This window comes from Juglans microcarpa x Juglans regia, chromosome 6S (assembly GCF_004785595.1).
Source record: "Juglans microcarpa x Juglans regia isolate MS1-56 chromosome 6S, Jm3101_v1.0, whole genome shotgun sequence".
NCBI classification, from domain to species: domain Eukaryota; kingdom Viridiplantae; phylum Streptophyta; class Magnoliopsida; order Fagales; family Juglandaceae; genus Juglans; species Juglans microcarpa x Juglans regia.
Window position 1 is genome coordinate 1,988,282 of NC_054605.1, and position 72,089 is coordinate 2,060,370.

The following is a 72,089-nucleotide window of genomic DNA, read 5'->3' on the forward strand; positions in this document are numbered from 1 at the left end:
AAATCAATAACATATAATTAATAAAACTAACAACAAAACTTATATATATATATATAATACAATATATATATAGTCTATATATAATATACTGTATATATACTATATAGTAATAATTTTTTAGAATCACATCATCTGACGGCCATAATTTGTTAATTCCAGATCGAACAGGTTTTGGGAATCCATCAGAAGTAATGGATTGAGTATTTCTTTTATTGAATTTAACGACTTTAAAATGAAGATATTGTTCATATACAAATTAATTATATTATTCTTTAATCCATTGATTAGTAGTCCTATTTATAATTGATAATTGATTTGATTTATAAATTTCAAACCATGTAAAGGAATGTATATTAATTTATATTCTTTCTAAGTACTCGTAATATTTTTCTTGAATATAGTATCTATCTATTTTTGTAAAAGTCGAGAAAAATATTAATCTTTTGTGACTATTTTCTTCTTTAATATAATCTTATTTAAGATATTCTTTGTTAATTTTAAATTCTTCTTTACTCAAGGTATATATTTGAGAATCATCTCTATATTACTTGTGAATATGTTAGAGAATAAGATTCATTTTCAGGATTATAAGATGTGGATGCCTTATCTGAATGATTAACAGTATCTGCTGGTGTATCAATAATATTTTCAGGAATAATTTTCTGAATCTGTGTGTCTAGATTTTGGGATTTGTTGTCAAAATTTTGAGATTTATTTAGAGAAATTGATGTAATAACAGATCTAGGTATATAATAACTAGAAGGTGTTGGAGAAAATTAATATGATGAAGATCTTCTAAAATGTTGAAAGGCAATTTGGACTGTTCCGTTCGGTTTATGATCTACGTATTCAAGATCGTCTTTAGGATTATTTTCTATTTTAGGTAATGGAGTAATATTTTCTAAATGTCATTCATTAGGGAGAGTAATTTGATTCCAATTAATCTGTTTAGCAATTTGTACACTTGAATTATTTATACTAGATTGTAATAATAAAGTATATCCTTTTAAGCTAGTAATAAGAGCAGCTTGTGATTCTAATGTTATTTTGATTAGTTTATAATGGATCTTATATATAGTATATATTATATTATAATATTATATATATATTATAATATAATATTAGATATAGTAAGCTATATGTTATAGTACACATTATAATATATAATATATATTAATAATATAATATATTACAATCAATATTTTTGAAAATCAATCGACAAACGTTCAAACGCACTAAAAATTACGTTCGAACGTTTTGTGTATATAAGCTCAAAACCGAACAGCGAAATGTCATTTTCATCGTTTTGTACTCATTACCGTTTGTACGCCGCCACTCCTCGATCACTGCCGCCGTCAAACACCACCACAACCGTGATTAAAAGGTAGACATCCATCTTTTAACTTCTATTATGTATTTTATTTGAGATTTGGGTTTGATTTTGTTTAAAATGAGCCAACCCCATTTTCCGGCCACCACGGGTTGCCATTGATCAAATAGTCACTGTAGAAAAGTTTCATCAAATGTATACTTCATTTCTATGGTGGTATTTCGGCATTTAAAACCTTGTAACTTGATTTTCGAGATTTCAATAATGGCTGAGTCAACTCAGTTATTCCGTATCGTAACGGTTGAATATTTTACCAAGACTTTCGAACGTACAAAGTTTCAATTACATAGCCGTTATGTCTTCTACGTTCGAACGTATATTCTTTTACATTCAAACTTTACTTTTCATAACATTTACGTCCAAGCGTTTAATTATAACATCCGAACTTATTACTTTTTAAATTTATTTATGCTTCAATGTTTGGACGTGTATCTTTTACATTCGTATGTAAAACTCACACGTTCGAACATATAACATAAATGTCTGAACGTACGTCATTTAAATTTATTTATTACTTACGTTCGAATGTGTATGTTATACGTTTGCACGTATATGTTTTACATGTAAACGTAAAGGATACACGTCTGAACGTTTTATTTGAATGCTCGACCATTCGTTTTACTATATTCGAACGTTAATGTAGAGCAGCTTAAAATTAACATGAAAAATGCATCAATGTAAATAATTTTTTTTCCTTTTTTATTTTCAGGATATGGTTCATCCTTTGCATACTAGGAAACGAGGGAGGGAAGGAGCCAATTAGGACACTGGTCGTATCGGGGCTCGTACTGTTATGGTGGAGCAAGAGGTCCTGATCAATGAGTTCGACGAACTCAAATGGGAGTAGACAAACCTCAGAAATGTCTTCATCAATAGAGACTAGAGAAATATCAACACATTAGGGGGGAAAGTTTACCCCTTAATGGTTTAAGAGTTCTATATAGAGATGTGTGACATGCTTTAGGACGCATCCTCTCACACCGTGACTATACACAGTGTTTTCATTGTGATTTCACCGGATGTCATCGCTGAGTACTTATGGATTCGTCAAGGAGTTGAAACATCGACTACGGCTGACTCTATAGGCGTGGTTCGCACATCTACATCTGTACATGGCACCGGTCAGGATGTTGGCACTTCTGCATCATCTATTGGCCCATTTGAGCTAGCACCAGCCAGAGATGCAGACCGGTTAGACGTTGAGGATACTAGCCTCAAAGCTCGGGATGATGACTAAGATGAGGATTTCTACATCCTCACCGGGAGAGACTGCGCGTAGATCAATAGAAAGAATGCCTTCAACCAAAACCATCTGCTATCTTTCTTCTGCATGTTGTACCTTATTGTTCCAACTAATGTGGATCCTGTGGCACATAAAATCACATTTAATCAACTTTAGGCACAGTTTTTGGCACGTGGAGATCCCATAGATTTGCCATTGCATATCTTTAAGAGGATCCGTTATGAGGCGAGCATTGTCTCCACGGACAATCCCTCATACGGTGTCCTGATCAGTTAGCTATTACTTGCTCGGAGAGTGCAAACCTAGCCGGAAGAGCGGGTCAAAGATCATATGAGCTCCCTCGACATGACCACACATCGACGTAGTATTGGACAGGCGAAGGGACATCAGCCACCCCTGGATCTAGTTCCTCCAACACAGCCTAAGCCAAGTGTGGGGAGTAGTAGTCAGCAGCTGACGAGTACATATGCGGGAGATGCGCGGCCTGCTTGGGTTGATGTGGTGATCTCACAGCTGACTGCACATATCGATAGTAAGATCGATCGATCGCTCGGGACTATATAGATGTATGTTGCCTAGATAGCCCATTGTGTAGGTATCATCAACGACAATGTTGATACTTTGACTGAGGAGATACGGAGTACGAATTTCGCAAACAACAGTATCATTTGAGTGTTGTTTATGAAAATCTATCGTATTTGTATTTTGCTTTTAATATATGCAAAGAACAATATTATTTAATATTTTCATTTTTTTTAATTTCAATTCTCAATCTTCATTAATGTTATATTTTCTAATTTTAATACTAAATCACTACACTTCAAATATATATAAAAATAAATATATATAAACAACAGCTCGAGCACTTTATTATTCAACAAGGATTCGAGTCTGCACACAAAGGTTAATTAGGACATTATTTAGAAAGCAATTACATAGATGGAACCATGCATCTTCACCGTCCGTCCATGCAATACGATTGAGCATGCATCTTCATGATCTCTATTTCTGGAGGAAGTTGTGGAACCAAGTAGCCGAGGTTTTATTATATCTTTTCAGTCTACCAGTATAATCTACAAAATCGAGGCCAAACAAAAAGTTTTTGGAGATGAAAATCAAAATTCGTCTCAAAAAATCATTTTTAGAGACGAAATTGGGCGGATCCAGTAGAAACCATTCGAACGGATAATTTTTTTTTAGACGAACCTATTTCGTCTCAATATATTGTTCGAATGGAATATTTATCCGTCCGAACCGAAATGTCCATTCGAACAATATGAAATATTTATTCGAACTAATGTCCATATTTGATCATGTTCGAACGAACGAAGTATTCCAACAGATTTTATGCATTCGAACTAATAAATTTTTCAAACGACTTGTGTTCGAACAAAAATTATGTATGTTCGAGTAGAAATTTTATTCTCGGAAATTATATCCGTTCGAACGGGGCTTTGCACATAATTGTTGTTCGAATGCTTAATTTATTGTTCGAACATCCGTATTTCTCTTTTGTCGTTCGAATGGGGTAGTTTCCGTTCGAATGTGTCTGTTTTGGTTCGAATGAAATTACAAATGGTAATTTACTGTTCGAACTTGTTATTTACCATTCGAACTGTATTAATCATACAGATCATAATTTAATTAAAAATATCATGTTAATATTACACAATTTGTAATTCAAACATCAATTATTCAAATGTTTTGGAACATCATAATAGCAATTAAAGAAAAGATAAATTTGAAGACTATGGTGGTGGCATAGAGTTTTGGGACATCATTGACTGGAATTGTTCAAACATTTTTTGGTTATTCAAATGCATCATCTCTTCTAATCTCACCTCCAAATCCACTACTTGATCTAATCGGGCCAGCAGCTCTTTTTTCTTGGACCTCATTCGTTCTATCTCAAGTGCTGCTTCCTCTAATTCCTTAGCCTTGTCATTATTCGATTTGGCTCGAGAATAGGATGATGATGATGATGAGGATGGTTTTACGCAACATCCTAAACCCCTCAAATATCTAGAACGTGATCCAAGAACTTGAGAAATGATCTGAGCATCATTGACAAATGATGCATCAGATGGATCCGCAGCAGTTTCCTTAAAAGATATCATCTTGTCCTACAAAAACAAAAATATTATGTGACAATGAAACTAAAAAAACTTAAACTTCCATAATTTGTCTCTACTTCGGGACTGGCCCAAACACCATCACAATTTTTATGTGTTTTAGCATACAATTGGGTCAAATCATAGTCGGCGTGACTTTCTTCTTTCTGTAAAAGGAAAATCTATATTAGAACTTAAATAAAAAAATGTGTATTATATGTTAATATTTAACGGGCACTAAAATAACTTACCATTTTGTTAGACAAACTATGAAAAGATCGAGAACGTGCATGATGGTTTATCTTTAAATTTGATCTATTTGCTTTGTTCACAGTACTCCGTTGCTAAAAGAAAAAAATATTAGTCTATATATTTAATACATCTGTGATATATTATTAAAAAAAGACAGCAGCGATATTACCTGATAAGCAGAATTTTCAAACAAATCACAAACTTTCTTCCATTCGTTTGGTGGAATATTTTGGAATGGATTTTGGCGTGCCTCTATTGTAGTACTGAACTTTTTATAATGTGCATGACATCGACCTTTGTACCTCCGAAATGCATTCAACATTAGTTCCTCAAACGTTAATCGATACTCTCTTCAGTCAAAATTTAGCTCAAACTCATCCTTTCGAAAATTATAAACAATTACTATAAATACAAAATAACTTGAAAGTAACATGTTATATACTTAGTTGCTTGAGATGTAGGTTATTACCAAACAACGGTTTTTTATGTGGTCTTTCACATCTTGGGGAACTTTAGACCAAGAGGATGTAGAAATCGGTGCATACGTGCGAGTAAGTGTACTAAAATAAGAAGCAAGTTATGCTGCCGAATCGCCGAGCCACCGGTGTGATCATCAGGAATGTCAACTTTGATTTTACCAACTTTCTTTACTTTCTCTATGCAGACACCCCTCGTAGTGCCTCTACCTCAACGCTTGTTTACAACAGCTATATATACAGCAATTAAAGCATAACTTTTTAATTAAATTAATTTATTTTATAGATATATTACTTAAATTGACCATAAAATATGATATCTAATTTGATAAAATACCTTGTTCTGGGTCTGGTGATGTTGGCTCACTATTGATGACAGGTGAACCACACAGGGAGTCAATAATGGATGGGGATGGCACACGTGTTGCTTTGCATTTGGGAGACATATCTATTTGAAATTGTAACAAATTATTATTCAAGCAATCGTTAAAGATATTTACATGTTAATATTACTTAAAGAAATTCATGTTTGAAATTCATTCACTATCTATTTTGCTGGACCAGTCACCCTTATCATCACTGGACACTTCAGTTAATTCATCTTCTTCCGATATTTCACTCTCAATTACTTCGGGTTGAACATCTTCTCTACACAATAGAACCATATCATATTGGCTTAAATCAACAAATAGATTGATGCCTACTTCACTTTCTTGATATGCTTCTTCATTTGCTGGACTATCAACTTCTTCATGTGGTTCGTCTGAAACATCCTCCAATTGGGCGATAATATCATTCACAGTCTACTCTGGCAGTGATGCCCTACGCTCAACCCTTCCATCAAACATCGCTCTATTTGTACGTCATCTATGATCATGTGGTAAATAACGACGATGTCCAATAAAACATAATTTTCTACCATGACTCAACCATTGAGACTGTGTATCTTTATTGCAAACAGGACAAGCCATTTTACCTTTTGTGCTCCAACCAGACAAATTTTCATATGCAGAAAAATCATTTATTGTCCACATCACTGCAGCGCATGCATCTTGAACTCCCCCGACGAGGCTGCATCATATGTACTAACACCCTGATCCCACAACTCTTTCATCTCTGCAATCAGTGGTTGCAGATATACATCTAATTCATTCACTGGTGACCTTGGCCCTGGTATCAGTAGAGTCATCATAAAATATGGATCCTTCATACACTTCAAAGATAGCAAGTTATAGGGCATTAATATGACAGGCCAAGTACTATGAGAAGTGCCCATGTTACCAAATGGATTAAAATCATTCGTTGCTAAACCAAGACGTACATTGCGAGGTTCTTCAGCAAACCATGGATACTCGACCTCAAATTTCTTCCATTGTAAGGAATCTGCAGGATGCGAGAAAAAGTTTTCATTTTGGACTCTTTCTGTTTGATGCCAACACATATATTTAGCAGTCAACCGGGACGTAAACAATCTTTGAAGTCGAGGAATCAACGGAAAATGTCTTAACACTTTATGGGGTACATTACGTTTATCGGATGTCCATCTTGACTCATGACACACTGGGCATGAGTCTAATTCTGCATATTGCTGCCAGTAGAGAACACAATCATTTTTACAAGCGTAGATGATATTCTAATCAAATCCTAGCCCTCGCTTCAATTGCTTCGCTTCATAAAAATTACGGGGTACTACGTTATCCTAAGGAAGAGCCTCTTTAAATAATTCTAGCAACATGTCGATGGCCTTGGTAGAAATACGACAAATAGACTTAATATGAAGCAACCTCACCGTAAAAGACAACTTGCTATGAAGAGTGCACCCCTCATACAACTCTCTTTGTGAATCCTCCCATAGTCTTGAAAAATTATCATTACTCTCAAATGATTGTGTAGATGTTCCTTCTCCATCTCTCATCCCAAATATTCTTGCCCCCAGATCGCCTAACATCTCAGTCATATCCTCTCCATTATCATCATTGTCATCATGATCATTCACATTAATGTCGTCTATGTCAATGTCGTTACCCTCCTCCATTTGATTGGTCTGACTGTTAAATCTAACTCATTTGGGAAATGGTTCGCCATGTAAGACCCAAGGTGAGTATTTAGGATCAATTTCATTTACAAATAAATGATTCTCCACTATCACCAAGTTATAAGAACTAAAATTTTTGCACTTCTTGCACGGACATCTTATAAATCCTCGACTGTCAACACTTATGCGAGCAAACTCTGTAAAAAACTTCACCCCTTGTGCATACTCCTTATAGTCTCGCCCAAGTCTATCTCCTAGTAGCATCTAACTTTTATCCATTGTATTTTCGTTACTTGTCGGATGTCTATCAAAAAACACAAAATTCATGGGATAAACACTATAAAAAAAATCCAACTTTTATAAGGTAGTTGATCTTATCCCATTCAAGAGACTATTATCTATATCGCATATATACTCAGTCCTAAACTCTAATATTAGTACAAATTTCGGCAGCATTTCCCTACTATTCTCCAAGTATACTAGTCATGATAAGTCGTCAACCCTATTAATGGGCCGAGAAACTTACAGACCACATACCCGAAGAATGTAAGGAATTGCTGAACCAAAATTTTAATTGTCTAATACAAGAGTTTAAACTTAATATATCTGCCGTATAGATAATAGAATCCCAAACTATCCACTTTGGACAATTCAAGAGTTGTACCCAAACATTCTTTAAGAGAAAATTTGGCCACAACTCTCGAACGGGTCTAATGTTTAAGTACATATAAAAATAACCATAAAATTCAAAACTATCTAACTCATAATACAATTATACAATGAAATCACATTCCAAATCACAAATACATGATTGCAACATTACATTCCGAATTAATCACCAATTGTTACATTCTAATTTAATTTTAGTGCATAATATTTTGTAATTATACTACATTATTTTTTAATTAAATTTGTTATAAATTTTATACATTAATTTAACTATTAACAATTGCTATGTTATATCTATATTTTAAGTTTTTAATTTGATTTTAGTGCATAATATGTTGTAATTATACTATATTATTTTTTAATTAAATTTGTTATAAGTTTTATACATTAATTTAACTATTAACAATTGCTATGTTATATCTATATTTTAAATTTCTAATTTAATTTTAGTGCATAATATGTTGTAATTATACTATATTATTTTTTAATTAAATTTGTTATAAGTTTTATACATTAATTTAACTATTAACAATTGCTATGTTATATCTATATTTTAAGTTTCTAATTTAATTTTAGTCCAAAATATTTTTTAATTATACTATATTATTTTTTAATTACATTTTTTATAAGCTTTATACATTAATTTAACTATTAACTATTGCTATGTTATATCTATATTTTAAGTTTCTAATTTAATTTTATATAAACTATGTTGTAATTATATTATATTAATCTATATTTTTATATTTTATTCATTTATAATTTTTGTTATATTTGGATTCTGTTCGAACAATATTTTACTCCCACAAGATCCAGTTCGAACTAATGTTATAACGTTTAACGGGACAAACCCAGATTCCAGACACGAAACAAAGAAAACATTTGCCACAAAACACAATTTTTACAATCATAATCTCATAAGATGTATATTGCCAGAATGCCCATTTTAAATGGGATTGCACAAACACAAATATATAGCATGCATCTTAACATAATTAATTAAAAACTATAAATTATCAAAAATCTAAAAATTATAAATATTACCTTAAATTTAAGCAATCCAAACAAAAATATCAATCCACAATACCTACATAAGCAGAAAACACATTATGAGAAAACCTAAATCATGTGCAATAAACTAATATTAATGAAACTCGAAATACAAAAAAACATAAAAAAAAAAACATACCTTTTGTTCGAACCTCTCCTCTCTCTCTCAAGAATCCCTTCTCTCACTAAGTTTGCGAGTATATCTCTCTCCACAACACTTTCACACACAAAATCACAAAGTCGTGCTCTGCTTCCTATTAAACATTTATCAACTGTGAAAATTAACGGGAGGTTCAGGTATATGAATCTGTGAAGTCCCGTTCGAACTGGAAATTTATCCATTCGAACATGAAAATTTTGAGTAGACGCCAATTCTACCGCTATTTATTTCACGTTCGATCATGTCATTTTGTTATTCGAACTAACAAATCAGAATATTCATTGGCATATTCTTCAAATGTAGACCACTTCAAATGGTATTTTCATAACAATGTTTCTTGCAAAGCGTTCGAATGACGAATTTTGACGTTCGAATAAACTAACATTCAGAGTATTTGGCGCGAAATTTCCCTCCAAACACATTTCACGAGAAAATACCGTTTGAACGGGACATTTTTGGGTTCGAACCAATCACAAAATATTTTAATATTATATACTATATAATAACTATATCTTTTTACCAAAAATTTTATATTATAATTGAAAATATATAATGTACTACAAGTCTAATAGTTAATATAATACTTATACTATATACTAACTATTAATATATAGTACTTATTAATATATATATATATATATATATATACTTTTGGTCTTCTAATTTTACACTATATATTATATAACTTACTATTGTGTGATATAATCTATAATAACTATAGTTATAGTAACTTATAATAGTAACTAGTAACTAGTTACTATAGTTATGATAACTTGTAAAGTTATCATAACTTATAATACTTGCACTGAAGTAGCTATAGTAACTATTTTAACTATAGTACTTATGATAACTTGTATAATTATCGAAACTTATAATACTTACATTGTAGTAGCTATATAACTAATAACTACTATCTATATTAATTATTTTAACTTGTATAGTTATTATAACTTATAATACTTATACTGTAGTAGCTATATAACTAATAGCTACTATATATATATATAGTAACTATATAATACTTACATTGTAGTAGCTATATAGCTAATATCCAATATATCTATATTTATATTAATTATATTAACTTGTATAATTATCATAACTTATAATAGCTATAGCTATATAGTAACTATATATAATATTTACACTATAGTAGCTATATAACGTATAACTAATATAGTTCAATCTTCAAAATTTGATGAATTCATGTTTAAAATCACTGCATTGGATTCACCAAATATTAAAATCTGAAACTTTGACGAATTGTGCATTCCAATTCATCTTCAAATTTGAAGAGTCACTATTCACATTCTATAACTATTATTTTATTTACTTAAATTATTTTTTTCTAATTTTGAGCCACAATATATTTAAAGTGGGAAACAATAATTTAAGTATTAAATTATTAATTAACATATAGTTAGTATAATTGTAAAATATGAAAAAAATAAATTTAAAATATTATTATTAAAAAAATCATATTATATTATTATTTTGATGAATTCAATGGTTAATTCAATGTGGGGTTATGGATTTGGAGGTTTTGAGTTTATTGAAAATATGTACTTTTTACCAAATTTTGAAAATGAAAATGATGAATCTAGTGTTAATGCTCTTAATATGTACTTAGTATAATAGAAACAATATACTAAATATATTAATTAAAAGTATTATAATACTATTATTAGTTTCATTTTTATACTTTTATACGTTGTAATATTATTATTATTATTATATATTATTATTTGTGATATAATTATAAATATATTAATATAATAACTATTCGAACGAGACGCCATGGTCATTACAGACCCAGTTTGAATACAATGAAACAAAATTTTCTCATTCGAACCAGCAACCACCGAGAGCCTGCCGAGTTCACCCTTTAACTCCACTGCGAAAACCGCCACTCAACCACCATAGGAACTCTACATTTGAACTTCTAAGAGGTATGGGAGACCCATCAGCTCCTCCATATGATGGGAGCAAGGTGATCCGATAGGCCGATTGTATAGAATTTTTTAGAATGCTTAATTTGATTGTTGGTTATAATATCGATCAGAAAAAACACAAGACTGATTTAGGGATCGATCGTCCCAGATTTTTGCTGCGGATAGCAAGGGGGGATTCCATTGATCTGGCATTGTATTTATTCCTCCGCATTCGATCGGAGTCACACTTTTCTAGTAGAGGTAGTCTACCATTTTCACTGCTGATATCTAACCTCCTACTCCGATCGAGGGTTATAGTGTCGGCCACTGAGTGGAGGTCGCCACAGATGGGGCCCCTTAACAAGATCACATTCAGCAAGAGCCAGGGGCACTTGCGGAAGGCTGACCAGAACATCCTAGTAATCCTCCCACAGATCCAACTTCTAGTAGTGCCGCCGCTATAGAGAGACAGCCTCCTGGGGCTACTTTGGATCATGTACGAGCTCTGTTTGTGGAGTTGTAGAGTTCTACTATTGAAAAAATATTATTTACTATTTGGTAACCATATGTCTAAAGAACATCAAAACATGCTCAATTTGTTTGGAAACAATATAAAAAAGTGATTTTTTAGGTCATTTGAGGTAGTGTCATGCCTGTGATAAGATCAAAGGACAAATTTATAATTATTTGAATGTTGCACGTTGGAGGTTTGTAATATAAGCAAGCGCTAAATATCCATTATTGGGGAAATGATGTTCATAGACACGCCATCTAGCTAAGCATAAAGACACTGCTTATGTTGTCTTATTGTCGACGAAAGCTCTCCTAACATGTCGTTTACTTTGGCGTGGAAGAGCTATTAATTCATAGAGTTATTCCCCTTAATTTCAACTATCAAGGTTGTTATTATGTTAAATTCACAAGCAACAATCAAGGTTTTTTTTTTTTAAAAAAAAAAATTAAGTAGAATTTGGATTCCCTGCAATTCACCGCCTTATCATATAAGAGAAATTTTATTTCCAATCCTGAGTGGGGGATTGTGTGTGCAGTCTCATTGATGATTGGGGTAAAAGGAGAAAAAATATTATTTTAAAAAGGATATTATTGTAATTGTAATTTTAATTTTTTTTTAAATATAACTGTATGAGCTTGCATGAGCAATCCCCGTTTAGGAACTGTATGTAGACTAACTCATATGTGTAGATCCTACATGTTACCCGTGTTCAGGTCCACCTACCCGGGCAACGGATATTTACCAGAAATTTGGATTCTTGTTTGTGGCTATACATGGCTATACATCCTTGCATTTCATTTAGGGTTTTCACCATCTGTCTTGTGCAAGGTGTTGATCAGTTTAGTGTATGTAGGCCGGACTAAAAAAAATAAACATCATGTTATGATATTGCTCACCACCACCTCCAAATCCCATGTTTTGCATGATGTTTTATATTGGATGGCACCTTTGTTTCCGTGAACATGGAAGAAAAGCAAAAAACGTCATAACAAGGAGATCATTATTGTCTCCAATCCCTACCATAAAGTTGGGTAAAGAGGGTTCACTCTTCTATTGCATTACAATGATCATAATGTGGGCGCTTCCATGTTTTCTTTCTTTTTGACACTTTTTCATAGGGAAATCAATTGGTTGTTCATCCAAGCAGGTGAAAGAGGTATAATGATCAGCCCACCACCCAAATGTTCTCCGATAATCATGTATGCATGGTCACCCATTTATCAACTATAGTTTGAGAGAAATTATTTCTATAAAAGTGATTTTTTAGGTCATTTGAGGTAGTGTCATGCCCGTGATAAAATCAAAAGACAAATTTGTAATTACTTGAATGTTGAACGTATAATATTTTGAAATTAAAAGGTACTTTAGAATATTTTCTTTCTTCTTCTTCTTCTTCTTTTTTTTTTTTTTAAAGTGAAAGGTACATCAATAGATAACAACTAAATAACCTAATTTTATCATTGAAGGACTTTTGAGACTATTTAAACACTTTTTACAACCTCTAACTCAATCTCAAACATGCCCTCAATAATATTAATTAATATATATATATGAGCAGAATATTGAAAATTATAATTTAATATTTTCATCTGTACAATAAATTTATGACCACTCAGAACTTTTAATTAATTAAAAATAAAATATCCCGCTATATGCATACCATTATCAATAAATATTAATTAATATTTTATTCTCAACAAAATCTAGTGGAAAATGATACACTTACAACGATTAATTTCTTACAACTTTTATATAATCATGTTTTAAATAATTGATACTTTTATAAAATGATTTTTAAAACTAATATCATTTTATATAAATATTTATTGTACATGTATTATTATTCAAATCCAATACGTACTATTCTAGAGTGATCAGTATTCCAAGGAATAATGATGATTGACATGAGTCGGTGTCATCATGAAGGTAGTGGTTGACCCGCGATGACTACAATGCATGTGGAATTTAGAAGAGTTTATGTTGAAATTTGAAAAAGTTATAATGATGAGTTGAGAGGAGTTAAGGATCTAAACGAAGTTTTTTTTCATACAAACTACAGATCACTTCTATAAATCAAGCTAAAATTTTCACCATGATGATTCTATTGGAGGAATTTTGGCTTGATTTATGGTAAGAATTTATAATTACAAAATTAAAGGTTAATTATCTTAAAATCATGATGTTAAAAAAATAGAAGAGATCGTGGCTTAATTTATGAAAGTGATCTATCAATAGCCTCTATGCATGGGGTCATTTAGATAGTGGCTTTTTCAATTTGATATATAGTGGTGTCATTTAGATAGTGGATCCCAATTTTTATTTAATTTGATATATAGATACATGAATCTTTCAGTTGGTAGATGATTGAAATCTACTCCAATAGAGCCTGCATTTTTGTCTTTGCATTACTCTCTTTAATCTTACATGGTATCGGAGCCAAGTTTTGAGTTCAAACACTGACTCTATACTCTATCTCATTTAATTAAATATTTCATGTATTGAACACTCATTGAGGAGGAGTCTAGCTTACATTTGAGAGGGAGTGTTAATATATAAAATAAATAATAAAATCTATATCTTCTCATCTGCTTAACCACTATCTTCATCGACGGTATCTGGCAGGAAATTAACATCTCATGATGGCTACCTACTTACAGACCCTAGTAAATACAGAATGATCGTTGGAGCACTTCAATATTGCACTATTTCCAAACTAGATATTTCTTATATTGTCAACCAACTATGCCAATTTATGCATAGGTCACGTGAAGGTCACTGGACAGCTCTCAAACGTGCTTAACAATATCTAAAAAGGACGGTTGATTATGGTCTTTATTATACACCATTAGCGATTGAATTGAATGCATATTGTGATTTTAATTGTTATTATATATTTTACGACATTGTTAATTGATACCTATGTATTTAATTCATATTATATAATTGTTATTATAATTATTATATATCATTTCAAAGGTTATTATATAATTTTAATTATTATCATTCCTAAAGTATAATTTTAATTGTTATACTTAATTGAGTGAGTTATTTATTTATATAGATAATAAGTATAGAATTATACTCTCTAGTTTATTTTAAATAAGTATAATTATTTATTCCAACTCTCTACTTATTTGGTAGGTTCAACACTTTTTTTCTTGAAGAGTATTTTACTTTATTTATATCTATATATACTTTAAAATTTAATGGTTTGGAGCATTTAATAAGTAATTACTAATTATAGTTATTGTATTTATATTATACTCTATATATAGTTAAGTTATATACTTTCTTTTCTTTTTTTTTTATAATTAAGTTTTATACTATACTTATAATTTGAATAATAATCATATTCTAACTAAATTAGAATGAATATATTATATATACTTATTAAATATTAAATATTAATTCTCACATTAAATGTATATCAAATTTTTTTAATCTTTACTTAAATTAAGTTCCTAAAGTTATAATTTTTTTGTTAACGAACAAATTCAAAAAACTCCAAAAAATATTATATCAAAAAATTCACATAAATCCACAAATTAAACATAATATATTTCTAACCATATAAACATATTCAAACAAAATTTACCAATAATAATCACAATATTTCAAATCCTTATCACAACATATTCATAATATTCCCACAACAATATTTCTACACATATTAATTCATCAATGAATACCACAAACTCACAAACTATTTACAAAATTCACAAATAATAATTACAATATTTCAAGAGTAAGTATAAAATGTATAAACATATTACTAAAATTTAAAAATAGACCTAGCACTAATCACAATATTCTCTTACAAATCAAAATCTTCTAACTTGCCAAAACAACTAATGCTTCAAAAAAATACAACACTAACTTATTAGAAGCATATATATAACAAAAACGTAAGACAAATATCATAAAATTCAAGAAAATACAAAAGAAAAATAGTTTTTCCTTACCAAAATCAATGGAACTAGAGTTTCAGAATATTAATTAACCCTCTCTCACTCTAACACTCTCTCACTCTAACTCTCTCTCTCTCTAACCCACGACCCTCTCTCTCTCTAACCCACAAAGACTCTCTCTCACCGTCTCTCTCTGGGTTATTTGTGCACACGGGAGAAGCAGTGGAAATGAGGCAGTTGCCTCTCGTGCGTGTATTCATTTGAAAACAAAATCTTTAGATGTACGTTCGAACGTTAAAATATCCCGCCCAATTTTTAGATCACAGTCGAATGTTAAAAAAGTCAGGTAAATTTTCGGCGAATAATGTTCGGACGTTGGCTATAAACGTTCAACGTATCTTCCTATGACAGCCCGAAATCTAGCGGAAAATTTCCTGCACTTTTATTTCCATGTTTGAACTTTAGGAAATTTAGCGTTCGAACGTTTATAAATTTCTAGTGAATTTCATCAACTAACGTTCGAACGTAAAATTTTAACGTTTGAACGTTTTAGATCATCACAAAGATGCCTAAATCGAGTGGAAAATTTCTCATATTTTTCTTCTCGTGTTTGAACGTATTATAATTGTACGTTCAAATGTCAATCGATTTCCTCTCATATATCTCCATTCATGTTCACATATTAAATTGAAACATTCAAACGTGGAAAGATCCTTATAGGTATGAGGAAGTCGAGCATGAATATAATATTAACGTTCGAACGTCACTTTTACTCAATAGTTAGTATTTATTAATGTGATAATTATATATATGTATTTTTTTAGATACTCATAATATTTCTCTTCAATATAATCTCTTTTTATTTTTGAAAGGTTGAGAAAAATACTAACATTTTGTGACTATTTTCTTCTTTTATATAACCCGCTTGTTTGAGATATTCTTTGTTACTTATTAAATTCTTCTTTTCTCAAGGTATATATTTGAGCATCATCTCTAACCAATTGTGAATATGTTGGAAAAAAATGTTCATTTTTAAGATTATGAGAGGTGGATGCCAATATACAATGTCGTCAACATACAATGACAACATAATGAAACTCTTCTTGGACCTTTTGACATAGACACAATGGTCCTCTGTGATCATCGTAAACCCATTCGAGAGAATGGCTCGATGAAATCTGTGGTACCATTGTTTAGATGATTGCTTTAGGCCATATATAGATCGTTTGAGCTTGCACACTTTGCGCTCTTAACCTTTGACCACAAAACCCGTTGATTGATCCATATAGATCTCCTCATCTAGTTCTCCATTGAGAAATGCTGTCTTAACATCCATTTGGTAGAGTTCCAAATCCATATTTGCTACTATAGCTAGAATCAGGCGAATTGAGGCAAACCTCACCACTGGTGAAAAAGTTTCCTCATAGTCTATACCCTCCTATTGGGTATATCCTTTTGCCACTAAGCGAGCTTTGTACTTATCTATTGATCCATCCGACTTGCGTTTGACCTTAAGAACCCATTTGTTCCCAATAGTCTTACGCCCTGTCGGTAGATCAACCAGATCCCAGACCTGGTTTGTCTTCATAGACTCAATCTCATCATTAAGAGCTTTCATCGACTCATCTTTAGTAGAAGATGAGAGAGCTTAATGAATCGTCCTAGGCTCATCATCTTCATCATGCGGAGCTACCATAAAAGTTTCTCCTTCAATCTCAAAACGACGACGGGGAATCCTTTCACGTGTGCTTCTACGCGGCTGAGGTTGTTGTGATTGATTGACAAGTGATGTGCTCCTACTCGGATTCAAATCCTTTTTATAATTTGTAGGAGCTTGAAGAATTTCTTCCTCATTCTCAACTAAATTCCTTGGAGCACTTTCTGCTTGTTCCACAATCTCATGAAGTTCTAAACTCCTATCAACCTCACCTCTACTTAGAAAGTCATCTTCAATGAAATCCACATCTCGTGACTCAATCTCAGTCACACACCCATCAGATTGTTCACCTATTAACACATACCCTTTAGAGTATTCTGAGTACCTTATAAAGATACACTTCTTCCCTCTCGGGCCTAACTTCTCATACTTATGAGAAAGATCGTGAACAAAACCCATTGAACCCCATGGCTGCAAGTTACTCAAATTGGGTTTCTCGCCGGTCCATAGTTCATATGGGGTGGAAGTTACTGATTTGGAAGGCAAAGAGTGCGGTCACCCCACAAGTCCGGCTTGTAGGTACCAAGTCCCAGTACCTCCATGCTAGCTCCATTCCCCACCTTGATATCACGGCTCCCAGCTGGAATCCGGCGATACTCCACAAATCTGACTCTATCTCGCGTTATGTGTTCGGTCGCTCCTAAATCAACGGTCCACACAGGATAGGAGTGAGCAACCATCACATGGCTAGTTACAAAAACAATGCGAGAAAAGTCAGAGTGTACCTTCTTCGGCTCAGTGTAGTCACGAGCGAAGTGGCCATTCTTTCCACAGTTGAAGCACTCTAATTTTGACTTGTTCTTCCCGCGCTTGCCCCTCCTGCTGTGCTGAGAAGTTCCTGACACCTTCTTAATTTGTCCAGCAGCTACGCCATTCTTGGACTTCTTGCATTTAGGCCTTGATGCCTTACACGAACCAGAATCAGCCACATAGGCCGTATGATTGGGCTTAGCAGCCTCTAGGCGCTAGCCTCCAATTCCAAGTGACGCGAGACATCATCAAAGTCTTTGATAGTCTCGTTATACGTTAGGTTCTGGCTCATATTCTCCCAAGAATTCGGCAGTGATCTAATCACTGCCTAGACTTGCTGTTCATCAATCAGGTTGTTTCCTGCTGACTTAAGTTCGCGGATCATGGTCGACATAGCCCTAAGATGTTGCTTCATCGTGTGGTCAGAGTGCATCTTATAGGAGTCAAACCTCATAGTTAACCCACGCAACCTAGTGGCTGAAGTTCCACTAAACTTCAACTTCAAAGCCTCCCACATGCTTTGGGCAGTGTCATAGATCTCGAACTCACACATTAGATCATTGTGCATGCTGCTTAACATTATTATGCGCGCGCACCGACTTTTCTTAGCCCATTGAGAATAGGCTAATTGATCTATTTTGTATTGTTTCGAGATCCCTTCCCCGGGGGCAGTAAGGGAGTGAGATAAGGCCTCCAAGACCTCTTGCTCATCTAAGACATATTGGATCTTGCGATGCCAAATGTCGTAGTTCTCCCCATCCAATTTCTCCCCTTTGTTTAAATCGGCAACTATACTTTTGGATGCAATTTCACTACAATACGCAAAGAAAGGATATTACACACACACCTAAGAAATCTGCCGTGTCCATCCAAGCTAGAAAAAGAATAATTTAGACATGTCGCAAGATCGAAAAATCGCTAGGCTTCAGAATCATCTCTTGCGCCACAATATCCAATTATTAAATTTTTAACCTAATTCCCGCGCAAATATAAAAAATATGGGAGAATTTAATCATCATAAATCTCAACCATACTCCTACTATCTTAAGTAGTCATCTAGTCCTAGTCACATGTAAAGACATAACCTACTTAAATCGCAGTAACCTTTTGGGCCAGTCTACAAGGACAGCTACTCCAACCATAGCAACATGTTGGGCCAATCTACAAAGATGGTTCATATAAGACCATTATAGTCCATTTTTCTCATTCCATCAGTGCATTTACAGTTCTTACTGGGGTCACTATGGTCTTTTGGCTATACAGTGCATTTACAGTTCTTACTGGGGTCACTGTAATTTTTTCAGCCTTTCATTTACACTGACAATTCAAACTAAGACTACTTAGTGGGAACTTTTCTATTTTATCATTAAAGACTAATGTATAAACATTCAAGCCTAACATTCATAAATGATAAAATAATCATATATCCACATGTTTAATTCACATATACATGTTATCACATTTAATATAACAAATTAAATAAAAGATCACATGTATTATAACATAATGGAATAAAAAAAAAAATATAGTATGAATATAACTATATATTCACATGTGATCACATTTAATCTAAAACATTAAATAAAAATCACATATAATATAACAATATATCTTAGCATATATTAAGTCATGCAAAAAAAAAAATTTAATAGAAACAAAATAAATGTATAATAAATACATTGAAAAAAAACCCCACCTAAACCAAAGGGAAGTCGCAACCCAGTGGTGCACGCAGCCTTTGACCTGTGGTCTTGGGTTCGAGTTCCAGAGATGCCAATTTTTATCCTCTTCATTTTATTTTCTGTAAAAAAAAAAACAAGGTTGGGACCTTTTTTTTAAAAAAAAAAAAAAAACACTGAAGGGCCGAATGGCCAAAAAATAAAAAAAAAATAGTGGGCCAAGCCCAGCCCGAGTCACCTTCAACCTTCAGAATCGGTACTGTTCATGTGAACAGTACTGAGAAAAACACAGTGGCTTGAAGCCACTGTGACAATGCGCCACCGTCCTTGGGCTGGACGGCAGAGCACTCACCGGAGTGCTCTGAACGTCATGGGCTACTCCACATGGTGCGCGCTGCATCACGCGTTGTGCGCGGCACCGCTGGGTGCAAGCCATACCCGTCGGGTGCTTGCGGCACCGCTGGGTGCGCGCAGCACCCCCCCAGTTGTGCGTGGCACCACCGTGGTGCGCGCTGCACTGCGATGGTGTGCGCAGCACCTCGCTGGTGGGCGCTGCACCGCAGTGGTGCACGCTGCACCACAGTGGTGCGTGCAGCACCTTTGTAGTGCACAGCACCACTGTGTTGGTGCTCACAGCGCCTTGGGCTGCTCCACCTAGGCTGCTCCACCTAGTGCGCAAATATTTTTTTTTTTTAAACAGAAAAAAAAAGAGGATAAAAAAAATATCGATCATACAAATCTCAAGCATATGCGAGAAAAAAAATATAAACTGGAAGCAATTCAAAAAATGGCTCTGATACCAATGTAAGAATGCACAGCGGAAAAGTACCTCAAGCTCAGTTTAAAGAATTGTTCCACAAGTTTTTCCAGATTGTTAAACTCCAAGCGTTTCCTTTTAGTGGCGAAAGTGTACTACGTAGTATGGAACTAGAGTAACACTTAACAAATCCATAGCCTAAGTATTTTATCAAAAGAGAACAAAAAGAGAGAGAGAGTCTTTTTCTACTTTTCAGATCGTGCCAAAACACAATTGAGGAGGACTATATATAGTCCTCCTATGCACGGCTGGCCTTAAAGTACAGCCTTCAATTGAATTGTGAAACAGCAGTAACGTATGGCTTTAAGCCATGCGTTACAAGCAACTGCAGGAGGGGTCAGACCCACGTAGGCGCCCCTCCATCTAACATATATTCCTTCCAAGTGCTCATAATATTTTTCTTGAATATAATATCTTTCTATTTTTGTAAAAGTCAAGAAAAATATTAATCTTTTATGACTATTTTCTTCTTTAATATAATCTTGTTTAAGATATTCTTTGTTAATTTTAAATTCTTCTTTACTCAAGGTGTATATTTGGGAATCATCTCTATATCACTTATGAATATGTTGGAGAGTAAGGTTCATTTTCAAGATTATGAGAGGTGGATGCATTATCCGGATAATTAACAACATATACTGATGTATCAACAATATTTTCAGGAATAATTTCCTGAATCTGTGAGTCTAGATTTTGGGATTTGTTGTAAAAATTTTGATTTTTATTTAGAGAAATTGATGTAATAACAGATCTGGGTGTATAACAACTAGAAAGTGTTGGAGAAAAATAATGTGATGAAGATCTTCTAAAATATTGAAAGGCAACTTGGACTGTTCCGTCCGGTTTTTTATCTATGTATTCAAGATCGTCTTTAGAATTATTTTCTATCTTAGATAATGGAGTAATATTTTCTAATTAATTGTCATTCATTAGGAGAGTAATTTGATTCCAATTAATTTGTTTATCAATTTGTACACTAGAATTTTATGTACTAGATTGTAATAATATTGTATATCCTTTTGGGCTAGTAATAAGAGCATCGGTTTTAATGTTATTTTCATTAGTTTATAATGGATCCTATATATAGTATATATCATATATTATATTATAATATATAATATAATATATAATACAGTATATATATATATACTAGTATATATATATACTATAATATTCAATATATATTTTAATATAATATTAGATATAGGATGCTATATGTTATATAGTACACATTATAATATATAACATATATTAATAATATAATATATTATAGTCAATATTTTTGAAAATCAATCGATAAACATTCGAACATACTAAGAATTACGTTTGAACGTTTCATGTATATAAGTCCAAAATCAAACAGCGAAATGTCATTTTCACCTTTTTGTAATCATTCCCGTTTGCACGTCGTCACTCCTCCGTCACTACTGCCGTCAAACACCGCCACAACCGTGATTAAAAGATAGGCATCCATCTTTTAACCTCTAACATGTATTTTATTTGAGATTTAGGTACGGTTTTGTTTAAAATGGGCCAACCTCATTTTCCGACCACCACGGGTTGCTATTGACCAAATAGTCACCGTAGAAAAGTTTCTTCAAATGTATACTTTATTTCTATCATGGCATTTCGGCATTTAGAACCTTGTAACTTGATTTTTGAGATTTTAATGATGACTGAGTCAACTCAGTCATCCTATATCATAACATTCAACGTTTCACCAAGACGTTTGAACATACAAAGTTTCAATTACATAGTCGTTATGTCTTCTACTTTCGAACGTATATTCTTTTAATTCGGGCTGTACTTTTTGTAACATTTACGTCCAAACATTTAATTATAACGTCCAACTTATTACTTTTTAAATTTATTTATGCTTCAACGTTCGAACGTGTATCTTTTACGTTCGCACGTAAAACTCATACGTTCGAACTTATAACATAAATGTCCGAACGAACTTCATTTAAATTTACTTATTACTTACGTTCGAACATGTATGTTATGCATTCGCACGTATATGTTTTACATGCAAACGTAAAGGATACATGTCTGAATGTTTTATCTGAACGTTCGACCATTTGTTTTACTATGTTCAAATGATAATGCAAAGCAACTTAAAATTAACATGAAAAATGCATCAACGTAAATAATTTTTTTTCCTCTTTTATTTTCAGGATATGGCTTATCCTTTGCATACCAGGAAACGAGGGAGGGAATGAGCCACTTAGAACACTGCTTGTATCGGGCTCGTACTGTTATGGTGGAGTGAGAGGTCCTAATCAATGAGTTTGTCAAACTCAAATGGGAGCAAACGAACCTTAAAGATATTTTCGTCAATAGATGCTTGGGAAATATCTACACATTGAGGGGGAAGGTATACCCCTCAATAGTTCAAGAGTTTTGTATGGGGATATGTGACATGCCTCAGGATGTTTCCTCACACACCGTGATTATACGCAGTGTTTCCATTGAGATTTCACAGAATGCTATTGCCAAGCACCTAGGGATTCGTCGAGGAGTTGAGACATCGACTACGACTGACTCTATAGGCATGGTTCGCACATCTACATCTGCACATTGAACACTCGGTAAGAATGTAGGCACTTCTGCATCATCTACTGGCCCATTTGAGCTAGCATCAGCCAGAGATGCAGACCGGTCACACTTTGAGGATACTGGCCTCGAGGCTCAGGATGATGACTGAGATGAGGATTTCTACATCATCACCGGTAGGGACCGCACGCAAATCGAAAGGAAGAATGCCTTCAACTAAAACCATCTGCTACATTTCTTCTGCAAGTTGCACCTTATTATTACAACAAATGTGGATCTTGTGACATATAAAACCACATTTAGTATGCTTCGGGCACAGTTTTTGATACGAGTGGCACGTGGAGGTCCCATAGATTTACCACTACACATCTTTGAGAAGACCCATTACGAGACGAGCATCATCTCCACGGAAAATCTCTCATACGGTGTCCTGATCAGCTGGCTATTAGTTGCTCAGAGAGTGCCAACCCAGCCGGAAGACCGGGTCAAAGATCAGACGAGCCCCCTCGACATGACCACACATCGACGTAGCATTAGATAGGTGAGAGGACATCAGCCACTCCCTGTAGAGGATTTAGTTCCTCCAACATAGCCTGAGCCAGGTGTGGGGAGTAGTAGTCAGCATTCGACGAGTACATCTATAAGAGATGTGCAGCCTGCTCGGGTTGATACCATGATCTCACAGCTGACTGCACATATCGATAGTAAGATCGATTGATCGCTCGGGACTATATAAGCGCCTGTCGCCTAGATAGCCCATCGTGTAGGTATCCTTAACGACAAGATTGATACTTTGACTAAGGAGATACAGAATACGAATTTCGCGAACAACACTATCATCTAAGTGTTGTTTATGAAATTCTATCATATCTTGTATTTTACTTTTAATATATATGAGGAACAATATTATTTAATATTTCTATAGTTTTTTTAATTTCAATTCTCAATATTTTTTAATGTTATATTTTTCAACTTTAATACTAAATCATTGTACTTCAAATATATATAAACATAAATATATTTTTATATATAATTATATAATTATATTTTACAAATTGTGTATATATAAATATATACAAGTCAATTTTTTAGACTTATTCACAAATTATGCACTATAAAAGCAACATATATTTTAAATTAGAGTCATATTTAATTTAAATTTACAATTAACAATCGAATGTGAATTACTAACGTTAGAACGTTGGCGCCAAAACATTTCACATTCGTACGTAAGTAGCCACAATGTTCGAATGTACATGTGACATTCGAATGTATATATGACGTTCGAACGTAAATTACTCATACATTAGAACGTAGAAAAAAATCTCATCTCTCTTTAGTGACGATTTCCAAAAACCGTCACAAAAAAGACTTTTTAGTGATGGTTTGGGGACTGTCGCAATTTTTCAACCGTCACTATAAAGCAATTGTATTGTAGTGATGAAGACTAACATACGGACGATGGATTTGGCTACGCAATTAAACTCCATGATGTCTTAATCATTCATTAATGCGTAATAAAAATTCAGAAGATCACGTAAATTAATATGCATGGCAAAATTAGACAAAGCGATATATAAATATATAAAAGGACGGAAAATTATATAGTGCCTGTAGTAGTACTGATCAATGCTTAGACCTGTTTTCATGGCATAGGTTGTACAACAGCTCGAGCACTTTATTATTCAACAAGGATTCGAGTCCGCACACAAAGGTTAATTAGGACAATATTTAGAAAGCAATTACATAGATGGAACCATGCTTCTTCCCCGTCCGTCCATGCAATACGATCGAGCATGCATCTTCAGTCAGTTAATTCAATTAAATCAATCATGCATAATATAAACATCAGTATGAACAGTCATGAATTTAAACTCACATCATGAGAATTTTTATGAAAATCTTATGTTTATTATGTTTACATTATGATGGATTTCTTGCTGAGTTTTCGACTCATTTTAGTTTCTTTTCATGTTTTTAACCACCCAGGTGATGATGATGAATACAAGCAGGCAGGCCCGGAATACAAGGAGCAGTTAATTTAAGTTTCAAACTTTCTAAAATAAAATTTGCTTTTTTGAAATAAATTTATTCAGTTTATTCATTTAATATTTTTGGAAGACATTTTATTAAACATTTTTCTACAAAATAAATTTCTAAGTTCATTTATGAAATACGAGATCTCTTGCTGGATTTATTTTATAAAAAATACGTGACACTCCTAGCCTACGAGAAAGGGGTGTTACAATAAGAAACTCCGAATTGTCACCGACTTCATAACAAGGTTGTAGGTCTCTGTAAAATCAATACCAACCTGCTGATAGAACCCCTTGGCAACTAGGTCTGCCATTCATCGTTCAAGGATTCCGTCGGCATGCCTTTTGAGGAATACAGAATATTGAGTTTTGAGGAATACGGAATGTGTGGTTAAGGATGAGGGCATCAAATTCAGAAGCCATAGCAGCTCGCCATTTAGGATACTTGAAAGCTTCTGTGAAGGATGAGGGTTCCTCTGGTATCGGGGAAGTGGACGAAATAGTGAGGTGAGCCGAAGGGTTGGGTTTCGGCCAAGGTATGGTGCCATCAGTTCTATGAAGGGGACGATAGATTGAATTTTGAGACCTTCTACGCATGGGATGTAGAGGAAGACATGGGTTGCAGAGAAGTAGTAGGTTGCAGCGCAGAGAGTAAAGAATTTGGGGATGAAGACCTAGCTGGAGAAGAAACATTGGGAATACTTGGGTTTAGAGTTTAAACGAGCTGGGCAATAGTGGACGTTGGAAGGGATTGAGAAGGCTAATGGGTTAGTGTGTTTGTGGGTTGAGAAAATGAATTGGGCTGATTACTCAGTGAGGGGCCTGAATAGTTGGGTAAAGGAAAAGGAATAGGAGGAAGAGAGGGTCCCGATGAAGAGGAAGTGGGTGAGTCCGTGTGTGAGCAAACGGTGAAGGGGAAGATCGATTCATTAAACTGTACATCGCGTGAAGTATAAACTCTGCCTGTTGGAATATCAAGACATAGATACCCTTTGTGGTCTGGGTTATAGCCCATAAAAACACACAGTTTGGATCTAAGATCAAGTTTGTGACAATTAAATGGGTGCAAATTGGGCCAACATTGACACCCAAAAATCCGTACAATTTTATAATCTGGAGAACGATGAAAGGGGAGTTGATAGGGAGATTTATTATTGAGAATGAGAGTTGGCATACGATTTATTAAAAAGAACTGCCGCTAAAAAGGCATCAGCCCAGTATTTTTAGGGAATGGAAGCATGGACCATGAGAGAAAGCCCAGTTTCCACGATGTGACGATGCTGTCGCTCTACACTGCCATTTTGAGCATGAGAATAAGGGCATGTCACATGGTGCACAATTACGTTTGATTGAAAAAATTTATTTAAGGGCCTGAACTCTCAACCCCGGTCGGTTTGAACCGATGTAATGTTAGTTGAGAAAAAATTCCGAACGTAATTTAGGAAGGCTAAAAAATTTTGGAGCACATCAAACTTTGATTGTAGTGGAAAGAGCTATAGATATTTAGAACAATCATCAACTACAGATAAGTAGAACTGAGAATCATTAGAGGAGAGCACAGAAACCAGTCCCCAAACATCAAGAAAAACAACAAGTTGAAAGGGTTTGAAGGAGCGAGAGGGGGTGGGGGGGATGTGGGAGAGTGTAAGACTTAGCTAAAGCACAAGCAGAACATTGTGATATGCGAGGACTACTAGTAACAAGAAGCTGAAAATTTCTAATAGTAAATGAAGTGGTGCAGGGACTGGGATGTCCAAGACGGGAGTGCCACTGATGAGAAGAGGTCCATTCACCAAGCATGGCTTGTGGAGTTGAAGCAGATGAGGTTGGAGTGAAAACACCAGTAGGCAGCTCATACAAACCATTCCTAACGTGGTCCTGAAGAAAAGGTGCCCGGGTGCACAAATCCTTCACAAAAAAAGAATCAGAGTGAAACTCAAAAAACACTGAATTGTCAAGGCAAAACTAACGTACAGAAATTAAATTTCGAGTAATCAATGAAACATAAAGAAGTTTGTGAAGTAAGAAATTGCCAGATGGTGACTGTAAGTGAGCAGAGCCAATATTTTGGATAAGAAGGGTGCTGCCGTCGCCATTGCTAACTTGGTCCGAGCCTTGGTATGATGTTGTGTCCAGATTCAAGTTGGCAAAATCTGATGTAAAATGGATCGTTGCTGCAGTATCAGGGAACCATATACTTGAAGGCGGAGACGAGGAGGGCACCAAGCTATAGTTGACAGAAATGGACTCTGGAGGAGGTGCTTGATATGAGTGATTAATATGGAGGAAGTTCTGGAACCAAGTAGCTGATGTTTTATTATATCTTTTCAGTCCATCAGTATAATCTACAAAATAGAGGCCAAACCGAATTGTATAACCCGAGTTCCACTCAAAGTTATCCATCAGAGACCAAGCGAAGTAACCCTTGACCTTCACACCGTCCCTGTTTGATCAAAAGGATAAATGTCAAAATTTGGCAACTTTTTGTACCAGAGATCGACATCAGAACTACTATTAATTTAATTACCATTATCAAGCACGCATGCACTTACCCAATTGACAAGTTAAGATAGGAAAGATGGCCATAATAATATTCGATTCTTTGGCTGTCCACAAGAGCTTCCGCAAGCGTTAAGCTAGCGTTATTGTACTCAGAAACTCCTACAAGATTAGTATACCATTCAAATGGACATATTCCAGAAAATACCAGAAAAAAGAAAAGAAAAAGAAAACATGCAGAGAGAGATACCATTCTCAGTGATGTAAATGACTGGATCGTTGTAATTATTCTTTGTGTAGTTCAAAAGATCACGAAGTCCTCTAGGATAAATGAAGAGCCAAGGGTTTTGTTTAAAATGAGCCAACCCCATTTTCCGGCCACCACGGGTTGCAATTGATCAAATAGTCACTGTAAAAAAGTTTCATCAAATGTATACTTCATTTCTATGGTGGTATTTCGGCATTTAAAACCTTGTAACTTGTTTTTCGAGATTTCAATAATGGTTGAGTCAACTCAGTTATTCTGTATCGTAACGGTTGAATATTTTACCAAGACGTTCGAACGTACAAAGTTTCAATTACATAGCCGTTATGTCTTCTACGTTCGAACGTATATTCTTTTACATTCAAACTTTACTTTTCATAACATTTACGTCCAAACGTTTAATTATAACATCCGAACGTATTACTTTTTAAATTTATTTATGCTTCAATGTTTGGACGTGTATCTTTTACATTCGTACGTAAAACTCACACGTTCAAACATATAACATAAATGTCTGAACGTACGTCACTTAAATTTATTTATTACTTAAGTTCGAATGTGTATGTTATACGTTTGCACGTATATGTTTTACATGTAAACGTAAAGGATACACGTCTGAACGTTTTATTTGAATGCTCGACCATTCGTTTTACTATATTCGAACGTTAATGTAGAGCAGCTTAAAATTAACATGAAAAATGCATCAATGTAAATAATTTTTTTTCCTTTTTTATTTTCAGGATATGGTTCATCCTTTGCATACTAGGAAACGAGGGAGGGAATGAGCCAATTAGGACACTGGTCGTATCGGGACTCGTACTGTTATGGTGGAGCGAGAGGTCTTGATCAATGAGTTCGACGAACTCAAATGGGAGTAGACAAACCTCAGAGATGCCTTCGTCAATAGAGACTAGAGAAATATCTATACATTATTTTTTATAAATATAACTATTTTCTATCAAAATAAATATATTTACATCACAAATAATCATTTTTTCTTTTTATAAATAACTCGTTAGAAATGTAATTCATACAAGAGAAATAATGAAGGCCAGGAAAAAAATGTGTTAAATCCTAGAAAAAGAAAATCGAATTAGCTAGAAACTTGAAAACCCTCAAGCTAGCTAGCATATGTACGTGCAGGCATGCCAGCTAGCTGGAGTACTTACCATCCGCACATAAAATCAAGGGCACGTGAAGCGGCTTCTTGGTCTTCCGTTGAGTTAGAGTATGGCTCCTAGCACACGTGGGTTATCCCGATAGAACCGTTTTGTTTCTGAACATATTATAAATTAATATATATATATATATATATATATATATATATTAATGCATGCTTTCCTATTAATTAATTGTTTTCTAATTTGTGTGGAATTAATTTAAATAAGTGCATGTATATATAAATATATATATATACGTCCGTATAGTACGGACGTAGTACCTGATATGATTGGTTGGTCCTGTATAGGTTAATAGCATGAGCAAGAAGAAGGTTATGGGCAACCTTATAAGGCTCGACGCCGGAATCCCCACCGGTGCAAGTCGGGTCAATAAAGCTGGAACATCGGAAAGGTGCTAACATCCCGACTCCGTATCCACCATTGCTGTATGTCCATGGCTCATTTAGTGTGATCCAATGCTTTACCCTATCGCCAAACCTCTGGAAGCAAACCCCGCGAAGTCCAGGAAATCATCCCTGAATATAATATATCACGTATTAATAATACACATGCATCCCTAAACATTTTTTAAATCCCAAGAAGCTTTTATTTTTAAAAAATAAAACATTTCTTTTACTCATTTGTCTAAGTTTTCAAATTGAAATTAAGTACGAATTAATATATATAATAGGGTGAAGATTCATTCTATTCACAAGTACTATTACAAATTAAATTAATCAAATTCTGCCACATTAACAGTACTATAAAATATATTTTATACATGACCGACTTATTAATATATAAAAAAAAAAATTAGAGCGAATAATTACAACTTTTCCAAACTTTCATATAAAACATAATAAATAATTTAACTTTTTCAAATTTACAAAAAAATTATATTAAAAAATTATATTCTAATAATATTTTATTCAACTTTTAAACAAAACATTTCATCTCATTCCTTCTAAATTACTTAACCAAACCAGGCCTAGTCACTTACACAACTGTTTGGTTTAGGAAACCACCATACTCATCTTCTAAGGCTTGGGGAATATCCCAATGAAAGATTGTGGCAAAGGGTTTAAGAGCTGCATTCAATTATATATAGAAAACTATAGATCATTAGCATGACTTTAATTATTATAATTGAATATATTTGTTAGAAATATATTTATATATATTGGATTAAATCATGATCATGACTTTTGTTTATGAGCTCATCAATGAGATTGTTGTAGTATGCGACTCCATCCACTACAACAGAATGTGTGTTTTGTAACAGAGAAAACTGTTACAAAAAAATGGCAAACCGTCACTAAACATATTTGGTGACGGTTTGAAACCGTCACCATGACCGTCACCTAAAGTGCGTCACAGAAAACATTTGGTGACGGTTTACTGTTCAACCGTCACAAAAAATATTTTTAGTGACGGTTGGAAGTGTTCCGTTTGGTATAACGTTCGAACGTTCCTTTTCTTGTGACGGTTATGAACTGTCACAGAAAATCACGTTCAGACGTAAAATCAAACGTTCAGACATTATACCCGACCGATTGGCATTCGAATGAGAGAAGTTGACGTTCGTTGGATATCGTGTTCGAACGTATCATATTTACGTTCGAATGTTAATGCGTCCGAACGTTAATTACAATAAACGTTCGAATATTTGTTCGAACGTAAACGTAAATGTTCAAACGTAGCACGTTTAATGTTCGGACGTTATTTCGAATGTAAACGAAGGAGCGTCCGAATGCAAGTTCTTTGTTCGAACGTTAGTCGCTTTACCGTTCGAACGGTTTGTTCGTTTTAGCGTGAGTACGTTCGAACGTATAGTTTAACGTTCGAATGATTCAATTGTATTTACGTTCGAACGTTTGTTACAGTGTGAACCAACGTTCGAACAATTTTTATTTACATTCGAACGTACAGATCAGAAATACTAATTTCATAAAATTTAAAAACATAATACCAATTGTATCATATTACATACCCAATTAACAAGTAACAATGTCTTATAAAAGCACAAAATTAGATATTAAAACTAGTCAGAAATATTGATAAAATTTATTTCTTCTTTTTCCCTCGCCCACGGGGATTCTGTTGCAACGACATAACACGCTCCATTTGCACCATCATCTCCCGTTGCACTGGCTCTTGCACTTCACTGCGTATTCTTTTCTCCTGGTCTCTCTGTTGGTCCTGCAAACGCGTCTCTAAATGAGACTGTCGTTCTAAGAGAGACTCTAACTCTTGTTGTCTAGACCTCATATACTCATTCTCACGCCGTGCAGCTTCTAAATCTGCCGTAAGATTATTAATTTGTGAAGCCGATGAGGTTGAGGAGGATGAACATTTATGCTTGATAGATCGTCCCAAACCTCTTGCCATACTAGACTGCGGCCCGAGCACTTGCGTGAATATGTCTATGTCACTAGGAGAGGATTCCTCAGAAGCTGACTGCATCTCCAACATTTTGCTCTGCAATTTAAAAGGTAATGATCGTAAATAATTAGTAACGTATTAAAAGAAATAGAAATAAGAAATGAACTATTAAAATATTATATAAATAATTTATTTAACAAAATTAACACTACTTACATAATTATCTGCAGCGACAGGATCCATCCACTCACTATGCTCATTAGTGTGAGCAGCAGCATAGACATGAATGAGGGAAAAGTTTTCAGGATCATCATGTTTCTAACAAAGCGACAATATTAGCAATTTTAAAAAGATAATATTAGTACTTATCAGAAATAATATCAGGAAAATAAATGAATTCTATAATTTTTTAATTACCATTTTTTAAGCAAGACGGTGGAATAACCTTGAACCGGCACGATGGTGGACAGTCAGAACGAATCTATTCTGTGCATTTGTAGAACTCAAGTGCTACAAAATATATTAAAAATGTTAATTGTAATATGTATACATATAATATATAAAACGAATATGAATGTAAATAATTAAAAGATATAAATGTAAAATACCTGATAATCTGGAGATGCGAAAATATCACAACACTTTTTCCAATCATCTAACTTCATCTGCTGAAAAGGAGACTGCGCAGCCTCTTCCAACGTCTCAAACTTCTTGAAGTGGTCATGCCATCGTCCTTTGTGACATCGGAATAGTGTAGCCATCAACTCATTCACGGTTCTCAAATCCTCGCTACGGCCAAAGTCGAGGTCGAATTCATCCTAATAAGGGAATCAGGTAAAAAATATAATATATTAATCTAGGTGAAAAAAATGTACTGAAAAGTAAACTCACCAGCACACGACTTCGAATGTGCTCCTTAATCTCATTCGGAACATCTCGCCATGAGCACACATAAAATGGAGCATAAGCTCGAACTACTGTGCCAATATAGGAGGAAAGCGCTGCTGCACTATCATCCACTCCTCCAGTGGAATTATCAGGAATTGTGATCTTCAGTTTACCATGCCTTCTATTTTTTTCAAGAGAGATTCCATGTGTATAGCCACAACCGCGACGTGCAGATGCATCAACTACATGATAATAGATATACTATAATTATAATTATATAGTTATTGAGAAAAAAGTATTAACTATATATATAATTATCAACGACAATATTTCCTTACAGGTAGGTGTCGATTGGCTGTTGTTCTCTTCTATGTTAGCTTGATCTTCAGGAACGGATTCCTCGAGTGGGGAGTCCTCAATGGATTCAGGACTTGGACTTGGCGAAGGCACATTTATTCGTTGTCGTTTTGGCGGCATTCTTTAAATAATTAATTATATCAAAGAAAATTAATTAGAAGAAATTATGAAAATTCAAGATATTTTATAGTCACCTATATGAATAAAATATTTAGTACTTTTATTCTTCAGATGAATTTTCCATGCTTGTTTCAGAATCTCCATCAATAACATCTTCATCATCATCATGCACCTCTTCTTCATCATCTTTATCCACCTCCTGCTCGGATAGAAATACGTCTTCATCTTCTGACTCGTCTTCTTCTTCTTCTTCCTCACTGACTTGAATTGAATGATCATTTAATACAGACGGGTCGAGATGTACGGGTGGGATATCATCTCTACACAAGGGGAGCAACTCGAGTGCACCGAGGTCAACAAACAAGTTAATACCCTCTCCATCTTCCTGGTATGCCTCAACAATCGGAGTGTCATCTTCATCTCCACTATTCTCGTAATCTGCACTCGTTCCTGCTTCATATATATTTCGAGGAACAAATTTTTGTACCACTCGCCAAGTTATCTCCCCACTATCTTCATCAGTACTTTTCATTGGATCAATCAAGTAATAGACTTGGGTAGCTTGGCAAGCCAATACGAATGGATCATCTTCGTACCATTTAGATGCAGTATTAACACTCGTAAAGTGATTATCCCTATGTATCGAAACCCGACCACCGCCTAGATCCCACCAATCACATTTAAAGACATATGTTACAGACCCACCCAGATATTTCAATCCGATTATATCACGTATGACACCATAATAGTCAATATCATCTGTTCCATGACTCCCCTCGACCAACACACCACAATTTTGAGTCTTTCTATTACGTTCACGGTCCAAAGTATGGAATCTATAACCTCGAACCGTGCATGCAGTATATCGAAGTGCTCTATTTGAGAGACCACGGACCAATACATACAATTCAGAAGAAATTGATCCGGGATCACGAGCACGTTGTTCCAAAATCTATAAATTGAAATAGTATATATTTATTATTTCATTATCCAGAGTTAAAAATTTCACAATATAACATATATATAATTTTAGTTCATACACGTTCTTCAAACCATCCGGGAAATTCTTCCTCGTGTCTTGCCTCTATATTTTCTACGCCTTCCGTCCTAAGTTTGTCCATGTGGTCACTGTTATAACATGTTGCAAAAGAAGTATATTTTGAGCACAACAATTCTAATTAATTTAAAGAAAACTATAATTATTCAAAGAAATGAAATGACATACCTAAGATAATCATCAATCTCTCGGCAGTTATTTAGCACATACCACCGAACTTTACCCAACTCTCCATCAATTAAATCGTAACCTGTTTGTGCATCCAAGGGTCGTACATTCTGGGAAAACACTGATAGCTCACGAGGAGGCGGAGTAGCAAGATCAGCATTTCGCTCTTGACGATTAAATCGTGTCTCAACACCACGAAGATATAGAGAGCAAAATGTTAACCATTCATCGTGTATATAGGCCTCTGCTATTGAACTCTCAACTTTGGCTTTATTCCCAACAGTGCGCTTCAATCGACCCAAATATCTTTCAACTGGATACATCCAAAGGAACTGCACCGGTCCACCCAGAACTACCTCTCGCGGTAAATGTATTGTTAAATGGACCATGACATCAAAAAATGATGGTGGAAAGATCTGCTCGAATTTACATAGTATAGTAGCAATGTTTTCTTCCAATTTTGACAACACATCTCGATTTACTACCCGAGCGCACAAATCCTTGAAAAACATACATAGTTCAGATATGGCCACACGTACATTAGATGTAAGCTTCCCACGAATTCCCACAGGTAATAACTTCTGCAAAAATACGTGACAATCATGACTTTTCAATCCATTGATTTTCCAATCATCAGGACTCACGCATCTACCAATATTTGAAGCATAACCATCTGGCAACTTCACACCTTGCAACCATTTGCAGAAATCCATCCTCTCCTCCCTCGTCATCGTAAAACATGCATGCGGCATGACCACCCTGTTGCCTTCCACCTGCAAATGCAGATTATGTTTAATTATCATTCTCTCAAGATCTTTCCTCATCTTGATCGTGTCTTTCGTCTTTTTGTTAATACTCATCAATGTACCCAGTATATTATCACAAATATTCTTCTCTATGTGCATTACATCCAAACTATGTCACAACTTGCATGACGACCAATACGGCAAGTCAAAAAAAATACTACACTTTGTCCAATTCAATTCTCGTACGGCTCGTTTTCTCTTGTTCTTTCCCCGACCTTTGCCAAAATTGTTCGCTCTAACATGTTGTAGTTGTTCCACTATCTCTTCTCTAGACAACTCTTTTGGTGCAATCCTATCCTCTACTCTCCCATCAAACTTGGCACATTCTCTTCTCCATGCATGATTTGCTGGTAAATAACGTCGATGACCCATGAAACACAACTTCTGAGAAAATTTTAGCCACTCACTAGCAGTTTCTTTATTACACGTCGGACACGCTAACTTCCCTTTCGTACTCCAGCTGGAAAGATTCCCATATGCCGGAAAATTATTTATGGTCCACATTACCACAGCATGGATCTGAAAAGATGTCGACTTAGATGCATCACAAATTCTAACCCCTGTTTCCCATAACTCTTTTAGCTTTTCAATCAACGGCTGCATGAATACGTCAATATCATTCCCAGGTGATCTAGGGCCAGGGATGAGTAAAGTTAACAAAAAGTTTGGCGCCTTCATGCACCTCCATGGTGGAAGATTGTACAGAATCAATACCACGGGCCAAGTGCTATAACTTGTACTCATATTCCCAAAAGGGTTGAATCCATCGGTTGTGAGTCACAGGCGCACGTTCCGAGCTTCTAACCCGAACTCTGGATACTGATTATCGAAAGACTGCCACGCAAGTGAATCAGCTGGATGCCTCATATACCCGTCATTCTTAACTCTTTTCTCCTCGTGCCACCTCATATCATGAGCTGTTTTCTTACACATATATAATCTTTGCAACCTAAGTTTTAAGGGAAAATACCGCAACACCTTAACCGGGACGTTTTTCTTACCTTTCCACCTCGACTCTCCACATACAGGACATGCTTGTTTCTCCTCGTTCTCCTTCCAGAACAATACACAATCATTCTTGCATGCATGTATGGACTTGTACTCAAATCCTAATCCCTTTCTCAACTGCTTCGCTTCATAAAAGTTCTTAGGTAATGCAGACCTTTCGGGAAGCACCTCGTTAAATAAGTCCAATACCATGTTTATTGCTTTCGTCGACATCCCACACAATGATTTAATGTGAAGCAACCGCACAATAAACGACATTTTGGAATTTTTTGTACAACCTGGGTAAAGCTCGCGCTTTGCATCTTCCCACAGTGAAGGGAAATTTTCACAATCAGTCCCTGATCCACCAGTTGAGGCATTGTCGTTAACCTCATCCATAAACATCCCAGCTCCAATGTCACCCAACATCTCCTCCATCTCATCATGCTCATAATCATCATCCATGTGCTGCAAATAATTGTGATGATCGACCAATATATCTGCTGACCCTTCATACGGCTCACCATGCAGTACTCATCGCGTATACCCCAGATCCATACCGTTCACAAATATATGACGCTCTACTTCATCCAATCCTATCGCACACAAATTTTTACACCCTCGATATGGACACTTAATGTAACCACGACTATCAGCGGAAGCCCGTGCAAAATCAATGAAAGTTCTTACTCCACATGCATAGGGTACGTAATCCTTTCCAAGTCTATCGTCCAGACGCATCCAATTTTTATCTATTTCTAAAAACATCTATATATTAATAACACGTACATTGAAAATTCACATGCATGTCATGCTCCAATTCTCATTACTTTTTTTATAAGGTAGTTGGTCCTATCCCATTTGAGATTATATTCTCCATATTGCACAAATCTCGTCACTCTACTAATTTCTACGTTAGTAGAAATTTCGGCAGCACCTCCCCATAATTCTCCAAGTATACATGTTCAAATATCGGGATTGTGACCCTACGAACAGTATACCCGAAGAACAGTAGAAGAAGACACCGAAACTTCATATTAAACGTGGAAAGTAGCGAGTAACAAAAATGTGCAATACAGATAATATAATCTCAAACTGTCCACACTGAACAATTCAGGAATCAGTGGACACATAAATGTACACTGATTCCCAAACGGGTCTAAGGGTATTTATGCAATGTCACACGCATCTGGCAAAAAATCATACAACAATATCTCCATATTGTTAAACTAAAGAGGGATGGAAGATTATGTGACCCTACGTTTCGTGTCTTGTACACAACGAGGGAGAATGATTTTGAAGAAATGTTTAAATTTTAGTCTAATTACTTAACTGTCACAAACTGTCCGACCTTGACAACTTTCAAGGCCGAAGAGACTATGACAGTCAAGCAATTAGACCAAAATTTAGAGATTATAATTGTTATATATAATTTTAAAGGTTATTATATAATTTTAATTATTATCATTCCACAATTATAATCTTAATTGTTATACTTAATTGAGTGAGTTATTTACTTATATAGACAATAAGTATATAATTTTTATATAAGAATCTATTTGATCCTTATTTCCTTTCTCTTTAGTTTATAATAAATAAGTATATTTACATATTCAAACTCTACTTATTTAGTAGTTTCAAGACTTTTTTATTGAAGAGTATTTTAAAGGTTATGTTATAATTTTAATTATTATCATTCTTAAAATATAATTTTAATTGTTATACTTAAATTGTAAAAGAAGTATAATATAATTTTAAATATTATAATTCTTAAAGAGTTAGTTTTATTTGTTATTACTTAATTTCAAATATTATTATAAATATTTAATTATCATTCTTAAATTTCCATGGTTATACAATAATTTTATTTATTATAATTCTTAAAGAGTTACTTTTATTTGTTATTACTTAATTTGAAATATTATTATCACAATTTTTCAAATCCATATCACAACATATTCACAATAACTCACAAACTATTTACAAACTATACAAATAATAATCACAATATTTCAATTGTAAGCATAAAATAACATGCCACATGTATTAATAAAGCTTAAGGACAATATATTTGTAACAATGTAAACATATTCAAATGTCATTCACAAATAATAATTTAAATATTTCAAGTCCATATCACAACATATTCATAATAACTCACAATATATTCACAAAATAACATGCCACATGTATTAACATATTTCTAAAGTTGAGTAAGCAATAAACATGTATTAACAAAGCCTAATGAAAATATATTTCTAATAATAAACACAATATTTCAAATTCATATCACAACATATTTACAATAACTCACAAACTATTTACAAACTATACAAACAATAATCACAATATTTCAAGAGTAAGCATAAAATCACAACAACATATTGATAAAGTTTAGAAATATACCTAGCACTCACAATATCCTCTTACAAATCAAAATCTTACAACTTCCCAAAACAAGCAATCATTCAAAAAAATATAACACTAACTTATTAGAAATATTCTATAACAAAAACATATTGTATAAATATCATAAAATTCAAATAAAGACAAGAAATAAAAATTTTTTCTTACCAAAACTCAACTCTCTCTAACTCTCTAACTCAACTCTCTCTCACTCTAACACCCTCTCTCTCTCTCTCTCTCTCTCTCTCTGTTGCGCGCACGGGAGAAGAAGAAATGATCCGCTTCCTCCCGTGCGCGTACTGATTAAGTTCTAAAATTATTAGTTTAAACGTTCGAACGTTTAAGTTGTACGTCCGAACGTTATATTCTAAAATTATTCCTGCCAATAACGTTCGGACGTTTACAGTACACGTTCGAACGTACCTTTCTTATTTATAACATAAAATCTAGCGGGAAAGTTCCCGCACTTTCCTCATATATGTTCGAATGTATCACAATTTTTCGTTCGAACGTTTGTAAATTTACAGATAAACGTTCGAACATTTAACTTAAACGTCCGAACGTACATTTCATCAAAGTGTTACCATATTTGAGCGGGAAATTTCCCGCACTAATTTAACTAACGTTCGAACGTTAACATATTTGGTGTTCGGATGTACATAATTTTCTGGTGAATTTCATCAAATAACGTTCGAATGTATAGTATAAACGTCCGAACGTCTGAATAATCACACAGATACCTTAATCGAGCGGGAAATTTCCCGCTCTTAGTTTAACGTTCGAACGTTAAACTGTATATATACTAACTTATAATATAATATATATACTACATTTTATATATATATTTATAACTATATACTACATTGTATAGTATGATAGCATAATACTTTAAATGAGAACATAAATGTAACTAATATATAAACTATACCATATATATAAATCAATAATATATATTAAATTGTTACTTATTAAATTCTATATTATATACTAACTTATATAATATATATACTACATTATATATATATTTATAACTATATACTACATTGTATAGTATGATAGCATAATACTTTAAATGAGAACATAAATATAACTAAAATATAAACTATACCATATATATAAATCAATAATATATATTAAATTGTTACTTATAAAATTCTTTATTATATACTAACTTATACTATAATATGTATACTACATTTTATATATCTATAACTATATACTACATTGTATAGTATGATAGCATAATACTTTAAATGAGAACATAAATGTATATAATATATAAATTATACCATATATATAAATCAATAATATATATTAAATTGTTACTTATTAAATTCTTTATTATATACTAACTTATAATATAATATATATACTACATTATATATATATTTATAACTATATACTACATTGTATAGTATGATAGCATAATACTTTAAATGAGAACATAAATGTAACTAATATATAAACTATACCATATATATAAATCAATAATATATATTAAATTGTTACTTATTAAATTCTTTATTATATACTAACTTATACTATAATATGTATACTACATTTTATATATCTATAACTATATACTACATTGTATAGTATGATAGTATAATACTTTAAATGAGAACATAAATGTAACTAATATATAAAATATACCATATATATAAATCAATAATATATATTAAATTGTTACTTATTAAATTCTTTATTATATACTAACTTATAATATAATATATATACTACATTTTATATATATATTTATAACTATATACTACATTGTATAGTATGATAGCATAATACTTTAAATGAGAACATAAATGTATATAATATATAAATTATACCATATATATAAATCAATAATATATATTAAATTGTTACTTATTAAATTCTTTATTATATACTAACTTATACTATAATATATATACTACATTTTATATATCTATAACTATATACTACATTGTATAGTATGATAGCATAATATTTTAAATGAGAACATAAATGTATATAATATATAAATTATACCATATATATAAATCAATAATATATATTAAATTGTTACTTATTAAATTCTTTATTATATACTAACTTATACTATAATATATATACTACATTTTATATATCTATAACTATATACTACTTATTAAATCATCAATAAACACCATAAGCTCATAAACTATTCACAAAATTCACAAACAATAATCACAATTATTTCAAGAGTAAGCATAAAATCACAACAACATGTATAAACATATTGCTAAACTTTAGAAATATAACAAGCACTCACAAAAAAACCAATAATCTAATTGTCAATAATATTATATAACATCCTAATATATAACATAAACATTTATAATATAATATTAAATTGAAAAACGTTCGAACGTAATAATAAGTACGTTCGAACGTTCTGTGTATATAAGGCCAAAATCGAACGTCGAAACGACATTTCCAATACGTATCATCGTCTACTCCGTTGCACGCCGCCACGCCTCCTTCACCACCGCCGTCAACTCCGCCACAATCGTCACTAAAGGTAGGCATTCATCTTTTATTCAAATAACATGTATTTTATTGAGATTTGGATTGAGATTTAGATTGAGTTTTGTTTAAAACCGGATAAGTGGTTGCCGGATTTTCAACTTCATTTTCCAGCCACCACGGCTAGTCATTGGCCGAATAGTCACCGTAGAAATGTTTCTTGAAGTGTATACTTCATTTCCACGGTGACATTTCGGTATTTAGAACTGTGTAGAGAAATTTTTGAGATTTCAATAATGGCTGAGTCGACTCAGCCATTCTGCGTCGAAACGTTCGAACGTTTTACCAAGACGTTCGAACGTACGACGTTTAAATTACAGAGCCGTTACGGCTTCCACGTTCGAACGTTTAATTATAACATCCGAATGTAATGATTTTCTACATTATTCATGCTTCGACGTTCGGAAGTTCATATTTATGTTCACACGTAAAACAAATACGTTCGAAAGTATTTGTTTTAACGTCCGAACGTACGTCAGCCAATATTTATTTACTGCTTATGTTCGAACGTACATTGTTACATTCGAACGTATTTGTTTTACGTTCGAATGTAAATATATTGACATTATTTTACGTGCGAACGTATAAATAAATGTTCGAACGTTTTATCTTTAACGTTCGAACGTTAAAGATAAAACGTTCGAACGTTACGGCAGAGCATCTTAAAATTAATACAAAAAAATGCATTAGTGTAAATAATTTTTTTTTCCTTTTCTATTTTCAGGATATGGCTTTTCCACTGCATACTAGAAAACGAGGGAGAGAAGGAGCCACGTCGGACACTGCCCGTATCGGAGCTCGTACTGTTATGGTAGAGCGAGAGGTCTTAATTAATGAGTTCGACGAACTCTGTTGGCAGCAGACGAACCTGAGAGATATTTTCCTCAGTAGAGGCTGGGGAAATATCTGCACATTGAGGGGGAAGGTATACCCCTCAATGGTTCAAGAATTCTATATGGGGATGTGTGACATGCCTCAGGATGCATTCTCTCACACCGTGACTGTACGCGGTGTTTTCATTGAGGTATCAGCAGATGTCATCGGCGAGCACCTTGGGATTCGTCGAGGAGTGGAGACATTTGCACACTCGACACCCCGTGAGGATTTAGGCACTTCTACATCATCTACTGGCCGGGGATGTGAGCCAGCATCAGCCAGAGATGTAGGCCAGTCAGAGGCTGAGGATACTGGCGTCGAGGCTCGGGATGATGACCGAGACGAGAATTTCTACATCCTCACCAGGAGGGATTGCATGCAGATCGAGCGGAAGAACGCCTTCAACCAGAACCATCTGCTGCATTTCTTCCGCATGTTGCACCTTATTGTTGCAACAAATGTCGATCCTGTGGCTCATAAAACCACATTTAGTCAGCTTCGGGCACAATTTTTGATACGAGTGGCACGTGGAGATCCTATAGATTTGCCATTGCACATCTTTTAGAGGATCCGTTACGAGGCGAGCATCGTCTCCACGGATAATCTCCCATATGGTGTCCTTATCAGCCGACTATTACTTGCACGAGGAGTGCCGACCCAGCCAGAGGAGCTGGTCAAAGATCAGATGAGCCCCCTCGACATGACCACGCATCGACGTAGCATTGGACAGGCAAGGGGACGTCAGCCACCCCCTGTAGAGGATCTAGTTCCTCCGACGCAGCCTGAGCTAGGTCATGTCGGGAGTAGTAGTCAGCATACGCCGAATACATCTGTAGGAGATGTGCGGCCTGCTTGGGTTGATGCGGTCATCTCACAGCTGACTGCGCATATCGATCATAAGATCGATCGATCGCTCGAGGCTATATCGGCGTCTGTTGCCGAACTCACCCATCGTGTAACTATCCTCAATGAAAAGGTTGATACATTCACTGAGGAGGTACGGAGTTCGACTTTTGCAGATAACGTTATCATCTGACTGTTGTTTACTACATTCTATCAAATTTTGTATTTTATTTTTAATATTTGTAACGAAAAATATTATTGAATATTTCTATCGTTTTTTAATTTCAATTTTTAATCTTCTTTGATGTTATATTTTTCAACTTTAATACTAAATCACTGCATTTCAAATATATATAAATCAATAATATATATTTATATATTACAAAGTGTGTATATATAAATATATACAATTCAATTTTTTAGACTTGTTCACAAATTATGCACAATAAAAATCACATAATTTTTAAATTAAAGTCATTTAATTTAAATTTACAATGAACGTTCGAATGTTATTACTTAACGTTCGAACATTGGTGCAAACATTTTACGTTCGAACGTAAAATTAATAACATTCGAACGGTTGCGCCAAAACATTTTACGTTCAAACGTAAACAGACATAACTTTTGAACGTATATGTAACGTTCGAACGCATATTTCCAATACGTTGGAACGTAAAAAAATCTCATTCTATCTTTAGTGACGGTTTCCAGAAACTGTCACAGAAAATACCTTTTAGTGACGGTCTAGGGACTGTCACAATTTCTCAATCGTCACTAAAAAGTAATTGTATTGTAGTGATCCTCGTCCACACCATCGCTAAGCTTTCCGGCTGAAACATGAATTAATAATTGTTACAATTAATTAATTAATACTAATAATTAATTCATTCAGATGATAAGTCTAGCTTACTTGGTATGATTCAGGTCCATGAGATTGAGAACCTGTATGCATCTGCACCCATATCCGTCAGAAGCTGTACGTCATCCTACAACACATATAACAATAAAAGAAAGAAAAAATTGGTTTCAACTGATTCAGCATTTCTGCACTTATTATAAGAAAACTATTTATTTGTTATCAGTTATTTTTTATAAAAATTATTATTTCTTATTAAAATGAATTTATTTTTATCTTAAATAATCATTTTCATCCCAAATAATCTATCACAAATACTCTTTTTTTTTTTTTTTTTTTTGTAATGACTCCCAAAACTCTAAAAAATACTCTCAAGATCTTTTTCTTTTCAAATATGCTTTCGGCTAACTCCGTAACTTTAATTTATATATATATATATATATATATATAAAGAAATAACAAAATTAAACCATTTTTCAGTATATCTTTTGTTTTGATTGGCTCAATTATCAGATACTGATTATATATATCATGTGACATTGTATATATTATTTTTTTCAATTTTTCCTACGTGAAATATATGACTATGTATATACATGATCCACTCTTCACTAGAAAGTACTATAAGAAAAACGAGTATATGTAGACTTGTTTTAGTAAGAAATAGTTAATCATTTTCGTAACATACATATAACTGACTACAAATAAATTTTTTTCTTATCGTGAGGACAAAAAGACATACCTTATAGCGATGATATTGATCGATGGCTACAGATCCATTACTGCGATCCGCTATCTTCTCTGCAAGTTCAAACAAATCTTACATTCAGATATTGTAACAACTCTTTGGTTAAACGTCTCAATTTTATAAAATATACGTTATGTGTTATGATCTTATATATATATATTATCATCCTTAATATACCGATCGTACCAATTGATGCAATATTATTTATAAAGTGATTTCGGCCTATTTTAGTGGTCGAATTATGAAATCAGTTAAAATATATCACATCATCAAATAAAAAACATGATGATAAAATTCAAGATAAACAAATATTAATATTAATAATATTTTTCTTTATTTTATATTCTCCGTCAGATCTTAATTACACCGGCCATTTTCAAGGTACACATACTGATCAAGTGAAAGTGATCAGAGCCAAACCTGGATATTTGTTGGAGTAATAATCCCACATACTTTGTCGTGTAATGTTTGTTGTACCTTCATACTAGAATTTAAACACGTGTTAGAGCATGTTATATATCCTTTAATATTCTCAAAATTTCGAAGAACTTTAGACAAAAAATCAATTCCGATGATACCTAATTAAACACATGTATATATATATATATATTGTGTGTATATATATATATATATAGAAACCTAGGCCGGCTTATACCTGGTAAGAAGCTGATGCAGCCCCGAAAATGAAATCTGTGGGGAAATTGCTTCGGTTGAATGAAGAAATGCCGTAGGTAGGGGAATATGTGGCATGAGCAGCATTGCTGTAACTAAAGGAGCAAAGAAGAACAAGAAGGCCTAGGAGTATGTAGTAGCCTTTCGATGCCATGTTTGGGAGATTTGGCTAATGGTGATCTTGGGTGCAACTCATGGTGCTTTATATAAAGGAGCACCGATGTCACAAGTAGCTTGCTACAAGAAAAAAAAGTAATTGTGATGGATTATTTGGGACGTAATGATTATTTACGATGAAAACATGCATATATACTTATTTTGGTAGGAAATAGTTATTCTCGCAGAAAATAACTTGCCATAAATAAGCAGTTTTCTTAGTTCTTTCTTGATCTTTTGTTATTTTGTGCATATTTGAAATTGTCGTGGGTAATATAACTTTTAGTTTTAGGGCTATTTTAGGGCTTTTAGTTGTAGAGTTTAAGTAATAAGCTCTACTGTTAAAAAAATATTGTTTAATATTTGCATGGTAACCATATGTCTAAAGAACATTAAAACATGTTCAATTTGTTTGGAAACAATATAAAAAAGTGATTTTTTAGGTCATTTGAGATAGTGTCATGCCTGTGATAAGATTAAAGGGCAAATTTGTAATAATCGGAATGTTGTACGTTTAAGTATTTTTGCACATTAATATGAGTCTTCTTTAAAAGTGGAACTACATTCCGTATTATATGAAAAAACACATTTGATTTATAGAAGTGTACATTTTAGCTTTTTCGAAATTAAAAGGTACTTTAGAATATTTTCTTTCTTCTTCTTTTTTTTTTTTAAGTGAAAGGTACATCAATAGATGACAACTAAATAACCTAATTTCATCATTGCATTGAAGGACTTTTGAGACTATTTAAACACTTTTTACAACCTCTGACTCGATCTCAAACATGCCCTCAATAATATTAATTAATATTTGATATATATATATGAGCAGAATATTGAAAATCATAATTTAATATTTTCATCTGTATATTAAATTTATGACCATTCAGAACTTTTAATTAATTAAAAATAAAATATAAAAATTATTGAAAAAACTATTAACCAAGATATTATAAAATATTACAAGTACTATTAATGTTGGATATATGAAGTTGATGTGCAAATTAGTAATGCACATAATAGGTAGGTAAAGGGAATTAAGTTATCTTTCAACATAAGAGTATTAAATTGCAAGTACGTTCATATAATAATCTTTGCCCTTACCTTAAATCAATAAATATTAATTAATATTTTATTCTCAACCAGAATCTAGTGGAAAATGATACACTTAAGATAATTAATTTCTTATAACTTTTATATAATCATGTTTTAAATAGTTGATATTTTAATAAAATGACTTGTAAAAATAATATCATTATATATAAATATTTGTTATACGTATATTATTACTCAAATCCAATACGTACTATTCTCGAATGATCAGTATTCTAAGGAATAATGATGATTGACATGACTCGGTGTCATCACGAAGGTAGTAGTTGACGCGCGATGACTACTGTTCACGTGGAATTTAGAAGAGTTTGTCATGCCAACTACAGAGTCTATTGACAGATTACTTCTATAAATCAAGCTAAAATTTTCACCATGATGATTCTATTGGAGGAATTTTGGCTTGATTTATAATAAAAAAATTATAATTACAAAATTAAAGGCTAATTATCTTAAAATCATGGTATTAAAAAAATAGAAGAGATCATGGCTTAATTTATAGAAGTGATCTGTCAATAGACTCTATGCATGGGGTCATTTAGACAGTGGCTTATTTTAATTTGATATATAGTGGTGTCATTTAGATAGTGGATCCCAATTTTTATTTAATTTGAGCACGAGGTGGAATCAATCATGGAATACAGTTCATTTTTACTATTGGCTTTTTGCAGTAATTTGGAAGTTAATTTATATTATTGGTCCATTCTACAATTTGTCTTTGCCAGTAGAATCGATTTGGTCATATTTGAAGCAATTGATTTGGAGGTTGCTAATCCACTTAATCTTGGAAGTAAATATGAATCTAATAAAAAGTAGATGGGCAATTGGGAATTATACATGAGCAAGGAGAAGCTATGAACGTTTTGTGGCATACTGATATCCTTTGGAAACGATTTGTTGGAAGGAGAAGCTGTTGTTTGGTGGTTTGCCTTGCATCTCATCTCTACAGAAGCAATGCGAGCAAAATGTTAGCATCACCGATTATGTAGCAGTATCATATCAGTTGCCGAATGTGCAGCAATGTCAAAACAAAATTTTAAATACTTGAAATTTGAATTGTAACGTCTCTTAAGATAAGTTGTTGGATATCCTTGTAAAATCGAATTCTTTTGTAATTACAACTCTATAAATAAATGAATCTTTCAGTAGGTAGATGATTGAAATCTACTCCAATACAGTCTGCATTTTTGTGTTTGCATTACTCTCTTTAATCTTACATGGTATCAGAGCCAAGTTCTGAGTTTAAACCTTGACTCTATACTCTATCTCATTTAATTAAATATTTCACGTGTTGGGCACCCATTAAGGGAGAGTCTAGCCCACATTTGAGAATGAGAGTTAATATATAAAATAAATAATAAAATCTACATCTTCCCATCAGCTTAACCACTGTCATCACCGACGGTATTTGGCAGGAAATTAACATCTCAGGATGGCCACCTACTTACAAACCCTAGTAAATACAGAATGATCGTTGGAGCACTTCAATATTGCACTATTTCCAGACCAGATATTTCTTATATTGTCAACCAACTATGCTAATTTATGCATAGCCAATGTGAAGGTCACTGGACAGCTCTCAAACATGTTCAACGATATCTAAAAGGGACGGTTGATTATGGTCTTTATTATACACCATCAGCGATTGAATTGAATGCATATTGTGATTTTAATTGTTATTATATATCTTAGGACAATGTTAATTGATACCTATGTATTTAATTCATATTATATAATTGTTATTATAATTGTTATATATCATTTCAAAGGTTATCATATAATTTTAATTATTATCATTCATAAAGTATAATTTTAATTGTTATACTTAGTTGAGTGAGTTATTTATTTATATAGACAATAAGTATATAATTTCTGTATAAGCATTTATTTTATCCTTATTTATTCCAACTTTCTACTTATTTGGTAGGTTTAACACTTTTTTCTTGAAGAGTATTTATTTATATATATATATTTAATAATATAATGGTTTGGAACCTCAGAATGATAAGAATATTTAATAAATAATTATTACTTATAGTTATTGTATGTATATTATATTTTATATATAGTTAAGTTATATACTTTTTTTTTCTTTTTTTATAATTAAGTTTTATACTATACTTATAATTTGAATAATAGTCATATTCTAACTAAATTAGTATGAATATATTATATATACTTATTAAATATTAAATATTAATTCTCATATTAAATGTTTTTAATTTTTACTTAAATTAAGTTCCTAAATTTATAATTTTCTTGTTAATGAACAAATTCAAAAAACTCCAAAAAATATTATATCAAAAAATTCACATAAATCCACAAACTAAACATAATATATTTCTAACTATATAAACATATTCAATAAAAATTCACAAACAATACTCACAATATTTCAAAATCTATATCACAACATATTCACAATATTCTCACAACAATATTTCTACACATATTAATTCATCAATGAACACCATAAACTCACAAACTATTCACAAACAATAATCACAATATTTCAAGAGTAAGCATAAAATGTATAAACATATTTCTAAAGTTTAGAAACATACCTAACATTGATCACAATATTCTCTTACAAATCAAAAGCTTCTAACTTGCCAAAACAACCAATCCTTAAAAAAAATACAATACTAACTTATTAGAAGCATATATATAACAAAAATACAAGACAAATATCATAAAATTCAAGAAAATACAAAAGAAAAATAGTTTTTCCTTATCAAAATCAATGGAACTAGAGTTTCAAAATATTAATTAACCCTCTCTCACTCAACTCTCTCTCACTCTAACACACTCTCTCTCTCTAACCCACGACCCTCTCTCACTCTAACCCTTTCTCTCTCTAACCCACGAAGACCCTCTCTCATTGTCTCTCTCTCCGGGTTATTCAAGCGCATGGGAGAAGTAGCAGAAATGAGTCTGTTGCCTCTCGTGCGTGTATTCATTCAAAAACAAAATCTTTAGATGTAACGTTCGAACGTTTAAGTTGTACGTTCGAACATTAAAATATCCCGCCCAATTTTTAGATGACATTCGAATGTTAAAAAACTCAGATAAATTTTCTGCGGATAACGTTCGGACGTTAGCTATACACATTCAAACATATCTTCCTATGACAGAGCCCAAAATCTAGCAGAAAAGTTCCCGCACTTTTATTTTCATGTTCGAACATTAGGAAATTTAGGGTTCGAACGTTTATAAATTCCCAGTGAATTTCATCGACTAACGTTCAAATGTAAAGTTTTAACGTTTCAACGTTTCAGATCATCACAGAGGTGCCTAAATCGAGTAGAAAATTTCTCATATTTTTCTTCTCGTATTCGAACGTATTATAATTGTACATTCGAATGTCAGTCGATTTTCTCTCATATATCTCCATTCACGTTTACACATTAAATTGAAACGTTCGAACGTAGAAAGATCATCACATATATGAGGAAATTGAGCAGGAATATAATATTAAAGTTTGAACGTTACTTTTATTCAATAGTTAGTATTTATTAATGTAATAGTTATATATATGTATTTTTTCTATATACTCATAATATTTCTCTTCAATATAATCTCTTTTTATTTTTGAAAGGTTGAGAAAAATACTAACCTTTTGTGATTATTTTCTTCTTTCATATAACCCGCTTTTTTGAGATATTCTTTGTTACTCATTAAATTCTTCTTTACTCAAGGTGTATATTTGAGCATTATCTCTTATCACTTGTGAATATATTAGAGAAAAAAGTTCATTTTTAGAATTATGAGAGGTGGATGCCAGGGTGAGTAATATGGACTATATATAGTATACTATATATATAAATTAATAATATATAATTAATAAAACTAACAACAAAACTTATATATATAATACACTATATATATACTATATAGTAATAATTTTTTGGAATCACATCATTTGACGGTCATAATTTGTTAATTTCAGATCGAACGGGTCTTGGGAATCCATCAGAGGTAATGGATTGAGTATTTCTTTGATTGAATTTAACGGCTTCAAAATGAAGATATTGTTTATAAACAATTTAATTATTTTTTTCTTTAATCCATTGATTAGTAGTCCTGTTTATAGTTGATAATTAATTTGACTTATAAATTTCAAACCATATAGAGGAAGGTATATTAATTTATATTCTTTCTAAGTACTCGTAATATTTTTCTTGAATATAATATATTTCTATTTTTGTAAATGTCGAGAAAAATATTAATCTTTTGTGACTATTTTCTTCTTTAATATAATCTTGTTTAAGATGTTCTTTGTTAATTTTAAATTATTCTTTACTCAAGGTGTATATTTGAGAATCATCTCTATATCACTTGTGAATATGTTGGAGAATAAGGTTCATTTTCAGGATTATGAGAGGTGGATGCTTTATCTAGATGATTAACAGTATATATTGGTGTATCAATAATATTTACAGGAATAATTTTCCGAATCTGTGTGTCTAGATTTTGGAATTTGTTGTCAAAATTTTGAGATTTATTTAGAGAAATTGGTGTAATAACAGATCTGGATGTATAAGAACTAGAAGGTGCTGGAGAAAAATAATGTGATGAAGATCTTCTAAAAGGTTGAAAGACAATTTGGACTGTTCCGTCCGGTTTTTATCTATGTATTCAAGATTGTCTTTAGAATTATTTTCTATCTTAGGTAAAGAAGTAATATTTTCTAATTGTCATTCATTAGGGAGAGTAATTTGATTCCAATTAATCTGTTTAGCAATTTGTACACTAGAATTTTGTGTACTAGATTGTAATAATAAAGTATATCCTTTTGGGCTAATAATAAGAGCAGCTTGTGGTTCTAATGTTATTTTCATTAGTTTATAATGGATCTTATATATTGTATATATTATATATTATATTATAATATTAGATATATACTATACTACATATATATAGTACAATATATATATAATATACTATATAATACATTATATATATACTAGTATATATATACACTATAATATACTATATATATTATAATATAATATTAGATATAGTATGCTATATGTTATAGTACACATTATAATATATAACATATATTAATAATATAATATATTATAATGAATATTTTTGAAAACCAATCGACAAGTGTTCGAACGTACTAAGAATTACGTTCGAATGTTTCGTGTATATAAGCCCAAAACCGAACGGCGAAATATCATTTTCACCGTTTTGTACTCATTCCCGTTTGCACGCCTCCACTCCTCCGTCACCGCCGCCGTCAAACACCGCCACAAGCGTGATTAAAAGGTAGACATTCATATTTTAACCTCTAACATGTACTTTATTTGAGATTTGGGTTCGGTTTTGTTTAAAACGGGCCAACTCCATTTTCCGTCCACCACGGGTTACCATTGACCAAATAGTCATCATAGAAAAGTTTCTTCAAATGTATACTTCATTTCTATGGTGGCATTTCGACATTTAGAACCTTGTGACTTGATTTTCGAGATTTCAATAATGGCTGAGTCAACTCAGTGATTCTGTATCGTAACGTTCGAATGTTTCACCAAGACGTTCGAACGTACAAAGTTTCAATTACATAGCCGTTATGACTTCTACGTTCGAACGTATATTCTTTTACATTCGGACTTTACTTTTCATAATATTTACGTCCAAACGTTTAATTATAACGTCTGAACGTATTACTTTTTAAATTTATTTATGCTTCAACGTTTGGATGTGTATCTTTTACGTTCGCATGTAAAATCCATACGTTCGAACGTATAACATAAATATCCCAACGTACGTCATTTAAATTTATTTATTACTTACGTTTAAATGTGTATGTTATACGTTTGCACGTAGATGTTTTACATGCAAACGTAAAGAATACACGTCCGAATGTTTTATCTGAACGTTCGACCATTTGTTTTACTATATTCGAACGTTAATGCAGAGCAGCTTAAAATTAACATAAAAAATACATCAACGTAAATAATTTTTTTTTCCTTTTTTATTTTTAGGATATGCCTCATCTTTTGCATACTAGGAAACGAGGGAGGGAATGAGCCAATTAAGACACTGCTCGTATCGGGGCTCGTACTCTTATGGTAGAGTGAGAGTTCCTAATCAATGAGTTCGACGAACTCAAATGGGAGTAGACGAACCTCAGAGATGTTTTCGTCAATAGAGGCTGGGAAAATATCTACACATTGAGGGGGAAGGTATACCCCTCAATAGTTCAAGAGTTCTATATGGGGATGTGTGACATGCTTCAGAATGCATCCTCTCACACTGTGACTGTACGCAGTGTTTCCATTGAGATTTCACCGGATGTCATCGTTGAGCACTTCGGGATTCATCGAGGAGTTGAAACATCGACTACGGCTGACTCTATAGGAATGTTTCGCACATCTACATCTGCACATGGCACAACCGGTAAGGATGTAGGCACTTCTGCATCATCTATTGGCCCATTTGAGCCAGCATCAGCCAAAGATGCAGATCGGTCAGAGGTCGAGGATATTGGCCTCGAGGCTCGGGATGATGATTGAGACGAGGATTTCTACATCCTCACCAGGAGAGACCGCACGTAGATCGATAGGAAGAATGCCTTCAAGCAAAACCATCTGCTACTTTTCTTCCGCATGTTGTACCATATTGTTGCAACAAATGTGGATCCTGTGGCACATTAAACCATATTTAGTCAGCTTTGGGCACAATTTTTTATACGAGTGGCACATGGAGATCCCATAGATTTGCCACTGCACATCTTTGAGAGGATCCGTTACAAAGTGAGCATTGTCTCCACGGACAATCTCCCATATGGTGTCCTGATCAGCTGTCTATTACTTGCTCGGAGAGTGCCAACTTAGCCGGAGGAGTGGGTTAAAGATTAGATGAGCCCCCTCGACATAACCACACATCGACGTAGCATTGGACAGGTGAGGGGACGTCAGCCACCCCTTGTAGAGGATCTAGTTCCTTCAACACAGTGGGGAGTAGTAGTCAGCAGTCGACAAGTACATCTGCAGGCGATGCGCGACCTGCTTGGGTTGATGCGGTGATCTCACAGCTGACTGCGCATATCGTTCGTAAGATCGATCGCTCGGGACTATATAGGCATCTATCGCCTAGATAGCCCATCGTGTAGGTATCATCAACAACAATGTTGATACTTTGACTGACGAGATATGGAGTATGAATTTCGCGAACAACACTATCATCTGAGTGTTGTTTACGAAATTCTATCATATTTTGTATTTTGCTTTTAATATATGTAAGGAACAATATTATTTAATATTTCTATGTTTTTTAATTTCAATTCTCAATCTTCTTTAATCTTATATTTCCAACTTTAATACTAAATCACTACACTTCAAATATATATAAACATAAATATAAATTTATATATATATATAAATATATAATTATATTTTACAAATTGTGTATATATAAATATATACAAGTCAATTTTTTAGACTTGTTCACAAATTATGCACTATAAAAACAACATAATTTTTAAATTAGAGTCATATTTAATTTAAATTTACAATTAACGTTTGAACGTTGGCGCCAAAACATTTCACGTTCGCACGTAATTAAGTAGCCACAATGTTCGAATGTATATGTGACATTTGAACGTATATGTGACGTTCAAACGTAAATTTCTCATACGTTGGAACGTAAAAAGAATCTCATTTGTCTTTAGTGACGAAAAGACTTTTTAGTAATGGTTTGAAGACTATCACAATTTCCTAATCGTCACTAAAAAGCAATTATGTTGTAGGGATGAAGACTAACATACGGATGATGGATTTGGCAACGTAATTAAAATCCATGACGTCTTAATCATTCATTAATGCGTAATAAAAATTCAGAAGATCACGTAAATTAATATGCATGGCAAAATTAGACAAAGCGATATATAATATAAAAGGACGGCAGATTATATATATAGTGCCTGTAGTACTAATCAATGCTTAGACTTGTTTTCATCGCATAGGCAGTACTACAGTTCGAGCACTTTATTATTCAACAAGGATTTGAGTCCGCACACAAAGGTTAATTAGGACATTATTTAGAAAGCAATTACATAGATGGAACCATGCATCTTCACCGTCCGTCCATGCAATACGATCGAGCATGCATCTTCATGATCTCTATTTCTGGAGGAAGTTCTGGAACCAAGTAGCCGATGTTTTATTATATCTTTTCAGTCCATCAGTATAATCTACAAAATGGAGGCCAAACCGAACTGTATAACCCGAGTTCCACTCAAAGTTATCCATCAAAGACCAAGCGAAGTACCCCTTGACCTTCACACCGTCCCTGTTTGATCAAAAGGATAATTGTCAAAAGTTGGCAACTTTTTGTACCAGAGATCGACATCAGAAGTACTATTAATTTAATTACCATTATCAAGCACGCATGCACTTACCCAATTGACAAGTTAAGATAGGAAAGATGGCCATAATAATATTCGATTCTTTGGCTGTCCACAAGAGCTTCCGCAAGCGTTAAGCTAGCGTTATTGTACTCAGAAACTCCTACAAGATTAGTATACCATTCAAATGGACATATTCCAGAAAATACCAGAAGAAAGAAAAGAAAAAGAAAACATGCACAGAGAGAGAGAGAGAGAGATACCATTCTCAGTGATGTAAATGACTGGGTCATTGTAATTATTCTTTGTGTAGTTCAAAAGATCACGAAGTCCTCTAGGATACATGAAGAGCCAAGGTGAACCAGTCTGCGATTAGAAAAGAAAAAAAAAAAGAGGGAAGTTTGTTGAATGACCTTCTTAATTAGATCGATATGATCAATACTACTACTATTATTATTATTATTATTAATTTGTAACATTAATTTATAATACGTACCGCTGGACCAATGGGAATCCCATTGCGAGAAGCTGCATTAATGCACGTACAGTGAGAAAAAACACGATGGTTTAGTAGATTTATAACTAAGAAAATAAAACATGATATAACTAAAAACGTGGAATTTGTACGCACTGGTTTGGTTAACCTGACCATCTGTCCCATAGGATTTGTTTACGAATGATCCATCTGAAGGTGCGTTGGCAGCATAATTAGAGGTATAGTAATTCAATCCGATAAAATCATATGAGCCCTTGAGCATATCCGATTGATTTTGGGTGAAATTGGGTAATAGCGTTCCAACCAGAGTTCTCATGCTTTGTGGATAGTCACCAGTTTTCATAGGGTCCAAGAACCTGCATTAAAAATATATATTTAATAAACCATATAATATATATGTGACATTAATTGAATGTGTGCTGATTTAATTTGTCATTATAAGAAAACTGCGTATTAATTTATTATCAATTATTTTTTGTAAAACTAATTATTTTCTATCAAAATAAATATATTTACGTCACAAATAATTATTTTTTCTTTTTACAAATAACTCCTTACAAATGTAATTCGTATAAGAGAAATAATGAGAGCTAGGAAAAAAATGTGTTAAATCCTTGAAAACCCTCAAGGCTCAAGCTAGCTAGCATATGTACGTGCATGCATGCCAGCTAGCTGGAGTACTTACCATCCGCACATAAAATCAAGGGCACGTGAAGCGGCTTCTTGGTCTTCCGTTGAGTTAGAGTATGGCTCCATCCAGTAACACACGTGGGTTATCCCGATAGAACCGTTTTGTTCCTGAACATATTATATATTAATATATATATATATATATATATATTAATGCATGCTTTCCTATTAATTAATTGTTTTCTAATTTGTGTGGAATTAATTTAAATAAGTGCATGCATATATAAATATATATATATATGCGTCCGTATAGTACGTACGTAGTACCTGATATGATTGGTTGGTCCTGTACAGGTTAACAGCATTAGCATGAGCAAGAAGAAGGTTATGGGCAACCTTGTAAGGCTCGACGCCGGAATTCCCACCGGTGCAAGTCGGGTCAATAAAGCTGGAACATCGGAAAGGTGCTAACATCCCGACTCCGTATCCACCATTGCTGTACGTCCATGGCTCATTTAGTGTGATCCAATGCTTTACCCTATCGCCAAACCTCTGGAAGCAAACCCCCGCGAAGTCCAGGAAGTCATCCTGAATATAATATATCACGTATTAATACACATGCATCCCTAAACATTTTTTAAATCCCAAGAAGCTTTTATTTTTTAAAAAATAAAAAATTTCTTTTACTCACTTGTCTAACTTTTCAAATTGAAATTAAGTACCGAATAATTAATATAATAGGGTGCATATTCATTCTATTCACAAATATTCAAGATGTGAGTACATGATCATTTATTACAAATTAATCAAATTCTGCCACATTAACAGTACTATAAAATATAATAAATAATTTAATTTTTTTAAATTTTAAAATAAAAATTATATTAAAAAATTATATTCTAACAATATTTCATTCAACTTTTAAACCAAACATTTCATCTCATTTCTTCTGAATTGCTTAACCAAATGAGGCCTAGTCACACTACTGTTTCGTTTAGGAAACCACCATACTCATCTTATAAGGCTTGGGGAATATCCCAGTGAAAGATTGTGGCAAAGGGTTTAAGAGCTGCATTCAATTATATATAGAAAACTATAGATCATTAGCATGACTTTAATTATTATAATTGAATATATATGTTAGAAATATATTTATATATATGGGATTAAATCATGATCATGACTTTTGTTTATGAGCTCATCAATGAGATTGTTGTAGTATGCGACTCCATCCTCGTCCACACCATCGCTAAGCTTTCCGGCTGAAACATGAATTAATAATTGTTACAATTAATTAATTAATACTAATAATTAATTCATTCAGATGATGAGAAGTCTAGCTTACTTGGTATGATTCGGGTCCATGAGATTGAGAACCTGTATGCATCTGCACCCATATCCGTCAGAAGCTGTACGTCATCCTACAACACATATAATAATAAAAGAAAGAAAAAATTGGTTTCAACTGATTCAGCATTTCTGCACTTGCTATAAGAAAACTATTTATTTGTTATTAGTTATTTCTTGTAAAAATTATTATTTCTTATTAAAATGAGTCTATTTTTATTCTAAATAATCATTCTCATCCTAAATAATCTGTCGCAAATATTTTTTTTTTTTTTTTTGTAATGACTCCCAAAACTCTAAAAAATACTCTAAAAGAAATCTATAAATACTCGTTTTTCTACTTGTTTTTCTTATAGTACTTTCTAGTGGAGAGTGGATTATATATATACATATACATGGTCGTAGCTGCTAGTCATATATTTCACGTAGGAAAACTTGAAAAAAATAATATATCAACGTCACATGATATATATATATATATACATATATATATATATATATAAACTGATTACAAATAAATATTTTTCTTATAGTGAGGAGGAAAAGATATATATACCTTATAGCGATGATATTCATCAACGGCTACAGATCCATTACTGTGATCCGCTATCTTCTCTACAAGTACAAACAAATCTTATATTCAGATGATGTACGTAAACGATTTAGATCCGCTACTTTGAGCCTGAACTTAATTACTAACAAATTAGCTCAGATCACAGCTTTGTTCTTTTCTTTTTCCTGTAATGACAAACACTATATACAGAGTACAACTTGTACAATTCTTTAGTGTTTGGCCAAGCCCTAGAATGTTTTCAGAGTACGTTTTGGTTCTCATGCTAAATATATCATGTATCCTAAAGCTAGCACGACGTCCCAAGTAGATCACTCGGGGTAAATAATTCATGATATTATTGATCAGTCTTCAAGCTAGATCCATCTCAACAGGTTCAACTAAGAATATATATATATATATATATATATATATATATATCTAGTTATCATTCTTAATATATCGATTGTACCAATTGATCTGCATGCATTATTTTTAAAGTGATTTCGGCCTATTTTAGTGGTTGAATTATGAAACCACTTAAAATGAATCACATCATCAAATAGAAAACATGATGATAAAATCAAGATAAAAAAAATATTAATATTAATAATATTTTTCTTTATTTTATATTCTCCGTTAGAAGTTAATTACACCGGCCATTTTCAAGGGTACACATAGTGATGATCAAGTGAAAGTGATCAGAGCCAGACCTGGATATTTGTTGGAGTAATAATCCCACATACTTTGTCGTGTAATGTTTGTTGTACCTTCATACTAGAATTTAAACACGTGTTAGAGCATGTTATATATCGGCCTTTAATATTCTCAAAATTTCGAAGAACTTTAGACAAAAAATCAATTCCGATGATACCTAATTAAACACGTGTGTATATATATATATATATATATATTGTTTGTGTATATATAGAAACCTAGGCCGGCTTATACCTGGTAAGAAGCTGATGCAGCCCCGAAAATGAAATCTGTGGGGAAATTGCTTCGGTTGAATGAAGAAATGCCGTAGGTAGGGGAATTTGTGGCATCAGCAGCATTGTTGTAACTGAAGGAGCAAAGAAGAACAAGAAGGCCTAGGAGTATGTAGTAGCCTTTCGATGCCATGTTTAGGAGATTTGGCTAATGGTGATCTTTGGGTGCAACTCATGGTGCTTTATATAAAGGAGCACCGATGTCACAAGTAGCTTGCTACAAGTAAAAAAAGTAATTGTGATGGATTGTTTGGGACGATAATGATTATTTATGATGAAAACATGCATATATACTTATTTTGGTAAGAAATAGTCATTTTAACAGAAAATAACTTGTCATAAATAAGCAGTTTTCTTTATTCTTTCTTGATCTTTTGTTATTTAGTGCATATTTGAAATTGTCGTGGGTAATATAACTTTTATAGTTTTAAGGCTTTTAGTTGTAGAGTTTAAGTAATAAGCTCTACTATTAAAAAAATATTGTTTAATATTTGCACGGTAACCATATGTCTAAAGAACTTTAAAACATGTTCAATTTGTTTGGAAACAATATAAAAAAGTGATTTTTTAGGTCATTTGAGGTAGTGTCATGCCTGTGATAAAATTAAAGGGCAAATTTGTAATAATTGGAATATTGTAAGTTTAAGTATTTTTGCACATTAATATGAGTCTTCTTTAAAAGTGGAACTACATTCCGTATTATATGGAAAAACACATTTGATTTATAGAAGTGTACATTTTAGCTTTTTTGAAAGTAAAAGGTACTTTAGAATATATATATATATATATATATATATATATATTTTAAGTGAAAGGTACGTCAATAGATAGCAACTAAATAACCTAATTTTATCATTGGTGAGCTTTTGAGAGTATTTAAACACTTTTTACAACCTCTAACTCAATCCCAAATTCATGCCCTTAGTAATATTAATATTTGATATATATATATATATATATATGAGCAGAATATTGAAAATCATAATTTAATATTTTCATCTGTATAATAAATTTATGACCATTCAGAACTTTTAATTAATAAAAAATAAAATATAAAAATTATTGAAAAAACTATTAACCAAGATATTATAAAATACTACGACTACTATTAATATTGGATATATGAGCAGAATATTGAAAATCATAATTTAATATTTTCATCTGTATAATAAATTTATGACCATTCAGAACTTTTAATTAATAAAAAATAAAATATAAAAATTATTGAAAAAACTATTAACCAAGATATTATAAAATACTACGACTACTATTAATATTGGATATATGAAGTTGATGTGCAAATTAGTAATGCACATGATAGGTAGGGAAAGGGAATTAAGTTATCTTTTAACATAAGAGTATTAAATCCAATCATTAAACCTCCCATATTGCAAGTATCATGATATCTTTGCTCTTATATATGGGAGGAGGTGGATTACTCGAATCTGTCATGCCGCAACCGTCTGATCGAGCACGTGGTGAGTCATGAGTAGGTTTTACCATCCACTCGGCTTTTAAGTACATGATGAGCCAAGTGTAAATTACAAAAAAAATCCTAGCTAGCTAGCTAGCTTAATTCACTCCACCCAAAATCTTTATTATTCAATGTTATATACTCAAAAAAAAAAAAAAAAAAGCTTCTTTGTTCTAATTATATATATATATATACCCCAAAAGAAATCACATGTATGTTAGATAAATAAGTAAATCCAAAAGAAAAAAATACACGAAAAAAGTTATAATTAGAAGAAAACTCAAGCCAAAATAATATTTGATTGGGTGCATTTTGGTATAATGACTACACGACAACATGTTAATTTGATGGGTCGTGGAGCCCGAGAAGTCGAGCCTCTTCCCTTTTTCATTTTAAACTAATTTTAATATATATTTAATTATCTAAAATTTTCTATTTTTAAAAAGATTTTTAAATTTAATGTTTTAATGTTTATTAGATATTTTCTTATGCATACCATTATCAATAAATATTTTTTTTTCTCAACCAGAATCTAGTGAAAAATGATAAACTTACGATAATTTTTTACAACTTCTATATAATCATGTTTTAAATAGAGGATATATTTATGAAATAACTTATAAAAATAACATCATTTTATATGATTGTATAAAGGTATTAAAAAAATTATACATATATTATTACTCAAATCCAATACAGGAAAAATCTACTCACCCCATGTGACCGCTCAAGTGTATTGTTTGGAATTTTTATTTTTATTTTTATTTAGTAATTAAAGAAGTAATTTTAAATCTATTGATTTATTTTTTTTTATTTTTTAAAAATATTAAAAAAATATAAAATAATAAAAATAAAATAAAAACTCAAAAATAACTGTACGGTAAAAAGGAGCGGGCATACGTACTATTCTCGAATGATCAGTATTCCAAGGAATAATAATGATTAACACTCGGTGTCATCACGAAGGTAGTGGTTGACGAGCGATGACGACTTTTCATGGGGAATTTAGAAGAGTTTGTACGTATCTACTTGCAAGGATGCCAACTTCAGACTGATCTAGCTGTGGGGGGTCATTTAGATAGTGGCTTTTTTTTAATTTGATAGTGGTGTCATTTAGATAGTGGATCCCAATTTTTATTTAATTTGAGCACCGAGAGTGCAATCAACCGGCCATGGCATAGAGTTCCTTTTTACTATTGGCTGTTAGCAGTAATTTGGATTGATCAGGGCTATTCATCCGACCTGACCCGATCCGAAAACTTCTGTTTCGTCGTTGGCCGATTAACCGATTGGCCGACCCGATAATTCTACCAGAAGAACAAGTATTTTGACCTGACCTTTTTTTTTTTTTTTTGGGTGTGTGGGGTAATAATCTAGAAAAATTTAATTGTCATTGTATATAAAAAATTTGAATACATGAAACAAAATCAATATACAAATTAAGAAATCACTTAAAAGTTAATTAGTAATTATCAGATTAAAAAAAGTAATAATAATAAGGAAAAGAAGAATAGCAATGATAGCTTTACAATTCCACTGCACTTTATTTAGAACTTATAAATAAAATAATATTTTTTTTTAAATTTTAAATACATCAAATTAAAATTGAAACTAAAATAAATATTTTTAAGAAAAATTGTAAAAAATTAGTTATTTTATCATTTCTCATGTATAAGGGAGCACGTATTTCATTTTACAATAATCTATAAAATCTTGTTTTTAGGCTAGTTGCGATAAGGATTAAAAAAAAAAATATTCATTATCTATTTTCTTATTATCTTTTCATCATCTTCTGAAATAACATTAAATAATAAATTTACAAATAAAATATAATAAATAGTTTCCAATCATTTATATTACTTTAGAGTATTTTCATTGACTTGACCAAATGAGGAGGTTAGCTAAAATTTAGATAATTTATATCAAAAAGACTCTATATTAGATTGGCCATCTCCAAAATAATTTGAATTTCTGCTAATAGTGATTGGCCAAATATAGACAACCACAATTGGTTCACCAAACATAAAAATACTAATTTCTCACTCTAACTACACACGGGAACGACAACAAAATACCGGAATATTTCTCACCCGTAACTCTTTCTCTATTTTGGTTAGTGAATAAGAAATTTAGATAAGTTTAATTTCAATTTTTTGTTATTAGCATTAAATGGCATTTGAAAATATGATTTTTTTTAATATTAATTTAATTAGAATATAATTATTATTAATATTAAATTTGTAGAATTATAAAATGTGATACAAATAAATTAAATAAAATAATTATTAATTTAATAATATTTTATTATTATATAGAGAGTGAATGACTAATCTAATATGGACATTGAATTTAAATAGAATAGGCAAATGTAAAAAGTGTGATATTGACTAAATTTTGAAGATGGATTTGGCCAATTGAATTAGAATGCCCTTATAAGATGATGAAAATTAAGATGTTGAGTAGTATTGCTTTAAGAATTAAGAATTAAGAGTATTAAATTATGACACAAGCTTTTTGGACGTGCAGGGCCCACATGCACAAGGGTTGTTTGTCAGAGATTCAGAGACAACTTACACGGCAAATGGCCATCCCAAGGCACAAAAATAATTTTTTTAATAATAGTAGTAGATCTTGGTAACTTTTTCTTCTTCTACGGAAGCTAATCATACAGTACGAAATACGAAAGTACAAAAGTTTTCTGAATCCCACTCCTGTTATCCTTCTCCCGATACCAAACCGTTTTATACGGAAAAAGCGGAAGTGGAATTGTTTACCCGTTTTACATTTTCGGATCGGCTAGATATGATCGGGTCGGGTCCATAATTCAGGTCTAACCAATTACACGGTTAAATTGTTTAGTCCAAATTTTGGAAGTTAATTTATATTATTGGTCCATTCTATTATTTGTCTTTGCCAATGGAATCGATTTGGTCATATTATAAGCAATTGATTTGGAGGTTGCTAATCCACTTAATCTTGGAAGTAAATATGAATCTAAAAAAAAGTAGTGGGCAATTGGGAATTATACATGAGCAAGGAGAAGCTATGAACGTTTTATGGTGTACTGATATCCTCTGGAAATGATTTGTTGGAAGGAGAAGTTATCGTTTGGTGGGACTCAAAGAGGCAACTACCATTCATGAAGTTGGGACCAGTGGAAGTTGTCACTAGGCAGTAGTTTAAGAGAGAGTTTGATGACTACTTCTTCCCTACCATCGTGAAGTAGCAAAAGGCAAGCTGAGAGTTTGTAAGTATGATTCAAAGCGGTATGACTGTGAAGAAATATGCAGCCTGGTTTATGGAGTTGAGGAGGTTTGCCTTGCATCTCATCTTTACAAAAGCAATGCGAGCAGAACATTTCCAAGATGGATTGCAACCACAGATATAGAACTTTCAGAGGCAGGTGGAAGTAGCCTCCATTACTCAGTTTCCTTATGTCTATACTTGCATGAATGTTTGTCATTAATGCATTTTAAGCATTTGTTATGGAGTATAACTTACCGAAATTCTTTAAAATCTCACCATGATAATCCCACTACAATTTTACTCTTTAAAATCGTAAACTTTGACACAAATCTAGGCAACGAGGGTTGGTATGAGTATGGAGACCCAACACAGCCAGAAGAGTGAAATGGAGGCCTATCCCATCAGGATATCATTTATTGTTATTTTAGTATTTTTATTTGAATGACTTTGGTGGACAAACTGTATGGTTGTAATAATTTGTGTTGTGGGGTTAGTGTGACTTATGGATGTTTTAAGATATCGGATTTGATGTTTTAATTATCTTTGATTTATGTATTTTTTTTTTTATATTTCCGCTGTGAATTTCTTTATACACTTGTATGCTGAGCATATAAGCACATAAGTTACATAAATGTGTGGCTCTTTTGATTAAGTGGTGGTAGTGGGTCTAGATTGGGTGATATTGGATGAAACTAATGAGAAATCTTCATTAATTTTCAAATGGGCTTTTGATTGTTTGCTGACCAGTGGTGGACTCTTTCTTATTTCTACTGTCGTTGTGAGTAAGTTTTGCTTTGAATAATGTAAGGTTTATTTTCTGTTTCAGTTGTCTTGTTTAGCTTACACTTTGGCTTCAATGAAAGCTTCAATTTAGAACATTCTCCTATTCCATTAGGAATTTGGCCACCTAGATTGTTGTAGCTCAAGTCAAAGAAATTATTAGAATGTTGAAACTATTAGAATAAAATTTAAGCAAAAATCATACGAATAAACATAAATTTTTTGAACTTTCTTGCAATAAGAGTTATGTCCTCATTATTCAGATTTTCTTCATCAGAAAAATCTTCACGACTTTCTGTTACAGTTTTTAAAGCTATAAACTTACCTTTCTTTGCTTGAGGAAGCATGAATTCATACATTTGTATAGAACCCACCAACTCTTCAACCCTTATTGCATCCAAATCTTTACTTTCCTCAATAGCAGTCACTTTAGGCCGAAATATTTCAGGTAGTGACCTCAAAATCTTCCGTACAACTCTCGAGTCTTTGACCTTTTCACCAAGATTAAACTTGAAATTCACAATATCATTTAGCTTAGCATAAAAATAATTAAAATTCTCATCTTCCAGCATTCTAATATCTTCAAATCTTGAGGTTAATAATTTTAGTTTTGAATTTTTCATAGTTTTTGTTCCCTCATGTGTAACTTTCGGGATATCCCATGCTTCTTTTGCAATCTCGCACATTAAGATTCTTTTAAATTCATCTGGAGATACGACTATGAAGATAACATTTAGTCTGTTGCTATTCCAACTCCAATTGTTGGCCTCTTCTTTCATCCAAGCTACAATATTTGTTTTGGGTTTAGTCTATCATTGTTCAACAGAGTATCATACTCGTTCATCCAATGATTTGAGAAAGGCTCTTATGCATACTTTCCAATAAGCATAATTTTCATCATTGAAGTGCGGCAGGGCAACCAACAATGACATATTCAATAGGGGCTCGGATCACACTCGTGTGAGTGAACCACGCTCTAATGCTAATTGAAATTCCCAATGTACCCCTGTATAGTCACAAGATTGTGTAGCAATGCACTTGAACAACTTGGTTAGTTCTCAATCTTGTAATTATTTAAACAATCAAAATACTTGAGGTAAATAAATACTTTTACATAAGACAACGATTGGTAACAAAGGGAATTAAACCCTTTAAAGAACTTTCCAAAGGTAAAAGTCCAATAGGGGAGCCAAACTCAGAAAAAGACAATTTTATTATTTGAAAATCAATTTACAAATAAGTTCTCAATTACAAAACATTTGTATTGACTCTCTTACTTTTACAGACAAACGATTTGTTTGTCTTCTACCACAATAGCAGCCAGAAACTTTGGTGATCTTCAAATATTATCTTTTCTTCTGAAACTCTAGTAGCTGAAAACCAATCAATGATCCTCCAAACTTTGAAGCAGAATCACACTCAAGGAGAGATGAAAATAAGATGAAAATTCTCAAGTGAATTTTCACTCTCAAGCAGTCAGAATATGCTCTCAATAATACTTGGCTAAAACTCATTAACCAATTATTAAACCGAATCCCTTTAATTATAGAATCTTGAAAAGAGTCCCAGTTGAGGTAGAACTCTGCTAACGGATCAAGTCTCCTAACGGGTTGCTGATATTTCACGATAACTCTTCACTACAACTTCTGATTTCAGCTTTATCTTTTGTTCTGGATAAGTGCAGATCCTTATGGACTCGATTTACTTATAACTAACCTATCTAAACAAACTCTAAGACTTTTAGATAAATTCAATGTTTTTTGTAGATAAAGTCAATAATTATTTTACATTCATTCACAAATACAAAATTAATGATAGGATAAACTCTATCATTTAGTCACCTAGTCCTAACCAACTTTTTGCATTTACACCACTACAAATTTACTCTTTGAAATCGTAAACTTTGACACAGATCTAGACAACGAGGGTTGGTATGAGTATGTAGACCCAACACAGCTAGAAGAGTGAAATGGAGGCCTATCCCCATCAGGATTTCATTTATTGTTATTTTAGTATTTTGATTTGAATGACTTTGGTGGACAAACTGTATGGTTGTAATAAGTTGTGTTGTGGGGTTAGTGTGACTTATGGATGTTTTAAGATTTCGGATTTGATGTTTTTATTTTCTCTGATTTATGTATTTTTTTTTTTATATTCCTGCTGTGAATTTCTTTATACACTTGTATGCTGAGCATATAAGCACATAAGTTACACAAATGCGTGGCTCTTTTGATTAAGTGGTGGTGGTGGTGAGTCTTGATTAGGTGATATTGGATGAAACTAATGAAAAATCTTCATTAATTTTCAAATGGGCTTTTGAGTGTTTGCTGACCAGTGGTGGACTCTTTCTTATCTCTACTGTCGTTGTGAGTAAGTTTTGCTTTGAATAATGTAAGGTTTATTTTCAGTTTCAGCTGTCTAGTTTAGCTTACACTTTGGCTTCAATGAAGGCTTCAGTTTAGAACATCCTCTGGCCTATTCCATTAGGAATTTGGCCACCTAGATTGTTGTAGCTCAAGTCAAAGACATTGGGTTGATTGAAGAATGAGAAGAGTTCCTCTAGAGAAGACTTGTAAGTGAGTTGTGGGAGAGATTAAGGTGAGAATTAAGACATGTGAGGTTAGCAAGAGAGGGAGATATACTCCCTTTGAAGCCTTTACATATATGGTAATTACCATATATGGGTGATTACTCTATCTTTATCATCACAAGAAATACCTTCCCATGGTGACAACAATTAATGGAAGACGGATTTAAAGGAGTGGAAGATAGATTAAGGAGTAAGAAACCATTATTATGAAATTCTTATTTATATTTTTATGGATTTGATCTTTTCCACTCCTTTGTATTTTTTAATTTTATTCATTGTTATGTACCCAAAAAGATTAATTGCTTTGTTACAATTATGCTACAAAGATGCTGAAACTATTAGAATAAAATTAAAGCAAAAATCATACCAATAAAAGCAAAAAATAAAAAATATTTTTAGTAAAAAATGGAGGGATACATCGATCTTCGCTCTATTTCTCTTCTAAAATGGTCAGAAATCTGAATTGGCTATGCCAAGTGGAGTGGCCCCCACCTCTCGATCGATCCACCCCTTTCCAAATGGATCCAATAATTACCTACAAAGATTTGGTGAATCCAGCCGACGTGGCCACTCCCTGATACAGTGCATTTTTGGCAAGATTTCCCAATACCAAGTTTGATGTGTTGTGGAGGCTCATGAAGTGGAGTTCCTTCCCTTATTTATTATTTATTATTTTATTTTTATTTTTAAATTATTTTTAGATTTCAAAACAAATAGCTTTTGTATGATCATAAATCATTAATATGTTATTCCCAACAGGAATGCTGTAATAGATGTTAAATGCATTCAACAAACCTCGCATATTGCAAGAACCATCATATCTTTGCTCTTGTGGTTGGGAGGCGGATGACTTGAATCTGCCACGTCTCGTCCATCTAATCTGCAACCTAGATAGGGAACATGTAGATGTTATTAAATATTTGACCAAAGTGACCTTATGGTTGGTCGGTAGGTTTTACCATTCGCTTTTTTAGGTGTGGTTTCATAGATGAATTGATATGGTTTATAAATAATAGAATAAAAGTTAAATTATTTATTATATTTTATGTAAAAATTTAAAAAAATTATTTTAAAATTTGAAAAAATTGAATTATTTATTATATTTTATGTGATAATTTAATAAAATTATAATGATGAGTTGATGTGGATTTTGAATTCAAATGAAGCCTTAATCACATTTTATTTATTTACTCAATGTTATATACTCGAAAAGATAACTTCTTTGTTCTAATTATGCCCCCACAAGGCACAAGAATTCCCAATTTAAACCATTAAATCCCATGTTAGATATAGAAAACAAATCAAACAAATCTAAAAAAAAAAAAAAAAAAAAAAAGAGTTGAAATTAGAAGAAAACTAAAACCGAAATAATATTTGAGGTGGTGGTGTCATTTAGATAGTGGATTCCAATTTATCCAACTAAGGAGTGGCCTTTTTAATTTGATAATGGTGTCATTTAGATAGTGGATCCCAATTTTTATTTAATTTTTGCACTTAATTAGTGGAATCAACCCATAACATAGATAGAGTGCCTTTTTACTATATAAGATTTCTTTATGTAATGGAGTTGGATGTTTTGCAAAAAGCACTAAAGAGATTAAGAACATATTCTACTATCATTGAAATGCCCAAAATTAGGTCTTGTCGGGCTTTTTTAAGTTTTGAATGGATTGAGAATGATCAGGCCACATTCACCATTTAAATTGTCCGTTCGTTGACCTATATATTATATATATATTGGTATTTGCTAGTGGAATCGATTAGGTCAAATAAGCGATTGAACATGAGTAATCTGGGTTTTTAATTAATGTGATTAATATCTCAAGATCGATCCAGTTGCTTTTTATTGTTTCCCTCTGTTAATGCGTTCTTATCCGCTAAGTGCAAACTCATCAAGATATAAATAATATTCTTTTCAACAGTCCTATATCATACATATGCTGAGTGAAGAAAAAAAGAAAAAAAACTTCTACTCAACAGGTATATGGTATAGGGCTACTGAGTAAAATAACTTTATGAAATAATCGAATTATTTAATGAGACTGTCAGTTGTCCTTTTTCTTAACATTTGTGTTTGGTTTTGTTAGTTTCAGCACAAAAATATTTTCTTTTATAAGCCTGTTCACCCAAGTTTCAGTCTGGATATACTAGAATCGGAACCCACGTTTCAAACTTAGGAGGGTATCTTGCTCGGGTCAGGACTCGGGCTGATTTCTGGGTGAAACTATTTTTTGAAACATGGAAATCCAGATATCGGGTTGTATCCCTTTTTTTAAAATTTATAAAAGCCTATATTTTATTACTTTTTTGTTAAAAAAAATAATGTTGAATTTTTTTTTTTAAATTTTTTTTTATTAATTTTTTTCAAGACAAAAATAATGTTGAAAATCATTTTTTTTTCCCATAAAACCTGTCTTTTATTAACTTTTTTAAGAACAAAACAATGTTGAAAGCATAATACTAATGCATCTAACATTTTCAATAATAATAATAAAATATATCAAAATGAAAAACTAAATTTTATGTAAAAAATAATGAAAGTTAGAAACAATTAATTACATTTTTAACTAAATGCATGTAAAAAAAGGAGAAGAACGAAATCCAATATTCATCATGTTAGATGTATGCAACACAATGCAATTTACTATATATTACATTATTTAATATTTATAAGTTACAAAATACAAAATTACAAAATTAGAATATATGAATTACAAAATCAGTAGTATGGTCTTCCATCACAACTTTCATTCTAGTATTCTAACTGATCAGTGGCTCTTTGTCAGGTCCAGATCTGAATATAGGAAAAAAAATAGCCCCTATTAGCAGGATGGCCGATAAAAAGCTTATTTCCATGAAAAGGAAATTTTGATTTAAATAACATACTTTCCATATGTTCTGAGATCAACAACCCAACAATTAATAAAAATACTCACAGAAAAGAATAGAAACAAAACAAGATTCAGAAGCAGAGCTAGCATATCTCACCTCCATTTTTACACATTCATGCATGATCGCCATGTTAAAGAAGATGTTAATGTTATCCCAGACGTTAATCTCAATAAATAAGGCCCTCCTTATACAGCCTAACAACAGCCTCCCTCGGGAAGGTAAAAAAAGAAAAAAGAAAAAAGGTACTTCATCAAGAATGCTATGTTTTATCCAGAACAAGTAAATCGCATACCTCACGAGACCAATCTAAAGAGGCACCCAAACGACGCAACTGTTGCAAAATGGTTCCACCATACTTCTTTCCAATTCCAGACCTTTTCTCTCATTTTCCATCTGATTTTATTTGTTCCATCTGATTTTCTTGGTTAAATGCGTGAGAGTGTATCACAAACTAGACACAAAACCGACAAAACCCCAACCAAACCATACATATAAGAAGAAAAGCACAGTGACTTCATTTTGCATTCAGAAAATCCAAGGTTTGAATTCATAAATCATTTTATCAGAACCCTAATAGAACCACAACGAAAAAAAAAAAAGATTCTACTCATGATCCTTACACCACACACCACACATGATTTTTTTATTTTTTATTTTTTCCTTAGCAAGTATCTGGTAAGGGCGGCTTGTTCAGGGCTATGCCTCACATGTTGGCATTGGTTCCAATAATAAGGCGGAACTCATGGCGCTTCTTCAAAGTTTGAAAGTAGTAATGGATTCGAAGGTGGTTATCTCTTGGTGGCTTAGAGGGAGATGTGGTGTATGGTATCTAGAAGATTTTTGGGAGGAAATTGTTGGATTGTCTCGTACAATTCACTGCCATTTTCACCATGTTTTTCGTGAAGGTAATAGGGTGGCGGATTGGTTAGCCAAGGTTGGGGCTTCTGGCGCAGAATTGGCTTATTCTAATAACTATAATATGCCTTGGATTCTTAGAGAATTGTTCCATTTGGATTTTTTAGGCCTTCCCTCTTTACGATGTTAGGTCGAGTTTTTCTATAGTTTTATTTTCATTCATGCTCCATAGGCTTGTCATAGAAAAGTTTTTTTGGCTGCGGCTTCCTTGGGTTTCTCCTTGGGGTTTGTTTCTTGTTACCACGGTTTCCAGCCCAAAACTTGAGTTTTTCGGACCAGATGAACAGTCTTACATGTGACATGGTTCTCTTGTGTATTTTCTAGTGGGAGTAAGGATTTGAGTGGTATGGTTTTTCACTTGTTGTGTCTTTGAAACATTTTAAAATATTTATATTTTGTATTTATTATAAATAATATTTTTGGATTTATTTTGGAAGTTGTGAGTTATTTTGGAAGAGAGAATTTATGGATAAGGTTATGCTTATAGTTATATCATTTTGGGTCCATATATATGTCACAAGTTATTCACTGGCTTAGTTGTATTGATGCCCTTGGTTTACGCAAAGGGTTGTGGTTTGAACCACCCTTTGTCTAAGATGGGGTTTTAATCCTTTATTGAGTGGATGGCCCCATACGGGATGTGACACCCCAACCTCCATTTGTATTTTGATAGAGATTTGGAGCATCAGGACATACAACACATGGTTACATATCCCCGTTCATTACATATATATAGTATGCAATGAGTCGAGTAATCTAGTAGTATGCAATAATCGTAGTGGAATTGAGACTTGTAAAAATTTTGCACCAGAATAACTAAAAACATTACTTCATTAACTTTCATTTACGCCTCATTTAAAAGGTTCATAAAATGAGGCGAGTACATAATACTTGTAAACAAATGGAGAATATATCTCCTTGTTCAAGTCATGGTTGATGGGGGTTTTAAGACAGAGCATTTTTAGATCATCTCTGCGATGTGCGAAATGACTTTCAGACCATCTCTAGGAACATCATGATCAATTCAAGTTGGCAGTCAGGGTCTATCTCTTCCTCAATCATCATTAATCAGGATTTCACATTCATCACCATGGTTAGGTCCTGCTACAACTTCTACCATCCCAAAATAAATGGGTAGTTTGGTTATAATAGAGTGAGATTCCTAGAAATCTCAGTAAGTTAGCAACCAACATACAAAAAGATAACATAGACATGACAGATAATAAACATGAGATGCTTGCATGGTATGGAGAGAAAATATTTGCTTTCCATCGAGATTCCTTAACATCTTTCAGTGAATATACTTGATTTCCATCCAGATTTCTCAAGATCTTTCAGAGAACTTAGATACACATTTTCTTACAAAGAACATTTTTATTTTCTATTTTTTTTCCTTTTTTTTTTATTTCTTTTCTTTCTTAACATATGGTAACATCATGGATCCCCTTTATGCACTATGAGTACCTACTAGTTATCTTAGCCCAACTTTTTGGGACAACGTCATTAGAGCTACGCAGATAAATTCAATGCATTGATCATACATAGATTCTCAGGCTGTCCGAATTAACCATCGCAAAAGTATTCACTCATAATGATACCCACCAACATTAGGCATCATATTCTTACGGCAACGCCCTCAAAT

At 32.7% G+C, this 72,089-nt stretch overlaps 1 long non-coding RNA gene and 1 pseudogene across 1 annotated transcript; both read right to left on the minus strand.

Annotated features, from left to right (window-relative positions):
* Window positions 1–26,769: 26,769 nt before the first annotated feature.
* On the minus strand, window positions 26,770–58,693 carry LOC121236378 (annotated as a pseudogene).
* Window positions 29,586–30,468, minus strand: LOC121236379. The gene is made up of 3 exons (XR_005934750.1): window positions 30,419–30,468; window positions 30,216–30,303; window positions 29,586–29,751 (listed from the first exon to the last, which is right to left on the minus strand). It is a non-coding gene; the product is annotated as an uncharacterized LOC121236379 (long non-coding RNA).
* Window positions 58,694–72,089: the final 13,396 nt, after the last annotated feature.